At 47.1% G+C, this 71,466-nt stretch overlaps 2 protein-coding genes and 2 pseudogenes across 3 annotated transcripts; 3 read left to right on the top strand and 1 right to left on the bottom strand.

Moving 5' to 3' along the window:
• Positions 1-26,591: 26,591 nt before the first annotated feature.
• Positions 26,592-29,818, bottom strand: LOC144109845 (uncharacterized). Its single transcript, XM_077642625.1, has 3 exons — positions 28,190-29,818; positions 27,964-27,995; positions 26,592-26,702 (listed from the first exon to the last, which is right to left on the bottom strand). The coding sequence occupies exons 1-3, from the start codon at positions 29,640-29,642 to the stop codon at positions 26,592-26,594; spliced, it is 1,596 nt and encodes a 531-aa protein (XP_077498751.1). The 5' UTR covers positions 29,643-29,818.
• A 654-nt stretch (positions 29,819-30,472) lies between these two features.
• On the top strand, positions 30,473-50,589 carry LOC144110343 (uncharacterized). 2 transcript variants are annotated; one of them, XM_077643194.1, is made up of 9 exons: positions 30,473-32,770; positions 35,145-35,355; positions 35,783-35,857; positions 37,497-37,589; positions 40,817-40,873; positions 41,887-41,945; positions 44,243-44,465; positions 48,408-48,516; positions 50,425-50,589. In XM_077643194.1, the coding sequence occupies exons 1-9, from the start codon at positions 32,696-32,698 to the stop codon at positions 50,546-50,548; spliced, it is 1,026 nt and encodes a 341-aa protein (XP_077499320.1). In that variant the 5' UTR covers positions 30,473-32,695; the 3' UTR covers positions 50,549-50,589. The 2 variants fall into 2 exon arrangements, with proteins under 2 accessions (XP_077499320.1, XP_077499321.1); XM_077643195.1 differs by lacking the exon at positions 37,497-37,589 and having other exon boundaries at positions 32,626-32,770.
• A 17,025-nt stretch (positions 50,590-67,614) lies between these two features.
• On the top strand, positions 67,615-69,068 carry LOC144111592 (small subunit ribosomal RNA; annotated as a pseudogene).
• A 2,394-nt stretch (positions 69,069-71,462) lies between these two features.
• Positions 71,463-71,466, top strand: part of LOC144111606 (large subunit ribosomal RNA) — a 4,845-nt pseudogene continuing 4,841 nt past the window's right edge.

The raw sequence follows: 71,466 nt of genomic DNA, 5'->3' as shown, positions 1-71,466 counted from the left end.
AATCACTAAAAACAGAAGGTGAACAAAAAGACAGGTCTAAACTGCTCATTTTCCCAGACGTTGGGGAACAGTAGGTGGCCTTTTTCTTATTTCAAAGACATACATTATTCGTCAGGATAAAATCTTCGATTATTTGACCTCTAGCGTCACAGCGTTCGCTTCCCCACAGGGAGGAGTGGGCATTAAAATCCCTAAGTAACAGATATGGCTCCGGAAGTTCTCTGATCAGTTGCTGTAGATCATGGAGTGTTAACGTAAAATGTGGAGGAATGTATACGGAACAGATTGTTAGTGTTTTGTAGCTTACGATACTGAGTGCAACCGCCTCAAGTTTTGTTTTGAGTTTAATTTCTTGAGCAGGGACACCGCTTTGAACGACTATCGCGACGCCTCCCGATAGCCGATTTGCCTGCCCTCAATCGCGTCTAAAAGTTTTATAATGTTTCAGGATATGTACATGTTGTGGACCAAGATTGGTCTCCTGAAGACATAAAGCTGTGGGTAACATTGACCCTAAAATATGTGTTATGTCGCTGTAATTCCGCATAAGTCCTCTACAATTCCAATGGATTAAAAAAGCCATGTTTATGTTTTTGAGAGGAAATGAAAGGGGATTTACTTAAGTAGTGGGCCCGTTATTAGGGGCCTGCCTTTTTTCCGCTCAAGAGAGCTGTTCCGCCTCTGTAGTGGAGGCGGAGTGGCAGTTATATCCATCGCCTCGCGCGAGGCGCTGGAGGACCGCGGGGAAGCCGCGGGTTTGTGGGTTTCAGTCCTCCCCCGGTAGGGGGAAGTCCTGCGGGATGCCGACGCATGGACCGGCGCTCCCTGCTTTGACACTGGCAGGGCAGCTTTCGCTGACCCTGCCTGGGGCGTGAATGGTCCTGCCATTGGCTCGATGGAAGTCGCCTCGGCAGGCACCGGGGTGCTGTGTGGTGCACCGCCCCTGCGCACCACATCAGCAAAGCTGGATTTTGCTGTGAAGGTGAACTGGTTGGTAACGGCAAATCGCCTTCTTGCTTCTCTAAATGAAATGTTTTCCTTGGTTTTTATCGTGATAATCTCTTTTTCCTTCTTCCAGGACGGACAGGCCCTGGAGTATGCAGCATGTTCTCCTTCGCAGTTTGCGCACCGCAGGGCTGCGTCACATTCCTCAGAAACGTGATCCTTGGAAGCAGATTTTGCGCACGTTTTGCGGCCGCGGTAGCTCTGTGAGCTGTGGCCAAACCTTTGACAGTTGAAGCATCTTCGTGGGTTTGGAATGTAGTGTCTGACATTTACTTTCAAGTATCCTACATCGATGGTTTCTGGTAATGTACTTGTATTGAATGTTAGAACCGAGTGTTTTGTTCCTATTTCTTTATTGTCTTTCCGGGTTTTGATTCTGTATACATCTGTGACATTTTGGTCAGACAGGCCTTCCAGCAATTCTTTCTCGGTTAGGTGTATGAAGTCGTTTTCAGAGATGACACCACGAACTGAGTTTAGGGATCGGTGCGCTGTTATTGAAACTGGGATTTCTCCGATGGATGCAATGTTTGCGATTTTCGAGTTCTGGCTGTTGTCAAGGAGTTCTAACAATAAGTCTCCGCTGGCCATTTTAGACACCTTGTAGCCAGGGCCCAGGGTATCTGTTAGGCATTTAGATACAAGGAACGGAGAAATTATTCTTGCTTGTTTTTCATTACTTTCGCTGTGGATAACATAGAACTTGGTGAATGTCAATGTCGGTTTCTTTTTTGGAAAAAAGTCTGCTGCTTCGTTCCGCCCTCTCTTGAGAGAGCGATCGGGTTTTGAAAGTGGGGGAGCCATAAAAAATGAAGTTTTTCAGTCATGGTGCCAGCCACCCACCATGGAGTCCAACAAGGGGACGGGACTGGAACTTGAACGCAAGTCCTGCCCACGCCAGCTGTACACCTCAACTATAACCAAATCCGACACAACTCAGGGTGGTTGGCCACACAAGGTTAACCCTCGCCGCCAATGAAAAGTGAAAAAAACTAAGAAGTGAGTAGGAGACAGAAGATTTGTGAGAAAGAGATAGGAAAGTGAAAGACAGAGTGGAGGATAGGAAAGGGCGACTGCCGATTTCCCCCGGTCGGGTCAGGCCGAAGGTGCCGTCTACGTGAAGCTGGGGCCAAAGTGGTGTGTTGCTTCCGCCGAGGGGCCTTAAAGGTCCAAACGCTCAGCATCGGCTCAACCACCAGGATCCCCTTTTCCCCGAACACGGCGATGCCACGCACGGCGAGGCGCGGGTGCTCGGGTCCGTGGTGATGCACAGTTCACCATCATCCCCTTGCGGGGATGTCCCTGCGGATGCTCGGGAACCCGCGGTGTCGCCACTCACCGTCGCGACGCCTGCAAGCTGCAGGCGCCCCCCTGCGTGGTTTACCATAACATGTGTTGGAACGATCAGCGGCAACAAGTGACTTTCTCGACATCATTTCTTTACATGGTTTCTCTTACATTGTTAATGCGCCTAGACGTGCTACTTGGGGTCGAGTGAGACCCTAATTGATTTATGCTTGACTAATTGCGACGAACAGGACCCAGGTGTCTTGCTAAGTGATTTTAGTGACCACCTTTTGTTTTATTCCAAGATGGCGTGCACAAATCACTACACCTCGGTTCAGCCTGTAACACAGGAAAAATGTGTACTGTCCTTGCGAAATTGACCCTAATCTAGTACACAATAGTCGCAAAAAATAATAGAGCTGCGCTTTTACTGTAGCAATGTTAACCAAGGGCAAAATAGCGCCAAAAACTTGCGAAAAACTTCTGCTTTAGTAAAGCGCATAAGAGGCCGAAACCATCTGTTTGGCATATTTAGAAAAAAAAAATAAACGAGAGAGCTGTCAATTCTAGAACAGCATAAATAAGATACGAATAAATTAGATTCGGACATATTGCTACGGTTGTGCTTGTGCTTGGAACGCTCGTGCTTGGTGCGCTCGCGCTTGGAACGCGAAGAGGACGAAGTGCGTTTCTGCTGCTGGGCTTCGCGTGCCCGGTTGTTCGGCTGCGTGGCTGTAAGCTGTTTCCCTGTAAATATATTTTTCCCTTTTGGTGTGCACATCTTCACGTTACATTATTGGTGTGAGGTGCGGGGTACAGCCACAGCAAGCACGGAACTTCGCAGCGGTCGTCAGCTCGCCGGCTCTTCAACCATGACCAGCGAAAGGGCCGCTCCGTCGGCGTCCGCCAACCCGGCGTTCATCATTGCCCATCCGAGAGATCCTGGGACCTTCAACGGAACGGACGGCGTCGACGTGGAGGACTGGCTCGCAATGTACGAGCGCGTGAGCACACACAACAGGTGGGACCCGACCCTAAAGTTGGCCAACGTCATCTTCTACCTGACGGGCACTGCCAGGGTATGGTTCGAGACCCACGAGGATGAACTCACCAGCTGGGATCTCTGCAAGCGCAAGCTTTGTGACCTGTTTGGTAAGCCATTCGGGCGTCAGCTCGCTGCGAAGAAGGAGCTCGCATGCCGTGCACAAACGTCCACAGAGTCCTATGTATCATACATTCAGGACATATTAGCTCTCTGCATGAAAGTCGACGCCACTATGTCAGAGTGCGACAAAGTAGGTCACGTGCTCAAAGGCATCGCAGATGACGCCTTTAACCTTCTTGTATACAAGGACTGCGGAACGGTTGACGCAATCATCAAGGAATGCCGCCGGTTCGAACAAGCGAAGAGCCGCCGAATTTCTCCGCAGTTCACGCGGTTGCCGAATACGACTGCGACGTCGTCCTGTGTAGACTCGACTCCACCGAGCCGTCTGCCGACATCTGAGAGCCTGACACGACTTGTGCGCCAAGAAGTAGAGGCAATGTTCCCCGTTGCGTTTCATCCACCCGCAACAGACAGTACTCCAGCAGTATCCCTTATACAGGCTGTCGTTCGCAAAGAATTTGCCAATCTTGGGATTCAACCTGTTTGCTCAGTTAGTGCCCCATATGCTCGCCGCATGTCCCCGGAGCTCGGTTCTGAACGTGCATACTACCCTCGACGCAGCCGCAATCCACATGAATGGAGAACACCTGATGACAGGCCCATCTGCTTTAACTGCTCCCGAGTTGGCCACATATCTCGACACTGCCGAAGCCGTCCGTCCTCGACCTACAGCCGCTACCCGCCGGGTTCTGCATATTCCCGCCGCTCTCCCTCGCCCTCGGAAACGACCTCTTCTGGCCACAACGCTCAGACCCCGCTTACCAACCGTTCGTCGTCACCTCAGCGCCGTCGATCTCCATCGCCCCGACCTCGCCGCCCTTCGTCGCCGGCCCCATATGCCCGCTCCCGGTCGGAAAACTGATGGCTGCAGCGTCTGGGGGTGATGCTGCTCTGACGACCCGACCAGAAAACCCTCCTTTAACTCTTCATGCTCATCGGAACATCCTTAACGTCGACGTGGACGGGGTCCCTGTTACCGCTCTGATCGACACTGGAGCGCACGTCTCAGTCATGAATGCTCGTCTTCGCCGTCGCCTAAGGAAAGTGCTCACTCCTGCCCCCTCAACTGTGGTCCGTGTTGCAGATGGCGGTATGTCTATTGTCGTCGGAATGTGTACTGCTCGTGTTTCAATAGCCGGCCGCCATACTTCTGTGCTCTTCACTGTCCTCGAACACTGCCCTCATGACATCATTCTCGGCCTTGACTTTCTCACCGACCATTCCGCCCTTATAGATTGCGCCACAAGCATCGTTCAACTCGCTCTACCTGTTCCTTCAGAGCCACCGGATCCAATTGTTCACCGACTGTGCACCGCCGACTTTGTCCGCCTGGACCCCGATGCCGCCACTTATGTCCGTTTCTCCTCGGTCCCGCCAGTTCCCGATGGTGACTACATCATTACTCTGGTTCCTGATGTGCCCTTTACACGCAGTGTTGCCCTTGCGCATACAGTTGTCACCATGTCGGCAAATCAAGCGTCCCTTCCGGTTCTCAACTTTGCCTCTTACGTTCAGCCGCTCCCACAAGGTATGTCGCTCGCCACGCTGTGCCCTGCTGCCGAATGCGTCGTATCGGCGGTGAGAAGCGTCCCACCCTCGTCGAACTGCCGCGACTCTGACGTCCCACCACCTGATGAATATGCAAAAATGATTGCTGCTGACCTCTTACCAGGGCAAGCTCACGACCTTCGGTATCTTCTGTCGTCTTTTCGCGACATCTTTGACTTCGATGACCGCCCTTTGGCTCGAACATCTGTGGTCACGCATCGCATCAACACCGGTGACGCAGCTCCTATTCACAGACGACCCTACAGAGTGTCCAGTACAGAACGCACCATCATACAGCAAGAGGTGGACAAGATGCTCAGTAAAGACATCATAGAGCCCTCGTCGAGCCCTTGGGCCTCACCAGTTGTGCTGGTTAAAAAGAAAGACGGCAGCTGGCGCTTTTGCGTTGATTACCGGCACCTAAACAACATAACAAAAAAAGACGTCTATCCACTCCCAAGAATAGACGATGCTTTGGACTGCCTTCACGGAGCCAAATTTTTCTCTTCAATTGACCTTCGGTCCGGGTATTGGCAAATCTCTGTTGATGACAATGACCGCGAAAAGACGGCATTCGTCACACCGGACGGCTTATATCAGTTTAAAGTTATGCCATTCGGTCTCTGTAATGCGCCAGCTACCTTCGAAAGAATGATGGACTCCTTGCTTCGCGGCTTTAAATGGTCCACATGTCTATGTTACCTCGACGATGTTGTGGTTTTTTCGCCCACGTTTACCACGCACCTCGAAAGACTGGCGAGCATTCTTTCTGTCTTCCGTCGAGCCGGGCTACAGCTCAATTCGTCGAAATGTCAATTCGGTCGCCGCCAACTCACCATTCTCGGACATCTAGTCGACGCTTCTGGTGTCCGCCCGGATCCTGTTAAAGTTAAAGCCGTCAAGGACTTCCCTATTCCTCAGTCGTCTACGGATGTGCGCAGCTTCGTCGGCCTCTGCTCGTACTTCCGCCGTTTCATCAAAAATTTTGCCGGCACCGCTCGCCCCCTGACCGACCTTCTAAAGAAAGACACCCCTTTTACCTGGGGCCCTGCCCAAGAGGAGGCCTTTTCTTCGCTAGTCGACTTACTCACCTCCCCACCTATTCTGGCCCATTTTGATCCGTCGGCTCCGACTGAAGTTCGCACAGACGCCTGCGGTTATGGGATTGGCGCCGTGCTAGCCCAACGTCACCAAGGGCAAGAACGCGTTATTGCATATGCCAGCCGCCTCCTTTCTACAGCTGAGCGAAATTACTCAATTACAGAGCGCGAGTGTCTAGCTCTTGTTTGGGCCGTAGCTAAGTTCCGACCGTACCTGTTTGGCCGTCCATTCTCCGTAGTGACCGATCACCACGCCCTTTGTTGGCTGTCTTCACTGAAAGACCCCACAGGAAGGCTCGGACGTTGGACGTTGCGCCTCCAAGAGTATTCTTACACTGTTCATTACAAGTCAGGGCGTCTCCATCAAGACGCCGACTGCCTGTCTCGGCGCCCTGTAGAGCCGCCTGATCCTGGAGACAACGACCTCGGCCCGTGCCTCTTCGCTATCTCCGATCTGGTTAACATCGCGGACGAGCAGCGACAAGAGTCTTCCTTGCGTATTCTTATTGATCGCCTCAACTGTGCCAGCCGGGATCCTTCATTGCAACTGTTCGTCATTCAGGATGGCGTCCTATACCGCCGCAACCTTCGTCCTGACGGACCTCCGCTCCTGCTAGACGTTCCCCAGCGTCTCCGTTCATCTGTCCTAGCGGAACTACACGACCTACCGACCGCAGGCCACCTCGGCGTCTCCCGCACATACGATCGGGTCCGACGCCGCTTCTTTTGGCCTGGTCTGTACCGCTCTGTTCGGCGTTACGTTGCCTCCTGCGACCTCTGTCAACGCAGGAAGAGACCATCAACGTTGCCTGCTGGCCTTCTACAGCCTATTGACGTACCTCTCGAACCATTCTACCGTGTTGGACTCGACCTTCTCGGACCTTTCCCGACGTCCTGCTCCGGCAACCGTTGGATTGCTGTCGCGACCGACTATGCGACCCGGTACGCTATCACGCGTGCGTTACCAACAAGTTGCGCAACCGATGTCGCCGACTTCCTATTGCAGAACGTAATCCTTCACCACGGCGCTCCACACCAATTGCTGACGGACCGCGGCCGCTACTTTTTGTCCCGAGTAGTTGACGATATCCTCCGGTCCTGTGGCACGCAGCATAAGCTCACTACAGCTTACCATCCCCAGACGAACGGGCTTACCGAGCGCCTCAACAGGACTCTGACCGATATGCTATCCATGTATGTCTCGCCCGACCACCGCGATTGGGACGTTGCCTTGCCTTATGTAACATTTGCTTATAATTCGTCGCGGCATGATACCACCGGCTATTCTCCTTTCTACCTTCTGTTTGGTCGGCATCCTGCGCTGCCATTGGATACATTACTACCGAGTTCTACTGCCTCGACCACAGAGTATGCACGTGACGCCATCTTCCGAGCAACTATGGCCCGTGAAATCGCCCGAGACCGGCTCACCGCATCTCATACCTACCAGAAGTCAGTTTACGACCGCCGGCATCGCCCAGTACACTATCCGCCGGGCTCACTCGTCCTCCTTTGGTCTCCTTCTCGCCATGTCGGTCTCTCTGAGAAACTTCTACGTCAGTACAGTGGCCCTTATCGAGTTCTCCGTCAGGTGACCGACGTGACCTACGAGATTACACCTCTTCATGCTCCGACGTCGTCCACTAGCCCTTTGACTGACGTCGTTCATGTAGTCCGTCTCAAACCATACCACACGCCTGCTACATCATCCACTTAGCACCGGGACGGTGCTTTTGCCGCCGGGAGTTATGCTACGGTTGTGCTTGTGCTTGGAACGCTCGTGCTTGGTGCGCTCGCGCTTGGAACGCGAAGAGGACGAAGTGCGTTTCTGCTGCTGGGCTTCGCGTGCCCGGTTGTTCGGCTGCGTGGCTGTAAGCTGTTTCCCTGTAAATATATTTTTCCCTTTTGGTGTGCACATCTTCACGTTACAATATATAAATCTCGAATTCATCACTGCAGTGGAAGATTCTCACGAGTTCACTGCGATCCGCAAAAGACCTGGCGTACTATAGAGGAAACTCTACAAAATACCGCAAACAGAAATCCCGGTTGATGATAGGTAAACACGGGCGGGGGGTACTAAGAGGCGAAGCTCTCGCCAATGTAACGAACAAACACTTTTCAACATTTGGAAAGTTTGATGGCGCTGACCAACGGACATTTTGGCGCCAGCTTTATTTCAGTGCAGTTCATTCCAGGTTTCGCTATTGTTCGCTTATCTGGGGAGTCACTGGGAAATGTAATCTTGAAAGGCGCTTTTTATTGCAATAGAAATCTATTCGCTTTGTTGAAAATTTTTCAAGATATGACTCCACATATTCCCACTTCAGCGAGTACTACCTATACAAACGTTACACTACCAGCGACCGTGTCAGGCGGCATTCTTGGAACTCGTAGCCAATCGACAACAATGTTTTTTTTTTCTAAATTCACGAACGATATGGGTTTCCTTCGCAGACAGCACCTAGAAGATCCGAGTTATTTCCAAGCAGAAAGTCGTGTGCGCCGGTCTGATTTCCTGGCACGTGAAAACGGTACAGAAAAGGGCTATGCGTTCGCGTGGCGGGAAAACGGGCATGTACTTGTGCGAAGGGTTGCAGGCCAGAACGCGAGCCATTCGCATCCGAGATGAAAATGACCTGAGTAAAATGGGGATGACTGCACTGCTTGGTGCGAGGAATGCCATTCGTAACGCGAGACCGTGTTTACCAAGATTCTAGTTCTTTCGATGTTCTAAAACGGGCCGGCCGCAAAAGCCCGGTCCACATTTTTCTTTTATTCCGCAAAGGTGCGTAGCTTAAAAAATAAGGATGAGGAGGTCAACATTTCTTTTTTTTTATCTTCTTTAAACCGCAGTTTTGACATATTGCCATTCAGTGAAACATGGTATGCACAAACTTCGGACATCGTCCACTTCGAAGGATACAGTTGCGGAACAATGTCTAGGAAAAATAATAAAGGCGGTGGAGTTGCACTGTAGGATAAAAATAATCTTTCATATAAGTACAGTTTTTCAAGTCTGCGCTTTTTATCAATAGAAGCGGTTCTGTGTTCGGTGTTGGTTATCGGCCCCTTTGTGCAAGAATTTTGTTCTTTTCTTGATAGCATACAGATAAGAAACCAATTGTAATTATGGCCGATTTTACCATAACATGTGTTGGAACGATCAGCGGCAACACGTGACTTTCTCGACATCATTTCTTTACATGGTTTCTCTAACATTGTTAATGCGCCTACACGTGCTACTTGGGGTCGAGTGAGACCCTAATTGATTTATGCTTGACTAATTGCGACGAACAGCACCCAGGTGTCTTGCTAAGTGATTTAAGTGACCACCTTTTGTTTTATTCCAAGATGGCGTGCACAAATCACTACACCTCGGTTCAGCCTGTAGCACAGGAAAAATGTGTACTGTCTTTGCGAAATTGACCCTAATCTAGTACACAATAGTCGCAAAAAATAATAGAGCTGCGCTTTTAATGTAGCAATGTTAACCAAGGGCAAAATAGCGCCAAAAACTTGTGAAAAACTTCTGCTCTAGTAAAGCGCATAAGAGGCCGAAACCATCTGATTGGCATATTTAGGAATAAAAACAAAATAAACGAGAGAGCTGTCAATTCTAGAACAGCATAAATAAGATAGGAATAAACTAGGTTCGGACATATATAAATCTCGAATTCATCACTGCAGTGGAAGGTTCTCACGAATTCACTGCGATCCGCAAAAGACCTGGCGTACAGTAGAGGAAACTCTACAAAATACCGCAAACAGAAATCCCGGTTGATATGTAAACAGGGGCGGGGGGTACTAAGAGGCGAAGCTCTCGCCAATGTAACGAACAAACACTTTTCAACATTTGGAAAGTTTGATGGCGCTGACCAACGAACATTTTGGAGCCAGCTTTATTTCAGTGCAGTTCATTCCAGGTTTCGCTATTGTTCGCTTATCTGGAGAGTCACTGGGAAATGTAATCTTGAAAGGCGCTTTTTATTGCAATAGAAATCTATTCGCTTTCTTGAAAATTTTTCAAGATATGACTCCACATATTCCTACTTCAGCGAGTACTACCTATACAAACGTTACACTACCAGCGACCGTGTCAGGCGGCATTCTTGGAACTCGTAGATAATCGAAAACAATGTTTTTTTTTTTCTAAATTCACGAACGATATGGGTTTCCTTCGCAGACAGCACCTAGAAGATCCGAGTTATTTCTAAGCAGAAAGTCGTGTGCGCCGGTCTGATTTCCTGGCACGTGAAAACGGTACAGAAAAGGGCTATGCGTTCGCGTGGCGGAAAAACGGGCATGTCATTGTGCGAAATGCTGCAGGCCAGAACGCGAGCCATTCGCATCCGAGATGAAAATGACCTGAGTAAAATGGGGATGACTGCACTGCTTGGTGCGAGGAATGCCATTCGTAACGCGAGACCGTGTTTACCAAGATTCTAGTTCTTTCGATGTTCTGAAACGGGCCGGCCGCAAAAGCCCGGTCCACATTTTTCTTTTATTCCGCAAACGTGCGTAGCTTAAAGAATAAGGATGAGGAGGTCAACATTTCTTTTTTTTTATCTTCTTTAAACCGCAGATTTGACATATTGCCATTCAGTGAAACAATGTATGCCCAAACTGCGGACATCGTCCACTTCGAAGGATACAGGTGCGGAAAAATGTATAGGAAAAATAATAAAGGCGGTGGAGTTGCACTGTAAGTTAAAAATAATCTTTCATATAAGTACAGTTTTTCAAGTCTGCGCTTTTTATCAATAGAAGCGGTTCTGTGTTCGGTGTTGGTTATCGGCCCCCTTGTGCAAGAATTTTGTTCTTTTCTTGATAGCATACCGATAAGAAACCATTTGTAATTATGGCCGATTTTACCATAACATGTGTTGAAACGATCAGCGGCAACAAGTGACTTTCTCAACATCATTTCTTTACATGGTTTCTCTAACATTGTTAATGCGCCTACACGTGCTACATGGGGTCGAGAGAGACCCTAATTGATTTATGCTTGACTAATTGCGACGAACAGGACCCAGGTGTCTTGCTAAGTGATTTTAGTGACCACCTTTTGTTTTATTCCAAGATGGCGTGCACAAATCACTTCACCTCGGTTCAGCCTGTAACACAGGAAAAGTGTGTACTGTCTTTGCGAAAGTGACCCTAATCTAGTACACAATAGTCGCTAAAAATAATAGAGCTGCGCTTTTACTGTAGCAATGTTAACCAAGGATAAAATACCGCCAAAAACTTGCGAAAAGCTTCTGCTTTAGTAAAGCGCATAAGAGGCCGAAACCATCTGATTGGCATATTTAGAGAAAAAAAAAACAAAATAAACGAGAGAGCTGTCAATTCTAGAACAGCATAAATAAGATAGGAATAAATTAGGTTCGGACATATATAAATCTCGAATTCATCACTGCAGTGGAAGGTTCTCACGAATTCACTGCGATCCGCAAAAGACCTGGCGTACAGTAGAGGAAACTCTACAAAATACCGCAAACAAAAATCCCGGTTGATATGTAAACAGGGGCGGGGGTACTAAGAGGCGAAGCTCTCGCCAATGTAACGAACAAACACTTTTCAACATTTGGAAAGTTTGATGGCGCTGACCAACGAACATTTTGGAGCCAGCTTTATTTCAGTGCAGTTCATTCCAGGTTTCGCTATTGTTCGCTTATCTGGGGAGTCACTGGGAAATGTAATCTTGAAAGGCGCTTTTTATTGCAATAGAAATCTATTCGCTTTGTTGAAATTTTTTTCAAGATATGACTCCACATATTCCTACTTCAGCGAGTACTACCTATACAAACGTTACACTACCAGCGACCGTGTCAGGCGGCATTCTTGGAACTCGTAGCCAATCGACAACAATGTTTTATTTTTTTTCTAAATTCACGAACGATGTGGGTTTCGTTCGCAGACAGCACCTAGAAGATCCGAGTTATTTCCAAGCAAAAAGTCGTGTGCGCCAGTCTGATTTCCTGGCACGTGAAAACGGTACAGAAAAGGGCTATGCGTTCGCGTAGCGGGAAAACGGGCATGTCATTGTGCGAAAGGCTGCAGGCCAGAACGCGAGCCATTCGCATCCGAGATGAAAATGACCTGAGTAAAATGGGATTGACTGCACTGCTTGGTGCGAGGAATGCCATTCGTAACGCGAGACCGTGTTTACCAAGATTCTAGTTCTTTCGATGTTCTAAAACGGGCCGGCCGCAAAAGCCCCGTCCACATTTTTCTTTTATTCCGCAAACGTGCGTAGCTTAAAGAATAAGGATGAGGAGGTCAACATTTCTTTTTTTTTATCTTCTTTAAACCGCTGTTTTGACATATTGCCATTCAGTGAAACATGGTATGCAAAAACTGCGGACTTCGTCCACTTCGAAGGATACAGGTGCGGAAAAATGTATAGGAAAAATAATAAAGGCGGTGGAGTTGCACTGTAGGTTAAAAATAATCTTTCATATAAGTACAGTTTTTCAAGTCTGCGCTTTTTATCAATAGAAGCGGTTCTGTGTTCGGTGTTGGTTATCGGCCCCCTTGTGCAAGAGTTTTGTTCTTTTCTTGATAGCATACCGATAAGAAACCAATTGTAATTATGGCCGATTTTACCATAACATGTGTTGGAACGATCAGCGGCAACAAGTGACTTTCTCGACATCATTTCTTTACATGGTTTCTCTAACATTGTGAATGCGCCTACACGTGCTAATTGGGGTCGAGTGAGACCCTAATTGATTTATGCTTGACTAATTGCGACGAACAGGACCCAGGTGCCTTGCTAAGTGATTTTTGTGACCACCTTTTGTTTTATTCCAAGATGGCGTGCACAAATCACTACACCTCGGTTCAGCCTGTAACACAGGAAAAATGTGTACTGTATTTGCGGAATTGACCCTAATCTAGTACACAATAGTCGCTAAAAATAATAGAGCTGCGCTTTTACTGTAGCAATGTTAACCAAGGATAAAATACCGCCAAAAACTTGCGAAAAGCTTCTGCTTTAGTAAAGCGCATGAGAGGCCGAAACCATCTGATTGGCATATTTAGAGAAAAAAAACAAAATAAACGAGAGAGCTGTCAATTCTAGAACAGCATAAATAAGATAGGAATAAATTAGGTTCGGACATATATAAATCTCGAATTCATCACTGCAGTGGAAGGTTCTCACGAATTCACTGCGATCCGCAAAAGACCTGGCGTACAGTAGAGGAAACTCTACAAAATACCGCAAACAAAAATCCCGGTTGATATGTAAACAGGGGCGGGGGGTACTAAGAGGCGAAGCTCTCGCCAATGTAACGAACAAACACTTTTCAACATTTGGAAAGTTTGATGGCGCTGACCAACGAACATTTTGGAGCCAGCTTTATTTCAGTGCAGTTCATTCCAGGTTTCGCTATTGTTCGCTTATCTGGGGAGTCACTGGGAAATGTAATCTTGAAAGGCGCTTTTTATTGCAATAGAAATCTATTCGCTTTGTTGAAAATCTTTCAAGATATGACTCCACATATTCCTACTTCAGCGAGTACTACCTATACAAACGTTACACTACCAGCGACCGTGTCAGGCGGCATTCTTAGAACTCGTAGCCAATCGACAACAATGTTTTAGTTTTTTTCTAAATTCACGAACGATGTGGGTTTCGTTCGCAGACAGCACCTAGAAGATCCGAGTTATTTCCAAGCAAAAAGTCGTGTGCGCCAGTCTGATTTCCTGGCACGTGAAAACGGTACAGGAAAGGGCTATGCGTTCGAGTGGCGGGAAAACGGGCATGTCATTGTGCGAAAGGCTGCAGGCCAGAACGCGAGCCATTCGCATCCGAGATGAAAATGACCTGAGTAAAATGGGATTGACTGCACTGCTTGGTGCGAGGAATGCTATTCGTAACGCGAGACCGTGTTTACCAAGATTCTAGTTTTTTCGATGTTCTAAAACGGGCCGGCCGCAAAAGCCCGGTCCACATTTTTCTTTTATTCCGCAAACGTGCGTAGCTTAAAGAATAAGGATGAGGAGGTCAACATTTCTTTTTTTTTATCTTCTTTAAACCGCTGTTTTGACATATTGCCATTCAGTGAAACATGGTATGCAAAAACTGCGGACTTCGTCCACTTCGAAGGATACAGGTGCGGAAAAATGTATAGGAAAAATAATAAAGGCGGTGGAGTTGCACTGTAGGTTAAAAATAATCTTTCATATAAGTACAGTTTTTCAAGTCTGCGCTTTTTATCAATAGAAGCGGTTCTGTGTTCGGTGTTGGTTATCGGCCCCCTTGTGCAAGAGTTTTGTTCTTTTCTTGATAGCATACCGATAAGAAACCAATTGTAATTATGGCCGATTTTACCATAACATGTGTTGGAACGATCAGCGGCAACAAGTGACTTTCTCGACATCATTTCTTTACATGGTTTCTCTAACATTGTGAATGCGCCTACACGTGCTAATTGGGGTCGAGTGAGACCTTAATTGATTTATGCTTGACTAATTGCGACGAACAGAACCCAGGTGTCTTGCTAAGTGATTTTAGTGACCACCTTTTGTTTTATTCCAAGATGGCGTGCACAAATCAATACACCTCGGTTCAGCCTGTAACACAGGAAAAATGTGTACTGTCTTTGCGAAATTGACCCTAATCTAGTACACAATAGTCGCAAAAAATAATAGAGCTGCGCTTTTACTGTAGCAATGTTAGCCAAGGGCAAAATAGCGCCAAAAACTTGCGAAAAACTTCTGCTTTAATAAAGCGCATAAGAGGCCGAAACCATCTGTTTGGCATATTTAGAAAAAGAAAACAAAATTAACGAGAGAGCTGTCAATTCTAGAACAGCATAAATAAGATAGGAATAAATTATTGTCGGACATATATAAATCTCGACTTCATCACTGCAGTGGAAGGTTCTCACGAATTCACTGCGATCCGCAAAAGACCTGGCGTACTGTAGAGGAAACTCTACAAAATAACGCAAACAGAAATCCCGGTTGATATGTAAACAGGGGCGGCGGGTACTAAGAGGCGAAGCTCTCGCCAATGTAACGAACAAACACTTTTCAACATTTGGAAAGTTTGATGGCACTGACCAACGGACATTTTGGCGCCAGCTTTATTTCAGTGCAGTTCATTCCAGGTTTCGCTATTGTTCGCTTATCTGGGGAGTCACTGGGAAATGTAATCTTGAAAGGCGCTTTTTATTGCAATAGAAATCTGTTCGCTTTGTTGAGAATTTTTCAAGATATGACTCCACATATTCCTACTTCAGCGAGTACTACCTATACAAACGTTACACTACCAGCGACCGTGTCAGGCGGCATTCTTGGAAATCGTAGCCAATCGACAACAATGTTTTTTTTTTTTAATTCACGAACGATATGGGTTTCCTTCGCAGACAGCACCTAGAAGATCCGAGTTATTTCCAAGCAGAAAGTCGTGTGCGCCGGTCTGATTTCCTGGCACGTGAAAACGGCACAGAAAAGGGCTATGCGTTCGCGTGGCGGGAAAACGGGCATGTCCTTGTGCGAAGGGCTGCAGGCCAGAACGCGAGCCATTCGCATCCGAGATGAAAATGACCTGAGTAAAACGGGGATGACTGCACTGCTTGGTGCGAGGAATGCCATTCGTAACGCGAGACCGTGTTTACCAAGATTCTAGTTTTTTCGATGTTCTAAAACGGGCCGGCCGCAAAAGCCCGGTCCACATTTTTCTTTTATTCCGCAAACGTGCGTAGCTCAAAGAATAAGGATGAGGAGGTCAACATTTCTTTTTTTTTCTCTTCTTTAAACCGCAGATTTGACATATTGCCATTCAGTGAAACATGGTATGCACAAACTGCGGACATCGTCCACTTCGAAGGATACAGGTGCGGAACAATGTCTAGGAAAAATAATAAAGGCGGTGGAGTTGCACTGTAGGTTAAAAATAATCTTTCATATTAGTACAGTTTTTCAAGTCTGCGCTTTTTATCAATAGAAGCGGTTCTGTGTTCCGTGTTGGTTATCGGCCCCCTTGTGCAAGAGTTTTGTTCTTTTCTTGATAGCATACCGATAAGAAACCAATTGTAAATATGGCCGATTTTACCATAACATTGTTGAAACGATCAGCGGCAACAAATGACTTTCTCGACATCATTTCTTTACATGGTTTCTCTAACATTGTTAATGCGCCTACACGTGCTACTTGGGGTCGAGTGAGACCCTAATTGATTTATGCTTGACTAATTGCGACGAACAGGACCCAGGCGTCTTGCTAAGTGATATTAGTGACCACCTTTTGTTTTATTCCAAGATGGCGTGCACAAATCACTACACCTCGGTTCAGCCTGTAACACAGAAAAAATGTGTACTGTCTTTGCGAAATTGACCCTAATCTAGTACACAATAGTCGCAAAAAATAATAGAGCTGCGCTTTTACTGTAGCAATGTTAACCAAGGACAAAATAGCGCCAAAAACTTCCGAAAAACTTCTGCTTTATTAAAGCGCATAAGAGGCCGAAACCATCTCTTTGGCATATCTAGAAAAAAAAAATAAACGAGAGAGCTGTCAATTCTAGAACAGCATAAATAAGATCAGAATAAATTAGGTTCGGACATATATAAATCTCGAATTCATCACTGCAGTGGAAGGTTCTCACGAATTCACTGCGATCCGCAAAAGACCTGGCGTACTGTAGAGGAAACTCTACAAAATACCGCAAACAGAAATCCCGGTTGATATGTAAACAGGGGCGGCGGGTACTAAGAGGCGAAGCTCTCGCCAATGTAAGGAACAAACACTTTTCAACATTTGGAAAGTTTGTTGGCGCTGACCAACGGACATTTTGGCGCCAGCTTTATTTCAGTGCAGTTCACTCCAGGTTTCGCTATTGTTCGCTTATCTGGGGAGTCACTGGGAAATGTAATCTTGAAAGGCGGTTTTTATTGCAAAAGAAATCTATTCGCTTTGTTGAAAATTTTTCAAGATATGACTCCTCATATTCCTACTTCAGCGAGTACTACCTATACAAACGTTACACTACCAGCGACCGTGTCCGGCGGCATTCTTGGAAATCGTAGCCAATCGACAACAATGTTTTTTTTTTCTAAATTCACGAACGATATGGGTTTCCTTCGCAGACAGCACCTAGAAGATCCGAGTTATTTCCAAGCAGAAAGTCGTGTGCGCCGGTCTGATTTCCTGGCACGTGAAAACGGTACAGAAAAGGGCTATGCGTTCGCGTGGCGGGAAAACGGGCATGTTCTTGTGCGGAAGGCTGCAGGCCAGAACGCGAGCCATTCGCATCCGAGATGAAAATGACCTGAGTAAAACGGGGATGACTGCACTGCTTGGTGCGAGGAATGCCATTCGTAACGCGAGACCGTGTTTACCAAGATTCTAGTTCTTTCGATGTTCTAAAACGGGCCGGCCGCAAAAGCCCGGTCCACATTTTTCTTTTATTCCGCAAACGTGCGTAGCTCAAAGAATAAGGATGAGGAGGTCAACATTTCTTTTTTTTATCTTCTTTAAACCGCAGATTTGACATATTGCCATTCAGTGAAACATGGTATGCACAAACTGCGGACATCGTCCACTTCGAAGGATACAGGTGCGGAACAATGTCTAGGAAAAATAATAAAGGCGGTGGAGTTGCACTGTAGGTTAAAAATAATCTTTCATATTAGTACAGTTTTTCAAGTCTGCGCTTTTTATCAATAGAAGCGGTTCTGTGTTCGGTGTTGGTTATCGGCCCCCTTGCGTAGAATTTTGTTCTTTTCTTGATAGCATACCGATAAGAAACCAATTGTAATTATTGCCGATGTTACCATAACGTGTGTTGGAACGATCAGCGGCAACAAGTCACTTTCTCGACATCATTTCTTTACATGGTTTCTCTAACATTGTTAATGCGCCTACACGTGCTACTTGGGGTCGAGTGAGACCCTAATTGATTTATGCTTGACTAATTGCGACGAACAGGACCCAGGCGTCTTGCTAAGTGATATTAGTGACCACCTTTTGTTTTATTCCAAGATGGCGTGCACAAATCACTACACCTCGGTTCAGCCTGTAACACAGGAAAAATGTGTACTGTCTTTGCGAAATTGACCCTAATCTAGTACACAATAGTCGCAAAAAATAATAGAGCTGCGCTTTTACTGTAGCAATGTTAACCAAGGACAAAATAGCGCCAAAAACTTGCGAAAAACTTCTGCTTTATTAAAGCGCATAAGAGGCCGAAACCATCTCTTTGGCATATCTAGAAAAAAAAAATAAACGAGAGAGCTGTCAATTCTAGAACAGCATAAATAAGATCAGAATAAATTAGGTTCGGACATATATAAATCTCGAATTCATCACTGCAGTGGAAGGTTCTCACGAATTCACTGCGATCCGCAAAAGACCTGGCGTACTGTAGAGGAAACTCTACAAAATACCGCAAACAGAAATCCCGGTTGATATGTAAACAGGGGCGGCGGGTACTAAGAGGCGAAGCTCTCGCCAATGTAACGAACAAACAGTTTTCAACATTTGGAAACTTTGATGGCGCTGACCAACGGACATTTTGGCGCCAGCTTTATTTCAGTGCAGTTCACTCCAGGTTTCGCTATTGTTCGCTTATCTGGGGAGTCACTGGGAAATGTAATCTTGAAAGGCGGTTTTTATTGGAAAAGAAATCTATTCGCTTTGTTGAAAATTTTTCAAGATATGACTCCTCATATTCCTACTTCAGCGAGTACTACCTATACAAACGTTACACTACCAGCGACCGTGTCAGGCGGCATTCTTGGAAATCGTAGCAAATCGACAACAATGTTTTTTTTTTCTAAATTCACGAACGATATGGGTTTCCTTCGCAGACAGCACCTAGAAGATCCGAGTTATTTCCAAGCAGAAAGTCGTGTGCGCCGGTCTGATTTCCTGGCACGTGAAAACGGTACAGAAAAGGGCTATGCGTTCGCGTGGCGGGAAAACGGGCATGTCCTTGTGCGGAAGGCTGCAGGCCAGAACGCGAGCCATTCGCATCCGAGATGAAAATGACCTGAGTAAAACGGGGATGACTGCACTGCTTGGTGCGAGGAATGCCATTCGTAACGCGAGACCGTGTTTACCAAGATTCTAGTTCTTTCGATGTTCTAAAACGGGCCGGCCGCAAAAGCCCGGTCCACATTTTTCTTTTATTCCGCAAACGTGCGTAGCTCAAAGAATAAGGATGAGGAGGTCAACATTTCTTTTTTTTATCTTCTTTAAACCGCAGATTTGACATATTGCCATTCAGTGAAACATGGTATGCACAAACTGCGGACATCGTCCACTTCGAAGGATACAGGTGCGGAACAATGTCTAGGAAAAATAATAAAGGCGGTGGAGTTGCACTGTAGGTTAAAAATAATCTTTCATATTAGTACAGTTTTTCAAGTCTGCGCTTTTTATCAATAGAAGCGGTTCTGTGTTCGGTGTTGGTTATCGGCCCCCTTGCGCAAGAATTTTGTTCTTTTCTTGATAGCATACCGAAAAGAAACCAATTGTAATTATGTCCGATTTTACCATGACATGTGTTGGAACGATCAGCGGCAACAAGTGACTTTCTCGACATCATTTCTTTACATGGTTTCTCTAACATTTTTAATGCGCCTACACGTGCTACTTGGGGTCGAGAGAGACCCTAATTGATTTATGCTTGACTAATTGCGACGAACAGGACCCAGGTGTCTTGCTAAGTGATTTTAGTGACCACCTTTGGTTTTATTCCAAGATGGCGTGCACAAATCACTACACCTCGTTTCAGCCTGTAACACAGGAAAAATGTGTACTGTCTTTGCGAAATTGACCCTAATCTAGTACACAATAGAAGCAAAAAATAATAGAGCTACGCTTTTACTGTAGCAATGTTAACCAAGGGCAAAATAGCGCCAAAAACTTGCGAAAAACTTCTGCTTTAGTAAAGCGCATAAGAGGCCGAAACCATCTGTTTGGCATATTTAGAAAAAAAACAAAATAAACGAGAGAGCTGTCAATTCTAGAACAGCATAAATAAGATAGGAATAAATTAGGTTCGGACATATATAAATCTCGAATTCATCACTGCAGTGGAAGGTTCTCACGAGTTCACTGCGATCCGCAAAAGGCCTGGCGTACTATAGAGAAAACTCTACAAAATACCGCAAACAGAAATCCTGGTTGATATGTAAACAGGGGCGGGGGGTAATAAGAGGCGAAGCTCTCGCCAATGTAACGAACAAACACTTTTCAACATTTGGAAACTTTGATGGCGCTCACCAACGGACATTTTGGCGCCAGCTTTATTTCAGTGCAGTTCATTCCAGGTTTCGCTATTGTTCGCTTATCTGGGGAGTCACTGGGAAATGTAATCTTGAAAGGCGCTTTTTATTGCAAAAGAAATCTATTCGCTTTGTTGAAAATTTTTCAAGATATGACTCCACATATTCCTACTTCAGCGAGTACTACCTATACAAACGTTACACTACCAGCGACCGTGTCAGGCGGCATTCTTGGAAATCGTAGCCAATCGACAACAATGTTTTTTTTTTCTAAATTCACGAACGATATGGGTTTCCTTCGCAGACAGCACCTAGAAGATCCGAGTTATTTCCAAGCAGAAAGTCGTGTGCGCCAGTCTGATTTCCTGGCACGTGAAAACGGTACAGAAAAGGGCTATGCGTTCGCGTGGCGGGAAAACGGGCATGTCCTTGTGCGGAAGGCTGCAGGCCAAAACGCGAGCCATTCGCATCCGAGATGAAAATGACCTGAGTAAAAATGGGGATGACCCGATCCAAACGCACGACAGAAATTCCTGTCGCGCATCTGTCGCGCGACAAAATTTTGTGTCGCAAGACAAGCTTTCTTGTCGTGCTATGTGTCGCGCGACAAAGGGTCGTGTCGTGGCTTCTGTAGCGCGACAAAAACCTCTGCAGTGGGGTTTGTCGCAAGACAGACATTTCTGCTGCCGCGTGTCGTGCGACAAAGGTATCTGTCGCAGGCTTTGTCGCGCGACAGACATCTGTCGCAGGTACTGTCGTGCGACAGAGAGAGTCGTGCCGCACGACAGAGCTGCGTGCCTCGACAGAGCTACCTGTCGTGGGTTCACCCGCGCGACAGAAGTGCCTGTCGTGGGTTCTGTCGCGCGGCACGACTTTGTCGCGCGACAGAGCCCGCGACAGGCACTTTTGTCGCGCCCACGACAGGCAACAGCGCCGCCTGTTGTGGGTTCAGCGGCGCGACAGACTTGTAGCACGCCTCTTTTAGCGCGACAGAGGTGTATGCCGCGGGTTCTGTCGCGGCGCGACAGATTCCTCTCGAGATTCCTGTCGAGGGACTGTTCGAACCCGACCGCGGCGGCTGCGTTTTTATGGAGGAAAAACGCTAAGGCGCCCGTGTGCTGTGCGATGTCAGTGCACGTTAAAGATCCCCAGGTGGTCGAAATTATTCCGGAGCCCTCCACTACGGCACCTATTCTTCCTTTCTTTCACTCCCTCCTTTATCCCTTCCCTTGCGGCGCGGTTCAGGTGTACAAAGATATATGAGACAGATACTGCACCATTTCCTTTCCCCAAAAACCAATTATATATGTCGAGGGACTGTACTGCTTTGCTGCAGATTTGTCACAATGCTGTCACTGCGGATTCAGAGCTCAAATTCATCAATGAGGACGTGTCAAAAAGTTTTGTACTACAGAAATAAATTGTCTAAAAAATTCATATATGTAAATGGGTCTAAAAATTAACATGCTGCTAACTCAGTTTGTGAAGGAACAGCAGTTTAGAATTGGTTGTGAGACACTGGAAGTGGTAAGGGAATAAGTCTATTTTGGGCTGGTATAACTGCAAATCTGGACCATATATGAGTGTGAATTTAAAAAATGAGAATGGGGCATGTTTGACAGGTATATACTCAGATAAATTTAGCTTTATAACAATCTCACGTGAAATATTTTATAGCTAGCTGTACATTCCTACCGGTGCTCACCTGTGGGGCAGAAACATGAAGGCTAATCAAAAGGGTCCAACCAACTTAACTTGAGAACAATACAGAGAGCTGCATGGAAAGAAAAATAATATGTGTGTACTGATAAAGGACAGGAAGACAACAGAGTGAATCAGAGAACAAATGTGGATAATTGACAGCCTAGTGGAAATCTAGAGGAAATAGGCTTGAGGCATGTGATGCGAAGGCAAGATGACATGGTCATTAAGGGTAACGGATTCGGTTATAAGAGAAGGCAAGTGTATTTGGCAGAAAGTTCGGTGGGTGGGTTATATTAAGAATTGTGCGCAGAAAGATAGCTGTGGCTGGCACAGGATGAGGTTAAGTGGAGAGATATATGGGAGAGGCCTTCGTCCTGCAGCAGGCATATACGCAACATACATGTTATCATCAGGACTATAGTGATTCATTGTAATAATTTGGTGAATCGATCCACCATATGATCTAGGTTTTACAGAGGATTCGCAAAGTGCTGCATTCAATGGCTAGGTTTAAGTATGCAATGGGCCTGTAGGTGCCAATTTTATATTCCTTAGCCCATTCCTTATGGCTGCCAAATAACTGGCACCCTTGAAGAGCATGATGATGTTCCTTGAAAATGCATCTCATTTATGAGCAGTGGGACTGTCATTGTCATGCCTTTCTGCCACTGATGCTCTCTACAGCATCGAATTGGTAACTGGTCCACACAATGCTAAATCAGTGCCCTCCAAATAGTGCTTATATTTTGGCACGCAAAGCTCTGCACTAAGCAGCACTGAGATACTGTTGTTGGAGCTGCATGACTGTTATATCTCCAGGAAAAGTTGCCAGTCTTCCCCAAGTGAGTTGCATAGCCAGGCATGACTGCTCACTGCAGGCCACCTTGCAGTTGTGCATTCTAGCACCAGATCAGTATTGTTGGGACAGTAAGTAGGCACAGAAATTATTTATTGTCAGGGCCTTATAACACAGAAAATCCAAACCTTACTCAAGGTCACAGTGAACATAACCCTCGTCATCTGCAGAAAATTCAATATGAACACCAAACAAAATGCTGTTCTTACAACTGCTCATGGGTGAAGTTCTCAGCATTATACAGTCAACAACCTACTTCAACCAACCACCATAGGCACCAGCTGCACTGACTAGATATTTGCACAATGCACATGTGGAAAACAAAAACTGTGTTTGTTATAGTTATACTTCACCTATCAAATTCAATTGTTGTCTTAAGTGATGGCAAAAAATAGTCACAGAAAAACAAGGAAACAGTGGTGAACTTACTAACAATGCTTGGTGATTACACATGGCAAAAAATACGTACAGAGCAGCACTCATGCATTCCTGTACTCGGGTAGTCGAAGTGTAGAACATTACATCACAACTTTTGCGATATAATCACTTCAAAACCAAAACTGTAATCTACAAATTATGCATGCGGCAAAATGCCATATGCATATGACAATATGTATGCACTGCCAAAGAAGTAATCGTATTTCAGAAACACAAACTAATTGCGCAGGAATAATACAAAATGCTGGTTACATGTGTGGTAACTACACCTGAGGTAAACTAAACACATTTTCTGGTAACAAAGAGGAAAAATTGATGACAGCATGTCCTTGCTAAGAACTTGTTGGAGCCAGCAATGGTTTCTAAGGAGTCTGCAGAAAGGCCAGGGGGCCAACAGGCAGGAGACACGGCCACAAAGGGAGGAATCAGATGGATCCTTGCAATATGGTACTTCATGTAAATGAGACCTCTGAGCAAAAGAGCAATGCATACACACTAAAAACAGCTGGCTTGTAGAAACTGCACTACCTGGTTCGAAGTTATCCTTGACCAGTGCCACCATATCTTTGCATGAATGACAAAGACAAAGATGCAGCAGAATATGAAAAGCGTAGAGAGGAAATTCTGAGTTCTGCGTCACCAAGAGTAGCACAGCCATAACTTTAGTGGTTTGTTTTGTGGTTAAGAGTAGCTCTAAAAGTAGGTTCTGACTCTGTTACATATCACTTTAGGTGGGGTTACTTCTATGCCTGGCAATTACCTATTAATGACCCTCGCTGATCAAGCACCAGCAAGGACTGACTGTACAGCTGTGTGCTGAATCAATGTCATGTCTGTGTGTACGGCTTGCACTGAGCAACAGCATGACACAGAAACACTATTTTGGCAGGTGCAATCTCTTGCATTGGATCATATCAGGCATAGTATGCAAAATATTTGGCAAACTATGCTGGGTACCAAGGCCAGGGCAGTAGCCAAATGGTTTCAGTATCCATCTTGAATGTGACGGGTGCATGGTTCAATCCCCTATGGCATTCAGTACGGACCGGCATAAGATGCCAGGCACCTATACCACAGCAGTGGAAAAGTGGTTTAAACATCTGCCTTATATGCAAGAGCTAGGTGTGCAGCTCAATCCCTACTGGCAATGAGTACACATTGGTATAAGCTGACTGCTAATGGAAAAGCAATGGGTCTACACCTGGTCTGGTGATCTGCTCTTCAGGGGTGAAATGCTCGGAAAATGAATCTTCGACGCCACCTTACGCTATGGCACTCTTTGGCCAAGACGCCCTTGCGCTATAGGAAAACATCATCGTCATCATGACAAGCAGCTCCAGCCGAGCACATTTTCTTAACCAAAAGCACCCCTATTCGCTTATTTAAATTGGCTTCCCCGATGGCTCAGTGGTTATGATCCTCGGCTGCTGACCCTAACGACATGGATTTGATCCGAGCCACAGCAGTTGCATTTCGATGGAGGAAAAATGCTTCAGGCCAGTGTACTGTGCAATCTCTGTGCACGTCAAAGAACCCTAAATGGTTGAAATTTCCAGAGCCCTCCACTATGGCATCCTTTCTAGCCTAAGTCGCTTAGGGACATTAAACAGCACAGAACCAAACCACAAAACCTATATGAATAGAGAAAAAGGTCTAGGAAAAAATATGTCACAATTATTAAACCTTCGCATAGCATGTATTTGTGTGTGCAGATTTCAAATATGCCATTTAACCTCATGTAAACAAAGTCCTAGTGAACGCATATGTTATGTAAATTTTTGTCACAAGCTTTGAGGAAATTTTGCTGCAAGGATTTTGCTAAAATGCATGGCACTGGCTTCCCCTGACAACATGGAATGCAGCAAGAGTAAAATTAATACTGCATAATACAAATTGAGCTCTAAAGTTTTTAAAGTTGTTGTTATTTAAACAGCATATTTGTAATTATCATTCAAATTATATGTTCTTTTAAGGCTTCAAAAATGTGACTCCAGTAATATAATTTTTTAGGCCTCTATTCTTTATTTAAAGTTGGCAGTACCAAGGTACTGAAATCCTTCTTTCACTCAATCTATGTTGTAATTGTTTGCAATATCGCAAACATAAGAAACATTCTCCATTTCAAGCAACACACACTGGGCAGCAACATCATCAGATGAGCACAGACAGAGATTTCGACTCGCAGGAGCACGCTTACAGGGGTGCATGTACGTGACATTTCGGAAGACTGGCTGGCAGATTACCAACTCTTGGCACACGAGTGCAACCTTTTGGCCATTTATGTTGAAAGAGCAGATGTCTATCACAAGGCAGTAAATGCCATTAGTCAACCTCACACAGTAAGAACAAGTTTTTTCAGGCCTATTGTATTGAGTACTGTGAATGGTGATGCCATTTATCTCTACTCGAGCATAATGTGACATGACAGGCACTTCTCCATACTGAGTAATGAACATTCCGGTGACGGCGTCCTCCAGGTGCATCGATCGCAGTGGTGCTCCTAGCACATGTGCACCAGTTCTTTGCATGTCACGAACCATTAACATTTTGTTTTTTCTCTGCAAGAGAGTTGATGACAGGCCCACAAACCTATTTGCATTTTTGAGCCACATTTTCATCATGCAACGCTCCGCCACCTGCAATGGCACACCTTTTGCGGCTGTAACATGTCTTACCAGTTGCCCATTTCCATTTTCAAATGGAAATGTGGAGGTTCCCCACAGAGGCCCAATCATTTCCACACTTTTAGCAAGATGCAGCAATTGATGCACATTAAATGAGGCATTGCTTTTTCCGTACAGAAAGGAAAACCTGTTCACAAATAATGACAGCAGTTGCTCTGCTTCAGTGAGGTGAACACTACTCACGGAGGTCTGAATCAGCAGAAAAATGCCTTGACGCAACAATGAAAAATGATTTAGGTGCCTTTCAGGGATCAGATCCCTTAAGCAAGGGAGAGCATAATACAGTAACCAGAACATCCACTCAGTGGCCTTCCAATTTTTACGCTCTGAAATTGGTCTAGGCAATCGGCAGAACTTAATCGGAGGCTTCAGTTGCTGAATGCGATGCTCGAGTTCATGAACATGCCTGCCAATATAAAAAGGCTTTCCAACAGCAGTCAGCCATATCTCGGTTACTTGTTGCGTTACCCCCTCAAGAACACAGTGCATATAATCGGGTGGCAGACCCCACACAAGATTGAAGCCTTGGAGGCTCACAAGTGGAGAAAGTCCTTTCACCCCACGCACGGTCTGGCGCTGTCTGTGGGCAGACTGCATGTCTTGACGCATGTTAGTGTGCGTGCGTGGCGCTGCTGGCTCAGCTCCTTGGATATACCGAATCGTGCCTGCAAGAGACAGGCACAGGAATTAAGCACTTACAAAACTACAGCATCATGATGCAAAAACAGAACAGATGACTGCAAAAGAGCGAACGCAGTTGTCTGCTTTCCTTCCATTATGCCTGTGTACATTCTCTGCTGTGACTTCATTGTGAGTATAGACAACCAGGCTATCATAATCAATAAAATCATAGCAGCTGCTAAAGTAAAATAAAACCTCAGTAAATATGAATACACGATTGCCTGTGCTACAACATTGACTCACAATCAATGGAATAACAAAATTCTCTGTCATGCAGTGCACTACAGCCACTTTATATAAAGGGCTCTGAAACACCTTCCGAGGAGAGTGCATCAACTCGCTCAATCAGTGCACTGTGTTTTCACGAAAACCTGACCCAAAATTACACTTCTACACGCAGCATAAAATTGACGAGACCTTCCCGCCGACTTTTTCATGTTCGCATCCTCCTCCATTGCCTGCACCTGCATATGAAAGTTGAGAGCTGACTATTGGTTACATTCTTTGAGACATCAGGCCGCTATCGTGACCACAGCCACTAAGCCGTGCAGCTCCGGCAGGTCAGGAAGCTCCGCTCCCAGAATTGGGGTCGGTGGAGGAGCGTCGACCTTCCAGCATACAAAAAGTGATGAGAGGAGAGGAAAAAGTGCGAAGACGCTGAAAGTTTAGATTTCAACTACAGATAACTCGGCTTCTACAAAGCGCATTAAAAATATTCTTGCTGGGCAATACTCGTGAAGCAGCGTGTTTTAACATCCCAGGCATACCGCAACTTTATTAGAGCCCCTTTAAATATGTGCACTGCTATATCACAGTACTAAATTTGTCACCAGCCCGTTTATGAGGCTTCAATGCCATGCATCAGGGCCATGTGTACTACATGAAGCTTTTTGAGATGCCTTAAACACGAAAACAATGCTAGCAGTGCAAGACTGCAATCATGGTAAGTATCTTGTGTCCTGCCTTATGTCAAAGGATGTTGTATCTAGATCTTCAATGTCAGACTATACACAACCAGTAAATTGCACACCCTGCAATAATGAAAACTTAATATTCAAGGAGCAATGACAGGATGAAGTCAACTTGCATTAATAAGCATTTTCAATACATGTTACTTCTCATGACATGGACTTTGTTTCTGAGCCTCATAATGCTACTAGTAAGTGTGAAGAGAAGTGTACAAGAGCAGATGCCACGATATCAGGCACTGTGCATACAAATGATTATGTTGCCAATGCCACTCACGCAGGTGGCTGCCTCGCACAAATTACACGTACCTGTGCCATGAACAAACAGTGCTAAAACAATAAAATTACAAGGTTTTAAAATATGACAAAATACTGATGTACAGGTTAAGCAAGCTATGACGCTCAGCATACAATACAAAGAACCCTTAGTTTAAAAGCATTTGGTAGACCACAATGCAAGCTAATATGAATACAAGCCCGATTCCCCAAAATGAATGGCTTACCATCGACAGCAGTTCCCTTCTGCAGGCACCAGGAGCACCCGAAATATCCATTGAACTGCTTCATGTTAAGCAAAGATGCCCTGGCTGGCGAGTCGACACAGCAGCATGCCACAGTCAGTCTAGACAGCACAGTTTCAGAGGCATGCTTCCACACTATGGTGCCAATGTCATTAAACGCCTTGACAAACGCCTTCATAAATAGATGTTGAGGAGGATGGGTCTTCGCAAACCACAGTGCCCCCACAATTACATTACGGAACCGAATGTTGAAAGGCAGCTCATTTATGAGTAGTTGAACAGGCCATACACTAGCCTTACTGGATTTAAAAACAGGTGATCCATCTGTGTTCATAGTGACTGTCAGGTCACTCCATTTTGCCTTCAGTTGGCTTCTTGTGCTTCGATAGAGCCGCCCATCTGTGATATCTGCATACATGGAAGGTACAGTCGAGGCCATTTGCTTCAAGCGGTGAAACAGTAACCCAGAGTACTGTGAAACGATGTCGTAGATTTGCTCCTTCAGGTTGAAAATTAGAAAGAAATCGCCTCTTGCTATCAGCCGCCGCACCGTCTGCGTGGTGTTGCAATGCATGCATGTGAATGTGTGTGTTGTTTCCTTCCTCCCTTTGCTTCCAAAGTAGCCAAAGCATACCTGGCAAAAGAAGTGGACCTGAAGGGAATCCATTTCAGTCTCCCACATCTTCCTAAGCATGTGTGTGGTGTCAGGCAACACGTCACTGCCACAAAGCGTGTTGATGAGCTTCAACAGCCCCTCTACTTGGGTCCAAGAGAGGCCTGCGTGCACAACGTACGTCAAAATTAGAAGGATGGCCTGTGCTTTGTTTATGGCCCTATTGGGCAGGGTTTCTTTTGCACATTCTTCGAAATAACGTCTGAAGTTTTCATCACGTTCTCTGAATGACGCTGGCTCTTCTTCGTTCGGGGGGCCCCCCTCGCCACTCTCGCCCGCCTCACTGAAAGATGCCCATTCATCTGTGTTGGGAGTGCCGCCTTCGCTACGCTCGCCGACGTCAGTGAACGATGTCGACTCGCCTGAGTTTGGAGGGCTGTCTTCGGCACTCCCGCCTACATCGCTGACCGACGCCATCTCGTCTTCGTTCGCAGGGTGGCCGTTGTTGCACAATTCCACTGGTTTTGATCCGACAGGGTGATCGACATCGCCGATTGCCTGTTCGTGGCAATCAAAAAAATCGTCAGGCGCTTCACTGCCATCAACACAGCTAGTATCGTCTCCTGAGTGGCTGGAACTGTCTGAACATCGGCTTCCGTGCGCATGGTCGGACTCGTCGCCTTGTGTCGCACTATCCACGTTGCTAGCGTGAGCGCGTCGAGCTCTCTTCAGCTCATCGTTGTACGCCGTCTGCCTCGGCACATCCCACGGCTGCCCGGGCTCCAAGTACTGACGGTACCGCTTGCGACGAGGAGTACTCATCGCTGTACGTACGAGGGGCAAAAGTGTTTGCGGTGCTGCCGGCCTCACGTTGGTTGGATGCGACTGCTCGCCAGGAAGAAAAGTGAACACGACCAAACCTAAATATAAACGGATTGGATTGGGTTGGATTGTGGAGGGCTCACTCGTTTGCTCTGTGTTGAACCTTCTAAACGAGCTCTAGTCCACCGTGGCTGGAATCGAACACGAGTGCTCAGTCCTCCTCTCAGTATCGAGCGCAGTGAACCGACACCTCAGGTGTCGTTTGATTTGAACCATTAAGCCATATACCGTGGCGGGGCTTACTAAAGGCTGCCCAGGTTCGAACCCAGCCGCGGCGGCTGCATGCGTTTCGATGGATGCGAAGCGCAAAAAGCGCCCGTATGCTATGCGATGGAAGTGCACATTAAAAATCCCCAGGGTCGAAATTATTCCTGAGCTCTCCACTGCAACACTTCCCTCTTCCTTTCTTCCTTCAATTCTTCCTTCATTATTTCCCTTACGGCGCTGTTCGGGTACCCGTGCACTGAGATGTGAGGTCATTTCTTTCCTCAAAAACCAATTTCTTTTTTTTACCCGTCAAAAAAAAAAAAGTTGGCCTGGGGCTCATATGATATATCGTGTCAACCGTCTAAACTGGTGGCTTTTTGTTCGCTCTTTGCACAGCCTGTTCGCCGACCGTCACTCGAAAGAGGAACCCCAACTGGGGTCCTTCAATGCGCAACCTTAATTCCCATTTGGGAGGCCGGTATAATCAAAAGAGCTACTACTGGGGCTAGTTGGAAATGCATCCTTGAAGGTATTGGTGAGCGCTATCAAATACGGAGAAATATGGAATCTACCTGTGTGTTCGTCCCTTTCCGTATTTTGATAGCACTCACCAATACACCTTTAAGGTGGTATAATCACAACCGGAGGAACGTGCGCCGTAGGTCAAAAGTTCAGAGCTCAAAACCGCGTGCTATGTTGTATGGCTAGTTATACCCATGTACGTATCCCATATATCTCTTGAATTTGAACTCGCCACAGCAGATCTCAGGGCTCTGCGTGTGCCGCCCTAGCTGTACTTTCTCGTTTCTTGACAAAAGGGGGGTGGGCGAATTAAGGGCCTGAGTTGGGGAAAAGTGTGTGAACGTCGAACCGACATTCATTGCGAGCTGCAAGGCGGTGAATATATGTACTCACAGTTAATACGCTGGACTGCACATCGAAAGCAGACAGTGCGGTTTAATGCGCGTTGCATGCAATTCGCATTTCGGAAGTAATTTGCGCTGTCGCACACCTGAGTATACATACGCGTACTATCGTGATCGAAAGGAAGGCGAACAACACGCAGCGTACGCGCTCAGCTGTTCGCATTTCTTTTCATCACGATTTTACTTCGGTGGTAGCAAAAAAGACGCTATAGAGTCGTCCGTGATGCATTCTAGGACGAACGTCATGTAAAAGCGCGATCGAAAGAAATATGAACAGCGGAGCGCGTAGGCGCCGCGTTGTTCGTGTTTCTTTCGATCGCGATAGTAAGTGCTACAAATTGAGCAAAAAATTAATGTAGTAACTGCATAACGATGCAATTACGTATAACACACAAAAAGAAACACGGAAGACGCAGCGTCAACTTATTTGTGTCACCCCTTTTTATGCCACAGCACATGTGTTACGAATAACCAACTATTATATAGCTAGTGTACATACGCGTACACTCTAGCTATTGGAGAGAATTTACTAGACTGCATCCCGTCGATCAGCTGGTGTCCTAATTCTGTTTTCTTCTTTTTTTCCGATTGACACCATTAATATATATGCCTGAACATTATGCGGGGCATCAACTTTTTTCTGCCCTTTACAGCATGCAAAAAATCTTGCGCATATGTGCAGTACCATTTGCCTGATCGAGATAGTTATATAGTATATTTACTCGAATCTAGGCCGCAACCAACACTTTAAGACGATCGACGCTTGAAAGTAAAAGGTCGAATAGATCGGAACGTTCAGCGGGGACAGCACGCAAACGGCATTTCTTTCATGTGAACCTACTCCCGCTCACTCGTCCTTGCCATCACTGGCCTCCTCCGTATCACTCTCCTCTTTGTACAGTTCCAATCTTCTGTGCAGTCAATCTAGAGGTTTGTAGTGCTGCTCTTTTGAAACGAGTGCTCAACCAGGATTTCCGGGATGCGTGTTTAAAGCGGCCTGTCGGAGTTTGCTCGTGCGTTTCATTGGTCACGTGGAATCTAAGCCGACCTAAGAGTTCTATATCTTGTGATTAAAAAAAAAAAAAACTATCGGCCTAATATAGAGTCGAATATACAGGGCCCCTCAATATATTTTCTGCGCACTTTGTACTTCAATTGCAAGTTCGCGTTTAATAATTCTCTTTCCTTAAGAGCCACTCTCGGGCTTTTTGGTCCTACCAGTACTCGGTATGAAGTATCTGTTCTCCACCCCTTATTTTTTTTTCACTACATATTCACGTGTATATGCACATGAGTACTAGGATATATTTTATTTTCACATGCCGATTGTCGCGGACATTTTTAATAAAAAAACAAATTAAACGGAAATCAACATGCCAGATAATTGCTTGTTTACAAGGAAAAGTGGTGCGGTTTCGTTTCCGACATATACGAAGTTATTTGGTTTCCGGCCAAGACTAGGCGTAGCCATACCGTTTCGTAGAATTCGCGGCAGATGCGCAGATGTTTAAGCCTAGCGTAGTGTGAAGGTGAGCTCTGGTGTGCTCTTATGTGCTCGCGTTGCTAACTCTGTTGGGGCAAGAAAATGTTCGTGCTTGTCCAGTACGAAGGCGAAGACAAACGCTACGTGGTATCGGACGCCGACGTTCGAAATTTTGCACCGCATGATATCGACGACTTCGAGAGGGGGAAGCCTTATGATGTGTTTTGGGCGGGCAACACCACCACCCGGGGCGGATTTTATAAGGCCAGCATTGTCCATATGACAGGTAAGAGTTAGGATCCTCTCCGGCATTGCCGAACACGATTTTGGCGTTCACTTATAATAATGCGGTAAAAATTGCAGAGACTGAAGAAGAAATGAAAACGTGGCGCCAAAACAAGCGTATGGCCTCGCGCAAGTGTTCCTCGAAGGATGGCCCGCCGCGGAAGAAGGTGCGTCCAACTGGCTTTCCTGTGCTTGCTGAACATTATGCGCTTAGTTCACATTAACCGCAATTATCTTTGAACCAGGAACTTACCAACATGTGTACTGTGTCCCTGTTCTTGATATTGCTTTTTTTTGGATTAGTGATCAGCCTAGGAGATTCACGCACAGGTTCCACGTTTTGCCCGCTGCACGGCTTTCACGTGTTGGCGGTCACACGGCAGCAATAAAAACGTCGTTCCAGTAGATTTATTGATTTGCAGGTGGGCTTAGCGCGGGACAATGCAGGGACAAAGGACGAGCGCTAACTTGCTACTGAAAGAAACGGAAGCAGAATTACTAGCTCGAGGATCTTAATGCACGCCCAGCTATCCACTGAGGATAGCAAGCAAGTTTTGTGTGGACGTTGTTTTCAGGGCACCTCGAAAACTGTCAAGTCTTTGTGCACTGGCGAGCCAAAGTCATCACAAACTGGCTTGCAGCATCAGGCTTGCAAGTTAGTTGCGTGCAAAGTTGGTGTTGTTTACGAGGTCCCTCTGAGCTGTGGGCGTGTCTAAATAGGGCAGACTGGTCGCTGCCTCAGTGAACGCCTAAGGGAACATGCTACTTCTTTTAAATCGTCTCAATCTAACAACCTGCCTAAGCATTATTTGAGCTGCAAATGTCATCCACTGTTGGGAAAAAGAAAAGTTCTTGGCCGTTCTAAAGGACAACTAGCAGGGGAGCTTCTTGAGGCGTCATTTATTCATGAGCTAGGAAGTGATAAGTACCTGAGTGACGCGTCTATTGTCATGTTGCGAAATGAATCTGTTTCTAAATGTCGAGTAATTTCTTGGGTATTGCTGCTTGAAGGATGAAGAGGTGCTTCCAGTTTCTTTCTGTGCCATTTTTGTCGCCATTCAGTCCCAGATTATCTTGGTTCAGTTTGCCTTTATCCAGCCCCCCGTCTTAATTAGTGGTAGCTGGGCATGCTCATTCAGTTCCTTGAGCTCGTAATTCTGCTTCTCTTTCTTCTAGTTGCAAGTTAGCGGTCATCCTCTGTCCCTCTCTTGTCCTCGTTTGTCTCACGCTAAGCCCACCTGCAAATCACGACTTGCCAACTGGCCCAAAACTCCACTTTGCTCAGTAGATTTCTTGCTTGGAGGAATTTCTTCTTGTTGACAGTGCACGAGAGATTTTTTTCTCTCGCATGCTGGAAGCTGAAGGGAAGGATTTACTGTGTCTACCAAGGTTTGCGACAGTCAGAAATAGGGGCACCCATCGGTAAACCTTTAAATTGCCTGCAAAAGCAGCTTCGTAACATAAAGTGTTGACTAATGAGAATAGTGGGAGTCAGCAGAGATTCGGCAAGTCGACATAGGAGCCATGAGGTAAAGCTCTGTTAGCTTCGAGATCAGTAAAGGAAAAGTACGGCAAGACCAACAGGAAGGAACGCTCGAGCAAAGTGAACAGTGAAATCCGAGTTGTTACCCTGTGCTATTCGGCCCCTGCTCTATGGGCCGCCCAATCTCTATATCTAGCTACCTTCACTGTGCCCTCTCGCCTCCTGTTGGTCTTGGCTTGATGCGTGTATGCAACTAAAATGACGCCGATGACATAGCCTTCATATGTACGTCACTACGAGCCCGTCTGCTCTATCGTTTTCTGCTCAACCGGCTGTGTTTGCTTTAGCGAGGTGGAAATGTGATGCGCCAAAAAGAGCATAATGGCGTTGAAAACAAAACGGTGTTTCAGCAGTTCTGCCAAACACTATCATCTGCCTACGACTTTTGATGGGGGGAGGGGATGCGCATACTGCCAGCTAAAAAAAAAGTTATTTCCTAGAACTGTAATTATGCAAATGACTAATGACGCCCTAAATTGTAGCCACTAAGGTCAACCCCCAGTGTACATATGCTTCCTGACCCTCTTTTTAAAATCCAATGCAGCTTTAATCACTTAGTTGTGAACAAGGCTCCTGTACAGTAGGGGAAACTATTTATCCTTTTAATTTTTATGGTTTCAATTCACGTTTTAATGTGATGTCTTATCAGGCAAGTTTTTGTTGAAGTCTCATTTTTGTACCAGTTTTCTCGGGTTACTAGCTGTCCCTTGACCTGGTAGTTGGCTTTCCGTGGGCTGGAATGCTTAGGACAAGGTTTAGGACCAGTGGCTATAGTGCTCGGCTGCTGACCTGAACGACACGGGATTGATCCCGGGCGCTGCTGCGATCGCATTTTGATGGAGACGAAATAATAGAGGAGTTGCTTTGGGATGTTAAACCCCATAAAGCCTAAATCATTCTTTTGATGGATCACTATTTCATCCTGCTGGCAAAGAGTTTACATCCACTTCATTTGGAAAAGGGCCGAGGATTTGACTAAGCACTTCTTTATTTTTCAGTCCAAGCTGAACTTTCAGGCTAGGGCCCTGGCAAAAAGAAGTGCTGAGGACGAGCTGATGGCACAAACAAGTGAGATGGAGGGGACTGAGGGCACAAGCAAAGCTATAAGCCTTCAATCCAAGGTTGCAGACTTGGAGGCACGGGTGAAGGAGCTCGAGGGCCTTAACAAGGAGCTGCAGAAGGCCCTCTGTGCCAAAGTTTTGAATATGGGTATGTGCATAATTTGGACTCCAAATGCTTGCCTGTTATAGCAAGATTGCTTTTTACACCACGCTGTAAAGGGTGCCCTCTTTCTGCTAGTTCACATAGGCTTTCACCGTTGGTCATGAAGTGACAGCTTTTGCGAAGCTATATACTTGGGTAACAGTGAAAGTGGGCTGCCTTCCTGCAGCAGGTGCTCACTGTTAGTAGGATTTACGCAGTACAAGAACTGCATGTTAAAACCACATGCACAGTGTTTTGGTTGCATCAAGACAGCTATGCACTATCACTAGATTCTACCATTGTAATTAGTAAATATGAGAAAACGGAGCATTTCTGTACAATTTCTGCACTCAAAAGTTATCACCTCTTCAGTGTTCTGAACCTGGCATGTCGGTTCAGTAATTTGATGCTTCCCTTTGTAACTTCTCTTTAGATTCCTGTGTGTTGGAATGTGGCCATGGGCAGCCAAGTTCTCACCGTGCGCAGCCAGGACCACCTAGAGCAGCAGGTTCGTAAACCTCTTTTGCAACGCAGAATGGCATAGTGAGTCAGCAGGTGTTTGAGCATTTGCTATTGAATCTAGATTACAGTGCCATTTACACTGGCCAGTGCCCATGTGACCAACTGTGTAAACAAAAAAACAACAAAAATAGCCGAAGCAAAATGTTATCCTTGGAGTACACCTAAAACATGGTCGCTGTGAGCCAACCATTGTCTGATTCCACAGCAGTCGAAAAGAATGAGTGCGAGAGAGGGTGAAGAGTGCAGGAAGAAAGACTGAAGTTAATGGCAAGAGCAAAATCGAACACCAAGGCAAAAGCAGTTGTTAGTAAAAGACAACAATGTGAACTGTAATGGAAACATTTTACACAAAGGTGCACCATCTGCCTAACTAAGTTGCTTCAGGATAAAGGCCACCAGTGTCCAATGCCCCCTGTCCCTGTCCAATGCCAGCTGTGGCCAGCTTATCCTGCTAACTTCCTAATCTCATTCACCCGGCTTTCTGCTGCCATCTGCTACACATGCCTTTGTGGTAGGTGATCCACATTTATTTGGGGTCCCGGTAGCTGCGGATGGTGAGCCGACGGAGCGGGCTGTTGACGTTGCTGGCCAGGCCTGTTGCTGAAAGCGTTCTGTAGTGCGTGAGTCAGGTCGCGCTCTGAGCTTCGTCTTCATCAGCGCCTCTGTCGATACCAGCGCCGCTACACCTTCTCGTGGACCTCTTGCTGCTACTGCTGCTGCTGCTGCTGCTTTTAATCTTGCTCGTCCTTCACTGTTTTGTTTCGTCACTATTTTTTTTTGTTATGCTGATCTAGTTTCCTGATGGGCCCATGAAGACTGCCTCAGATTCATGACATTTTGCTTTGGCTATGTTTGTCTTGTTTGTTTGTAGTTTCTTTGTCCTATGGGCTCTGGCTGTTCTATAAATGATGCTGATAAAAAAATCATGAGCATAGTAGTTGACAAGTGGCATGGCAGGGCACTGATTGGTCAGCAGGTTGTGTGTCGTCGCGAGACCACATGATATAACTGAGTCGACAGCTGCCAACTCGAGCAACACCTTTGACATGAGGGTGCGAGATGGAAACTGAATCCAGGACTCTTGGATCCAGAGTCAGACACTCTGCCCCTTGGCTATGCATGCACATTCATACGGCTTGGTTAAAGCGGGGCTCTGTATCGACGGGTAATCTGCAAATAATGTGACTGGCTACGATTGTATTCTTATGAGTGTGTGAGATAGAGGAGCAAGTTAAAGAATTAGTGGTTACGAGAGTAGCAAAGTGCATGTACACGAATGAGGATCTGCAAGAAGTCTGATGGGAGCCATTAAACACTCCCACATCATGCATCGAATGAGGATCTGCAAGAAGAGTCTGATGGGAGCCATTAAACACTGCCACATTATGCCTTTGAAGGCGACGAAGCTGAAGAATCCCCAAATTTTTTGTTTTTGAATTTTTTGAAATTTTGTTGTGCATAATGAATGCTCTTCCCAATTTTGAGCTATTTTTTTAAATGTATTCTTCTTTTGAGTGAACATGGTAAATGCTGCTCTGTGTGCTTAATTTGTTGATAGTGTATTATACTGGTATCTGTATGAATAGGAAGTTTTGTCAAATCTTATGTGCTTATTTGATTTCCAGTCCCCGGCCATGCTTCTTGGGTTCAAAGTCAGAGTGCCCATGGCAGCAGTGCTTCACAGGCTAAGCCCTCGTCGCCCTTGCCGCAGCTGGCTGGTACCAACTTTTAACATTCTTGAAATGTTCCCGTGTTATCATCTTGATGCAAGATTAGCATAAACTGCTGCCTTTCTACTAGAGCAAAAATTCAGAGCCTGGATTGTTAGCAGGGCTGTTCTATGTAGAGTGGCTTGCACATTATTTCATTCGAGACACTGTAATGATCGGATCAATCAAAGCCCAAAACCTGTCCTCAAAAGAGTTAAGTTCTAGTGACATAATGCTGCTATACAGTCCAGCTCACTTTATGAATATGACTACATATGGGGAGTTAATTACTACAGCACTGCCGATTAGGCTTCTTATGAACAATATGCCATGTCTAGTGAATAGAGCTTACTGGTAGCATGCAGTGGCAGAAATGCTCATCTTTTTCATTGATTTCGACAAGAACGGTAGTCACTGAAGTGTCAAGGGTTTTTGCGCTGTTGAATTTTGCATGAAGTCGACCATTGAATGAAGAAGGAGTTCTTAGATGCATGCAGCATGCAGTAGACTAGAGTCACTAAATAAAAAGTTAGAGTACCGGCACTCTTTTCTCTTATTGTTATGTGCCGCTGCCACGATCATTGGTCAGTTTGCACCACGTGATAATTGTTTACACTGCGATGGTTCATGGGGGTGGCCATTTTGTGGCTTATGCGTTTTCAGTCGGCCAACTGTGGTAGTCCTAGTGCTGCGACGCTGCAAGTGCTGTCCGTGGCCGGCGCATTGACCACGAGATCCCGCGCTTCGCAGCATTTCAGCTGCACAAGAGCATACGAGGATGCCGTTTTGCTGCGTTGTTGGCTGTTTCAACTCGCAAAATGACAGAAAACGCTTCATGCGCTTTCCGTTGGGGAAAAAGGACGGTGCTCGACTACGCGCATGGCTGCAACTCGTGAGCCGCAATGATTTCGATTATGCCATTCCCTGTAACGATTATGCCATTCTCTGTAACCAGCCCCCAAAGTTTCACAGAATTATAGTGATTACTGTACTCCGGAAGCGTGCTGACCACCCAGTTACACCGGCTACAAGTTGCGAATACACGTGCAGATGGCTCGCTGCCGTTAGCTTCAAGATTAAGCCGCTGTTTGAAGCAGTCACCAGTGCGCCCAGCATTATTTTACCTCCAGCGGGGTTACCCTTGCCTTAATCACCGTGAATTGCTCAGCCAGAGCGCTCGTATATTTCTCCTGTAAAAGTTTGCAGTAACCGCGAAGACACCCGTAGTAGCATTGCACTCGACCGCTGCCTACATTGAGCCATTAGAAATTCTCCCGCGGTGTTGACACATTAGCTCCTACAAAATAAAAGCAAGTTTAAAAGGCAATGCATGAAGTGTTATAGCAACAGCTTCTACTGAGGAGGCGATCGCAATATATATAATAAAGCATACGAACAGCGCAACGCCGATTGTGCAGAGTCTAGAAAAATTTGCCCGGAATAATCAACAATAACCTGGAATATTTAAGTTCATACTGCAAGGAGTGTCTCCCCACGATGAAAGCATAAACTGTTGGTAACTGCTGTACCCTTTGCATTTGAGCGGTTCCAAGCCGCACGATTCCCGCCGCAGCGTCAGGGTGGCTAGCAGCATTGTTTATGAAATGGTTGGGCTAAAGTTAGCGGCGAGGTCACAGAAGTGGCAATCTGACAACAATGATAAACACCAAAATGGCCGCCCCTGCTTAACAACGTGCTACAGTGTCGGTACTCTAAGTTTTATTTAGTGACTCTACAGTAGACCAGCCTTAGTCTCCAGTTGTCAAAGAAGTTGTAATGATGCAATGACAAAGCTGCCATAGCACCTATGACGTGAAGCATTTCATGAATTCTCTGCTGTCAGCATGCAATTGACATGGTAACAGCGCAAAAGCTGGTGAGCTGGTTGGGAATCCAGCGCAAGGCACATGACAGCTTCAGCCGGTGAGGCATACCGTATTGAAATTTTCAGTTTGCTGGCAGCTGTAGATCACTGACTGTGTGCAGTAGTTTCACTTGCTCTGATGCTCACTTATCGCACCCCCACTAGACCCAGGATTCTATTATCGGCGGTTTGCCCGTGTAGGACATATGGATCATTGGGGGCAAAAGTACCAGACCCCCCCCTCGAAGTTTAGACTCATGCCACTGTGCGTAGGGGCGTCACCTGAAAAAGCACTTCTGGTGTCGAAACAGGCCCTCTGCGCCGGTCTCGACACCAGAAGTGTTTCGTCAGGTGGCGTTCCCGTGCAGTGGCAAGGGCCAGAACTTAGACATGGCGTCTGTTACTTTTTCCCCGTAATGGTACACACTATGTAACTTTGTAAGTGTTTGGCATGCTGTTACACTTTCAGTGCAGTCTTTTTTGTAGCTTTTCTTGAGGCAGCGCCTTGTTTTGAGGGCACCTCCTCTCAAAAGAAGGGGACTGGGATGTCTTTCGGTGTCCGGGTGCTTCTGCTAAGACGCGCAACTGCTTCAACTAAAGGATGAATTGCAGTGCCTCCTTGTTTCGTCTGACTGAGGCATGGCTGCAGTTTGTCCTATCCGAGGCGCTGTGACAATGGGCTAATGCACATTTTGACGGCAGGACTGCCCTCATTCATAATTAGTAAGCGTCAATTATAACTGGAGCTGGTATTGCGATTACAATTATAGCATGTGCAGGAGCTATGGACAGAAATGCGAACAGAGCGGAGCCTGGGTAAAAGCACAATGAATAGAAATGCGAACAACGGAGCCTGGGTGCTCCACTGTTTGCATTTTTTTCATCTTACTTTCACTTCAGTGGACACGAGAGTCGTCTGTTATGCATTCATAGATTACTTTAACATCTTTTTCTTACCACCTTTGTAAAAGCGCGATCAAAAGAAATTCGAACAGCGGAACGCATATGTGCCGTGTTGTTCACATTTCTTTCCATTGTTATAGTACTTTATAATGAGAAGTACTGCCTACATTGATAGACATTCTTTGCTAGTGTTCATAGTGACACCATTTTTGTGGTGCCATTATTCGCATGCAAGGCACTGAATATTTCCTGTCAAGGGGTAGCCAGCTTGTCAAGCAGCCGTATGGTCGCTTTTTGTGGCTGATCCTTGCCTGCAGTAAGGAAAAATAAATTAATTTCAGGGTATTTTGCGGCAATAAAAAGGGAAACACTGTTGTTGAGAATGGTGTGTTACGTTCGTTTCAAAAATTTTTCTGGGCAGGAATTTTGGATGCAAGACACAAAAGGGTCGTTTTTATTTCGTTAATAGTGGACCCTGCACCATTTCCCGACGTGAACCCCGCAGACGAAGCAAGGCTGCCAAAAGGTATGTTTCTGCTTGCACAAGCTGAAGGAAACTTGGCAAGAGGGCTCTTCATTGTGCGAATAGCAATTCTTTAATGGTGTTCCCGGCATTTAACTTTTGTTTTACTGCGCTGAATACTGACTTCATCATTATCAATGCCTTGCAAGTGAAAACCCAGGTTTATTTTAATATGCCGAATGTAATCTGACCCAACTTGGGCAGTCGGCTGCCAGTTGTCAAGCTCACTCCTGAAAAAAATTGTCTTGGGGCGGTCTCTACAACCTCACTTTCCGCCTTGTAGGTTGGCCTCCTCTGCAATTGCAGTACCTGTCTGCTGCATTACATGCGGCTATCTCAATACTGTGCCCTTGTATTTGTGAAGCCATGCTTCTGGTTTTTCTTAGAGCACATTTACATCAAGAAACATGATTTACTCCATAGCCTTCAGTAATAGTGCCTTGCTGCACTGGAGAACTATGGTATCTTGGGATTTTTGTGGTGTATTCTGAAGGAGTCGGCCTTTTCACATTCCAAGATATGGAAAGCAGCATGCATCTGTTGTTTAAAGCACTTGTGACTCGTTGGCATATACTCATGGAATGCATGCGATGCTGAAACTTCCACCACTCCACTGAAAGGCGTTATCTTTGTTCCGATTTTGGTGTAGCTCTAGTCTTCAAAGGTAAAACTGCCAGCTATGTTCCTAAGCACAGATGAGATTTCAAACATAAGCAAAGGTCTGAAATTGTGTGAGGTGAAAGAGTTTAAACGGTGCTAAGTATCTATTACCTCAAATCAATGGGAAAAAACTCAAAATCAATGAACATGAAAAAAAAAACTGAAAAAAAGCTACCCAGGGCACTTAATTCCTTACATGCTATGAATGCGAAAGCTGTGTGGGTTAATGTTCATACGTGCAGAATTGGTCATTCTTTACCTAAGATTCATAGATGGCAGATAGTTCTCGCACTTCTACTGTAAGCTGCTTTTTACTTTATCCACCTGTCTTTCTTGTTTTTCCTCTTATTTTGCAGCTGTAGGGCCTACAGCACAAGTAGACAACACAGTGGGGATCACAAACGAAGCTGGAGAGGTGCGTGGTATTTCGCTAGTTTTTTGTTTACGTACTGTGTTAGTCAGAGGTGAGAAAAAAAGCATTTCTTGAGACTTCATAATGGCCGTGGACTCTGGACCTCTTCTGTTTACCATGCTCGGGCAGCTTGCTGGCCGCTAGAAAAGTCTAGACAGGAAGGTTCATCATAGTCATAAGGGATGGTGGCCACGGATCACGGAAGCACGCTGCTTTGCTTGCTACTGCGTATCGTTGCTTGCAAATGTACGGTAGATTTTGGCTCCTTGGGAGCAGAAGAAACGATGTGAAGTTATTGGGCGGCTGCAGGCTGTAGAGCAAACAGCTGATCGCGTTTCGCACACATATGGCTACGACGACACGAGTGTATGGTGTTGTGTGCTATCTTAAAATATGAACTTACGCTTCGAGAAATCCTCAAAAGCATGTGACGAGCAGTTGCACTGGCTGCTCGCTTCCGCCCGCGCATCTTGTCTCACAGCTTTCCACCACTCCTCCTCCAGGCAGTGGCTGAATCGCTGATGTAGAAGCTGTGAGACAAGACGCACCGGCGGAAGCAAGCGGCCCCCTTGACAAAGGCCAGCTAGAGGTTATGCCCTATGTGCATAAAATGGCACATAACCTGAAGAAGGTGGCGTCTTAACAGGGAATCCGTCTTGTGTTCTCCGTCCGCCCCCTGCAAGTTGTCTCAACTTTGCAAGCATGTGGCGGACGGTCCGTGCAGCGCCGCCTGCACCACTGAAGTGGTGTACCAGTTTCCACTGCAGTGTGGCAGAGTTTGCATTGGCCAAACTGGCCAATGTATCAATGATAGACTGTGGCAGCATTTCTGCTCTCTGAACAGTGAAATTGGTGCTAATCTCCCCAGACATTGCATGGAATGCAATGGTTGTTACCCCAAGCTTAATCAAACAATATCGTAGGAGGGGGAAAGTCTAGAATTGAGCGGGAGATTTTAGAAGCAGCACACATGCACACACTTGGCCTTGACACCCATGTAAGTGAGCCTTCTCTGGCTCTCCTAGAAAAATAGACCCGGTTTATTATCAACAAGTGATAGTTGCGTCACCCCTTAGCAGTCGTTTTTCCTTTGTCATTATGTGTGATTGTACCACATGTTATTCTTGAGTTTATTGTTTTTATTATTTCATGGCATTCCACACACAGACCCAATGTTTTGCTTCTATGTGTTTTTTGATACTCAATGTCATTTGGTGTCTACTTCTGTAATCTTCCACGGTGAAACACATAAGTTACACTGTGCCACATGTAAGTGTTTTGTACAACAGTGGCAACTTCAGACATGATTGAGTCCTGTTTTTTCGTAGTGTGTCAATCCTAATTGAATTGAATCAAAATATTAGTGCATCCACTAAGTTGCCAGTGTTCTTCACAGCATGCTTTAGGCAAGTCACAAGGCCTGTAAAGCAGATAAGTTTCCAAGCATACCGGAGCAAGCTTTTCCAGTCTTTCATTGTATTGTAAACAGCATGGAACACAGCTGCAGAGAAGTAAAACAGCAGGTGCTGTGCTATATATTAATTTTTTAGACCTTCGCTTACCACAAATAAATACCAACTTGACTAACCTGCCATAATTCTACGCCTCTTGCTGTGACTGGCTTCTTTGCCAAAGGGTTGCAAGTCACGAGGTGCGGTGCCCGCTTGGAGCTGAGAACTGTTTTCGCCCTTGCTAGCTTGATATTAAATATTGCAGTACTGGCTATGTGTGTTAATATTTTAAAGGTGCCGGTACAGTGCATGTAATGAGTGCAGGCAGTGTAACAGTCGGTGGGTCTTGACTGTTGGGGCCCATGAAGCTAGTCCGGGTTGTTCTGCAGTCCCGATGTAATTATGGAATATACAAGAACCCCAGGTGGTAGAAATTTCCGAAGCTCTCCACTACGATTTTCCTTATAGCCTGAGTTGCTTTCAGACATCAAACACCATAACACCAAACCAAACCATTTTTTACCATACACATATGAGTACTGTAGCATGTATCATGCTTTTGGAAGCAACTAGTGTGCAGCATTTGATAGAAAATACATGCAAGCCAAAAGTTTGTTGTCTCCACTCTGCAATGTGTCTTGGTTACTTTGAGCGGAAATTAAAATGTGAAAGTGCTTCTCAGGAAACGCATCTTAGACTGGTTCCTTAATATGTACATTTTTTAGTGGCTTTGAATGTTCAATCAGAAGTCAGATCACTAGCAAGTATGTTTATGTTGGCACTTCATGTCGGGTGAGTTCTGCATTTAAAACAGTATTAACACCATCTGTGCTCTGTGTTCATCTTCAGGTTCATGCTGGGCATGGAAGCTATGTGCCCGTGGCTGCATGGAATCGCCTGCTGGCATTGGGCAGTGATTCCACATTCTGTAAGCAGTTGGCAGTGTGCCTGTGGGGCAACGAAATCCTCGCCCAAAGGAGCCTCACAGGCACGCTGTCAAATAACGCCATCTCTAAGGGGATGACAAAGATACATCCGCCACTTTCCCCTCTAAAGGTGGCTTCAGTGTCAGGTAAACCACTCGTTCTTGTTGCATAGCTGCATGCATTTAGTCACTCTTACTGGTGAATGTGGTGAATGTTTTTAGAATGTGGCCCATTTGAGATTCTGTGAGTTTGTAAATAATTAATTGCATTACTGTCATTGTTGTCAGACTGATGAGAACCAATTCACACTATAAAGAGGACTTTACAGTGAAAGCTCGTTAATTCGAACCTCGATAATTTGAATTTTTGGATAATTCGAACTACACTACTTGGTCCGGCCAAGCTCCATAGAGATCTCTGTATAAAAAAGCCCGTTAATTCGAAAGCGAGTCGGTTCCGCTAAGGATAATTCGAACTACGCGCTGCCGCGTCTAGGCAGCTTGGCACACAGCACGTGGCCAAAAAAAAAATAGCACCTCCGCATAGTTAGAGGCTGCGCATGTCTTAAACAGGGACAGAAGATGGATTCAGATAAAACCGTGGAAGAGTGGGCAAAGCCTAAATGGCGCAATCACCGGCGCGGCGGCACCAACGGGTAGGGGTCGACGGCCGCAGTGACGGCTGCCTACCCTCATTTCCGCACAGCCTCCGAAACTCGCCACTAAATACTCGCTAATTCGAGTGCTGTTAATTCGGAAATATGGATAAATACTGTCGGCGCACTCTCAGCCAACGCCCATGAAAGGCTATGACTTCGGACGGGTGCTACGAATTACGTGCGAAAAGCTTTTTTTCTTTCGCGGGTGTCGCCCATCTTTCCACCCATCAGTCGCCAATGGAAGCATGCGGTCAGCCGCGATCATAACGCCGGCTTTTAGCATCGCCTGGCGGTCAGCCGCTGGCTGGAAGCGGCCAACGTCGGCTATCAGCGCAGACTAATCAGGGCGTGACTGTGTCAGGCTTCCGCCTGCTTCTGCAACATGGCTGTGCCTGCCAAAGCGGCTTCTCACTTCACCACGAACTCGTCGTTGCCGCTACACTGTGCCTCATGTCCACGGCAAACAAAAGTCGCACGAAGCTTTCGCTTTGTCTGAAGATGTCCACAGCACAAAATTTTAGCGATGAAACGCGCCAAATTTTCAGAATGCTTCTGGATTTTCAAGGCTGCTTGGCTTAGCCACTACGCGTCGGTTGACGTCAGGAAGCGCAGGAGGTTCAAACAGGTTAATTATTTTGGTTCAGAAAAGGGCCATGAAGAATAATTGGTCCTCTTGGTCGTCATTGAATAAATAATAGTTTAATTGTAAATGCACATCTGTTCTTTTCCTCATTTTACTAAGCATATGAAATCACGCAGCTTCTAAACCCTGGCGGCAGCCGACCATTTTCCGCCACTTGTGGTGCTGCACGGCGGCGGTGCGGGGAACGGCGTGCCGCTCAAAGTCCGCAGCGCTAGTATGCTCCTATGGGTCGCCCTTAAGGCGAATGTACTGAAAATGAGGCTTGCATAACCGGACAAGCGCTGGCACTCTGCAAAGTTCACTTCTCCCCTTTGCTAGAGCTAATGTCAAAAGGTAAACACACTGGGATGTTATCGCTGCGCATCATCTTGGCGCACTGCCAAGAAATGCGTTGTGGACCGTGAAGGTATGAAATAGAGGGAAGTGTTAACGACTGACGCTTTTTTTTTCAAATTCTTAGGCAGAAATTGGGGGTGGGTGGGTTCGTTACACAAGTAAATACGGTACGTTTACTACCAAATGCAAATGGTTCTTGTCAGTTTTTTCGAGGCCATTCGTTATTCGAACATCCGATAATTCAAACTTTTTTTCCCGGTTCCATGAAGTTCGATTTAACGAGCTTTTACTGTATATGAAAGTCACTTGAGTGATGCTCTGCTCGTCTAGTGGCAGCTGAAAAGTGCACAGTGGGCTGTGGGATCAGGCAGCAGCTGTTGCAGCCGCTGCTTTCCAACCTTCTTGCGAGGAAGGTGGTTTGAGAGGTCAAAATAGAGGTCGTAAAGACATGACGTATGGTTCCCTGCAGTTTTTTTTGCGTTGGCTCATGATGGTTGCAAGACTTTTGTTTCAGACTGATTCTGTCTGCTGTAAAAATAGACTCGGGGACTGAACGCATTCTGTTTGCATTGCTGTCACAGCAGTTACTGAAGGGGGTGTGTTGTTCAAGAGGTACAAGGAAATATCAGTATCATCAGCTGCCCCATTTTAGATGAACGTGTCCGGAATGAACATGGCAGCACCAGTACAAAACAACAAATATGCAGCGAAAAGTTGACACACAAGCACCCCGGTGCCAGGAAAAAGTGCTAAAGTTGCTATATTTAAACGCGGAGTAGACTGCTGCTAAAACTTAGTGAAATGTATGTTTTTCAACATGCGCTGTCCATGGTTCAGGCATGATTCATACAGAGCAATGACATCGAATCGCATGATACGCAACCAGCTTCTGGAATAATGATTCACTCCTGTGAATCGGGTGTTACACTTACTAGAGGACAGAAGCCCCCTCTCCCATTGATCTTTAGTGAACTGTGCCTGTGCCACTTGCTGCCACCTTTTCAGAGTCGTGGGATAGAATTTGCTGGTGCCAGTTGACGACCGATTTTTCTGACTGTCTACGGACCACTAAAAGTCTGAAAAATCAGGCAGTTCGGACAATCAAATTTTATTGAAAAAATTACGAACTTATTACCAATATGCCGGAGAAAGGGGTCAGTTGTATTGCACACATTATAAAGCTCCTCACGGCTAAATTTCTCCGCGTGACGTGCACAGACGACGGCGGTGACCGCTTTCACATGCTCGGCCTGGCTGTGGTGCCCTCAGCATGTCGCCGATAAATGCACGGTTGGGACAAAGCTTAAACGAGAAAGCAAGCACGCTGATGTGGGAACTGCGCTGCACCCGCAATACGATGGGCCTGGAACGAGAATGCGAAGATGGCGAGACAATAACAATCGAGAAACAGCCGAAGCAGGTGCTCTGTCGGCATTGGCCTCGTAATTAGGCCTAGCGACTGGAGCCAAAATCGGCATTGTATCCAGCGATATGCTCTTAGCGGTGGCTTGCGTATAATGAGAGGTGTCTTGCCTGTCATCGAAACGCTAGTTGTTGACGGTTTTATGATAGAAAAGTCAGGTTTACGGTGTGTTTTGCCGCGGGTACGCTGACCTCGCTTTGAAATGCACCACCATTTCCTCCTGCGCTCGCCGTCTCCGTGAAGCCGTACGCCTCCCACGCAGCTTTGCTGCTACCTGCTCTCGTATTCGTGACGAAAGACTCGGTACAGATGATTTCCGTGAACTCTCACTACTGTTAAAGTCCGTGTGGCGGAAGACATTCAAGAACAGTATAAATTCAAAACCACGCGGGTGCAATGTGCCGACTTGCGTAGAACTTCAGCATCGCAAGTTAAGAGGCTCCCTTTAAGCTTGAATTTCGTTTTGTTTGATCAAGTTTTCAATCTCGCTTGCAGTTATGAATTAATGAGGTTCGACTGTTCACATTATATGGCAGCTTCAGTATTGGCGGCGAGTGCGAATGAGGTCTGAAAAATCAAGCAATCAGTTGTGGTGCGTCTGAAATTTCAGGCACTCTTGAACATTGGCTCTATGGGCCATATCGCGGTGCCATGGAAAAGTCCAAATAATCAAGCATGTCCGAAAATTGTCTCATTTTGTCTTCAGCAGCTCAGAGGTAGCTAATGATGAAGGTGAGAAGATGTCATGCGAGGTGTACTGAAACTACGGATCTCTTTGCTTGTTAATTTTTTTGTCAATTCAACTTTGGGTAGGCTTGCATAAGAGTTGGCATGGAATAAAGTGAAGAAAGCAGCAACCTTTGTGCAGTTTCTGTATGCCTCACACGACCTGAGCCCGTGTTTTATGTCATCTTACCCATTCGCTGGCTGAACCAGCAACAAAAAAATGGAAAAGCTTGTTTTCAAATTATTTTATGATTTTTTTATAAACACACTGACATTAATTACTCATTGCCCAAACTTTGCAGATTCCTTCCGGTACTATTTGATGCTGAAAGGGTGCCCTGCCGAGGAGCTTTCAAAGCGGCACAAGAAGGTCGTGCGGTATTTAGCACAGAAGTGCTGTGACCTGCGGCGGTAAATATCTGTGCAATATCTGTTTTCTGGTGTGTGAAAATACACTCTAATTTGCTTTTGTTTTCATTATCATCAGTATAAGTCTGATGAACTGGCATGCACTGGCTCCACCGAAATGCAGCCGCAATGTCCTTGGTATCAGCAGTCGAGCGTCCCAACCACTAAGCCACCGCGGCAGTGTTCGTTGTTTAGGACGCTCGACAGCTCAAGAGTGTTCGCATTATGTGGCACTCGTAGGTTGCTGCTGCTGCCAGCGCTTATAGTAGCAGTAGCAACCTTCACGTTTTTACAAAAATTACATTTTTTAACTTTACAAATTGATGAAATTTGCCCAAATTTTCTTGAAACATTTGTATGAAAACTGGCATGAAACTGCTTCGTTAAATCGAGGGAAAAAATACAAGGATTTCAGTGGAAACTAAAAACTAAAATTAACCTGTTGCGCAGTGAACTTCCTTATATTGAGGTTCTATATATTGAGGTTTAGCTGTAACTAGGGGTGTGCGAATATTCGAAATTTCGAATACGATTCGAATATGTTTCATATTCGGTTCATATTCGTATTCGAGAAATGATATTCGTGAATTTTCGAAAATTCACGAATACTCAGCAGCGATCGTATACCGCGCCGACTTTCGTAAATCTGATTGTTGCAAAAGCGCAATATATGGGCAGATTATCTGAATGTAGAGTTTAAAGTTCCAGGAAAACAATAAAAATGCCTTGTTCTCTTTCTTCTCCGTCGTTTATCCGCGCCGACTTTCGTAAATCTAATTGTTGCAAAAGCGCAATATATGGGCAGATTATCTGAATATAGAGTTTAAAGTTCCAGGAAGACAATAAAAATGCCTTGTTCTCTTTCTTCTCCGTCGTTTATCGCGTCGACCGATCGCATTCCGATGCCGCTAGACTTGACCTTGTGCAGAATACCGCAAGTGGGCTTTCCCACTTACCACACGTGCTGCGAACAACATGGGGGACGAGCCGCTTCTAACGGTTGCAATGCGAAAGCTTGTGTATTTTTTATTTTTCTGTAATGTGTTATCTAATTAATGCCCACACCCATGGCATTCGTTCTGTCAACGCTCCGAGCGTGACCATGGCCATCTTGTTTTGGTCAACTACGCTATGCGGGAAAGCCTACTTGCGGAATTTCACGTGAGGCTCCCGAAGGGATGTCTAGGTCTTAATTAGGACGAGTCTTAACTTTTTAACTACCAACCTCGAGCTGCACTCGTAATCGTAAATTGTACCAATATCTCCACTGACGACTGCGGCCAGATGTCATGCTGCTATCACTGACAGACTAGCTACAGTCTGCTACAGCTTACAAATTATAATACTAGAAGGTGTTAGTTTTTTATAAATATGTTTCATGCATGTAGAACATTTTAAGCCTGACAACAGCCATTTTGGACTTTCTGCATCACTGTGCCTAGAGATGTATCGCACAATGTCTGACTATACTAATGATGAAACCTTGTTTATGCTGGGACGAAGCAATGTCTATGCACTCTAGTGCATTACAACGTATCGGATCGAATAGATATGGGGTTGTAACCCATTACTATATGGCATGCACTGAGGGAAAGGTGCCCGCAGGAGCAGCTTTTTCATTTTAGATTTTAATGGGAGACCATATGGTTTCTGCTTTGGCCTGAAGTGCAAGGTTATGGATGTGGGGGCAGGTTTTCGGCACCTTGTTAGCTGTAACTGTGTGGTTTGGCCATGATGGTTAGTCCTTTTTTATATTGATGCAGTGTCATTTACCTAACGCATAATTGGTTGATGCAAGCCCTCGTTTGTAAAAAGATGAGCGTTCATTATAACTGCGGCCATAAGTCTTCTTGACTGTCTAAAATGGGTGTCTGCTGACATTCAGTATTACATTAATTTTTCTTTTTTCAGCCAAGACAAGACCGCTTTTGAGCCACAAGAGCCTGCAGCCAGGAGCCTGCAGCTGGGAGCCTGCAGCCAAGAGCCGGCATGCAGCCAGGGCAGCGTGCATGAGCAAGTGCTAAAAAAAGCTTAATTATTTACAATAAATATATTTATCATTTTCATTTCAATTAAGCTATGTGGTTTTGTGCATGAATTACTCTGGAATGGAAGAAGCTTTTGTTAATTGAGAGGCGACCGTTAACAAGCTTCGCATTTTTGTGCATGACTTCCAGAATGCACAAAGCCTGTGTTACTTGATAGGAGACCATTAAGTTCACAAGATTTGCACAGTAATGACTGCAACACGCGTACGAGGCACTACACAAGACAAGACAGACTACAAAAGACAAGACAGACTACACAAGACAAGACAGACTACAAAAGACAAGACAGACTACAAAAGACAAGACAGACTACAAAAGACAAGACAGACTACAAAAGACAAGACAGACTACAAAAGAGAAGACAGACTACAAAAGAGAAGACAGACTACAAAAGAGAAGACAGACTACAAAAGACAAGACAGACTACAAAAGACAAGACAGACTACAGACTTCAAAAGACAAGACAGACTACAAAAGACAAGACAGACTACAAAAGACAAGACAGACTACACAAGACATGCCCAAAATACGACAAGACTACAGACTACAAACTTTTTCTGTCTTAGAATCCTGTAGTACGTTTTGACTGGGGACTGCATTGCTTGGTGCGAGGAATGCCATTCGTAACGCGAGACCGTGTTTACCAAGATTCTAGTTCTTTCGATGTTCTAAAACGGGCCGGCCGCAAAAGCCCAGTCCACATTTTTCTTTTATTCCGCAAACGTGCGTAGCTTAAAGAATAAGGATGAGGAGGTCAACATTTCTTTTTTTATCTTCTTTAAACCGCAGATTTAACATATTGCCATTCAGTGAAACATGGTATGCACAAACTGCGGACATCGTCCACTTCGAAGGATACAGGTGCGGAACAATGTCTAGGAAAAATAATAAAGGCGGTGGAGTTGCACTGTAGGTTAAAAATAATCTTTCATAGAAGTACAGTTTTTCAAGTCTGCGCTTTTTATCAATAGAAGCGGTTCTGTGTTCGGTGTTGGTTATCGGCCCCCTTGTGCAAGAATTTTGTTCTTTTCTTGATAGCATACCGATAAGAAACCAATTGTAATTATGGCCGATTTTACCATAACATGTGTTGGAACGATCAGCGGCAACACGTGACTTTCTCGACATCATTTCTTTACATGGTTTCTCTAAAATTGTTAATGCGCCTACAAGTGCTACTTGGGGTCGAGTGAGACCCTAATTGATTTATGCTTGACTAATTGCGACGAACAGGACCCAGGTGTCTTGCTAAGTGATTTTAGTGACCACCTTTTGTTTTATTCCAAGATGGCGTGCACAAATCACTACGCCTCGGTTCAGCCTGTAACACAGGAAAAATGTGTACTGTCTTTGCGAAATTGACCCCAATCTAGTACACAATAGTCGCAAAAAAGAATAGAGCTGCGCTTTTACTGTAGCAATGTTAACCAAGGACCAAATAGCGCCAAAAACTTGCGAAAAACTTCTGCTTTAGTGAAGCGCATAAGAGGCCGAAACCATCTGTTTGAATATTTAGAAAAAAAAATCAAAATAAACGAGAGAGCTGTCAATTCTAGAACAGCATAAATAAGATAGGAATAAATTAGGTTCGGACATATATAAATCTCGAATTCATCACAGCACTGCAAGGTTCTCACGAATTCACTGCGATCCGCAAAAGATCTGGGGTACTGTAGAGGAAACTCTACAAAATACCGCAAACAGAAATCCCGGTTGATATGTAAACAGGGGCGGGGGGTACTAAGAGGCGAAGCTCTCGCCAATGTAACGAACAAACACTTTTCAACATTTGGAAAGTTTGATGGCGCTCACCAGCGGACATTTTGGCGCCAGCTTTATTTCAGTGCAGTTCATTCCAGGTTTCGCTATTGTTCGCTTATCTGGGGAGTCACTGGGAAATGTAATCTTGAAAGGCGCTTTTTATTGCAAAAGAAATCTATTCGCTTTGTTGAAAAGTTTTCAAGATATGACTCCACATATTCCTACTTCAGCGAGTACTACCTATACAAACGTTACACTACCAGCGATCGTGTCAGGCGGCATTCTTGGAACTCGTAGCCAATCGACAACAATGTTTTTTTTTCTCAATTCACGAACGATATCGGTTTCCTTCGCAGACAGCACCTAGAAGATCCGAGTTATTTCCAAGCAGAAAGTCGTGTGCGCCGGTCTGATTTCCTGGCACGTGAAAACGGTACAGAAAAGGGCTATGCGTTTGCGTGGCGGGAAAACGGGCATGTCCTTGTCCGAAAGGCTGCAGGCCAGAACGCGAGCCATTCGCATCCGAGATGAAAATGACCTGAGTAAAAGGGGGATGACTGCACTGCTTGGTGCGAGGAATGCCATTCGTAACGCGAGACCGTGTTTACCAAGATTCTAGTTCTTTCGATGTTCTAAAACGGGCCGGCCTCAAAAGCCCGGTCCACATTTTTCTTTTATTCCGCAAACGTGCGTAGCTAAAGAATAAGGATGAGGAGGTCAACATTTCTTTTTTTTTATCTTCTTTAAACCGCAGATTTGACATATTGCCATTCAGTGAAACATGGTATGCACAAACTGCGGACATCGTCCACTTCGAAGGATACAGGTGCGGAACAATGTCTAGGAGAAATAATAAAGGCGGTGGAGTTGCACTGTAGGTTAAAAATAATCTTTCATATAAGTACAGTTTTTCAAGTCTGCGCTTTTTATCAATAGAAGCGGTTCTGTGTTCGGTGTTGGTTATCGGCCCCCTTGTGCAAGACTTTTGTTCTTTTCTTGATAGCATACCGAAAAGAAACCAATTGTAATTATGTCCGATTTTACCATAACATGTGTTGGAACGATCAGCGGCAACAAGTGACTTTCTCGACATCATTTCTTTACATGGTTTCTCTAACATTGTTAATGCGCCTACACGTGCTCCTTGGGGTCGAGAGAGACCCTAATTGATTTATGCTTGACTAATTGCGACGAACAGGACCCAGGTGTCTTGCTAAGTGATTTTAGTGACCACCTTTTGTTTTATTCCAAGATGGCGAGCACAAATCACTACACCTCGGTTCAGCCTGTAACACAGGAAAAATGTGTACTGTCTTTGCGAAATTGACCCTATTCTAGTACACAATTTTTGCAAAAAATAATAGAGCTGCGCTTTTACTGTAGCTATGTTAAGCAAGGGCAAAATAGGGGCAAAAACTTGCGAAAAACTTCTGCTTTAGTAAAGCGCATAAGAGGCCGAAACCATCTGTTTGGCATATTTAGAAAAAAAAAAAATAAACGAGAGAGCTGTCAATTCTAGAACAGCATAAATAAGATAGGAATAAATTAGGTTCGGACATGTATAAATCTCGAATTCATCACTACAGTGGAAGGTTCTCACGAATTCACTGCGATCCGCAAAAGACCTGGCGTACTGTAGAGGAAACTCTACAAAATACCGCAAACAGAAATCCCGGTTGATATGTAAACAGGGGCGGGGGTACTAAGAGGCGAAGCTCTCGCCAATGTAACGAACAAACAGTTTTCAACATTTGGAAAGTTTGATGGCGCTGACCAACAGACATTTTGGCGCCAGCTTTATTTCAGTGCAGTTCATTCCAGGTTTCGCTATTGTTCGCTTATCTGGCGAGTCACTGGGAAATGTAATCTTGAAAGGCGCTTTTTACTGCAAAAGAAATCTATTCGCTTTGTTGAAAAATTTTCAAGATATGACTCCACATATTCTTACTTCAGCGAGTACTACCTATACAAACGTTACACTACCAGCGAGCGTGTCAGGCGCCACTCTTGGAACTCGTAGATAATCGAAAACAATGTTTTTTTTTTCTAAATTCACGAACGATATGGGTTTCCTTCGCAGACAGCACCTAGAAGATCCGAGTTATTTCTAAGCAGAAAGTAGAGTGCGCCGGTCTGATTTCCTGGCACGTGAAAACGGTACAGAAAAGGGCTATGTGTTCGCGTGGCGGGAAAACGGACATGTCCTTGTCCGAAAGGCTGCAGGCCAGAACGCGAGCCATTCGCATCCGAGATGAAAATGACCTGAGTAAAAGGGGGATGACTGCACTGCTTGGTGCGAGGAATGCCATTCGTAACGCGAGACCGTGTTTACCAAGATTCTAGTTCTTTCGATGTTCTAAAACGGGCCGGCCGCAAAAGCCCAGTCCACATTTTTCTTTTATTCCGCAAACGTGCGTAGCTTAAAAAATAAGGATGAGGAGGTCAACATTTCTTTTTTTTATCTTCTTTAAACCGCAGTTTTGACATATTGCCATTCAGTGAAACATGGTATGCACAAACTTCGGACATCGTCCACTTCGAAGGATACAGGTGCGGAACAATGTCTAGGAAAAATAATAAAGGCGGTGGAGTTGCACTGTAGGTTAAAAATATTCTTTCATATAAGTACAGTTTTTCAAGTCTGCGCTTTTTTTCAATAGAAGCGGTTCTGTGTTCGGTGTTGGTTATCGGCCCCCTTGTGCAAGAATTTAGTTCTTTTCTTGATAGCATACCGATAAGAAACCAATTGTAATTATGGCCGATTTTACCATAACATGTGTGGGAACGATCAGCGGCAACAAGTGACTTTCTCGACATCATTTCTTTACATGGTTTCTCTAACATTGTTAATGCGGCTACACGTGCTACTTGGGGTCGAGTGAGACCCTAATTGATTTATGCTTGTCTAATTGCGACGAACAGGACCCAGGTGTCTTGCTAAGTGATTTTAGTGACCACCTTTTGTTTTATTCCAAGATGGCGTGCACAAATCACTACACCTCGGTTCAGCCTGTAACACAGGAAAAATGTGTACTGTCTTTGCGAAATTGACCCTAATCTAGTACACAATAGTCGCAAAAAAATAATAGAGCTCCGCTTTTACTGTAGCAATGTTAACCAAGGACAAAATAGCTCCAAAAACTTGCGAACAACTTCTGCTTTAGTGAAGCGCATAAGAGGCCGAAACCATCTTTTTGGCATATTTAGAAAAAAAAACAAAATGAACGAGAGAGCTGTCAATTCTAGAACAGCATAAATAAGATAGGAATAAATTAGGTTCGGACATATATAAATCGAGAATTCATCACTGCAGTGGAAGGTTCTCACGAATTCACTGCGATCCGCAAAAGACCTGGCGTACTGAAGAGGAAACTCTACAAAATACCGCAAACAGAAATCCCGGTAATGTGTAAACAGGGGCGGGGGGTACTAAGAGGCGAAGCTCTCGCCAATGTAACGAACAAACAGTTTTCAACATTTGGAAAGTTTGATGGCGCTGACCAACGGACATTTTGGCGCCAGCTTTATTTCAGTGCAGTTCATTCCAGGTTTCGCTATTGTTCGCTTATCTGGGGAGTCACTGGGAAATGTAATCTTGAAAGGCGCTTTTTATTGCAAAAGAAATCTATTCGCTTTGTTGAAAAAATTTCAAGATATGACTCCACATATTCCTACTTCAGCGAGTACTACCTGTACAAACGTTACACTACCAACGACCGTGTCAGGCGGCATTCTTGGAACTCGTAGCCAATCGACAACAATGTTTTTTTTTCTAAATTCACGAACGATATGGGTTTCCTTCGCAGACAGCACCTAGAAGATCCGAGTTATTTCCAAGCAGAAAGTCGTGTGCGCCGGTCTGATTTCCTGGCACGTGAAAACGGTACAGAAAAGGGCTATGCGTTCGCGTGGCGGGAAAACGGGCATGTCCTTGTCCGAAAGGCTGCAGGCCAGAACGCGAGCCATTCGCATCCGAGATGAAAATGACCTGAGTAAAAGGGGGATGACTGCACTGCTTGGTGCGAGGAATGCCATTCGTAACGCGAGACCGTGTTTACCAAGATTCTAGTTCTTTCGATGTTCTAAAACGGGCCGGCCTCAAAAGCCCGGTCCACATTTTTCTTTTATTCCGCAAACGTGCGTAGCTTAAAGAATAAGGATGAGAAGGTCAACATTTCTTTTTTTTTATCTTCTTTAAACCGCAGTTTTGACATATTGCCATTCAGTGAAACATGGTATGCACAAACTTCGGACATCGTCCACTTCGAAGGATACAGGTGCGGAACAATGTCTAGGAAAAATAATAAAGGCGGTGGAGTTGCACTGTAGGTTAAAAATATTCTTTCATATAAGTACAGTTTTTCAAGTCTTCGCTTTTTATCAATAGAAGCGGTTCTGTGTTCGGTGTTGGTTATCGGCCCCCTTGTGCAAGAATTTAGTTCTTTTCTTGATAGCATACCGATAAGAAACCAATTGTAATTATGGCCGATTTTACCATAACATGTGTGGGAACGATCAGCGGCAACAAGTGACTTTCTCGACATCATTTCTTTACATGGTTTCTCTAACATTGTTAATGCGCCTACACGTGCTACTTGGGGTCGAGCGAGACCCTAATTGATTTATGCTTGTCTAATTGCGACGAACAGGACCCAGGTGTCTTGCTAAGTGATTTTAGTGACCACCTTTTGTTTTATTCCAAGATGGCGTGCACAAATCACTACACCTCGGTTCAGCCTGTAACACAGGAAAAATGTGTACTGTCTTTGCGAAATTGACCCTAATATAGTACACAATAGTCGCAAAAAATAATAGAGCGGCGCTTTTACTGTAGCAATGTTAATCAAGGGCAAAAAAGCGCCAAAAACTTGCGAAAAACTTCTGCTTTAGCAAAGCGCATAAGAGGCCGAAATCATCTGTTTGGCATATTTAAAAAAACAATAAGCGAGAGAGCTGTCAATTGTAGAACAGCATAAATAAGGTAGGAATAAATTAGGTTCGGACATATATAAATCTCGAATTCATCACTGCAGTGGAAGGTTCTCACAAATTCACTGCGATCCGCAAAAGACCTCGCGTACTGTAGAGGAAACTCTATAAAATACCGCAAACAGAAATCCCGGTTGATATGTAAACAGGGGCGGGGGGTACTAAGAGGCGAAGCTCTCGCCAATGTAACGAACAAACACTTTTCAACATTTGAAAAGTTTGATGGCGCTGACCAACGGACATTTTGGCGCCAGCTTTATTTCAGTGCAGTTCATTCCAGGTTTCGCTATTGTTCGCTTATCTGGGGAGTCACTGGGAAATGTAATCTTGAAAGCCGCTTTTTATTGCAAAAGAAATCTATTCGCTTTGTTGAAAATTTTTCAAGATATGACTCCACATATTCCTACTTCAGCGAGTACTTCCTATACAAACGTTACACTACCAGCGACCGTGTCAGGCGGCATTCTTGGAACTCGTAGCCAATCGACAACAATGTTTTTTTTTTCTAAATTCACGAACGATATGGGTTTAGACGGACAAATATACAGAAACCAAGAAACAGAACCAACTATGCTACGCAGCATTTGAACTGGAACCCATCCCGATTTAATTCATCTTTCCCTGTCTGCTTTTCGTAAGCAAGCGAAAAGTCACTTCCTGGGAAATGCACTGGTTTTTTATTTTATTTTTCCTGCTTACATCTTTCGCACATTTGTTTTAATTTTCTTGGCAGGTACACAGTTAGTTTCTACACATATGTAGCATCTGTCTCGGCTCTTGCAATGCTCTGTTCTGATATTTTTTTGTTTTTTTTTTCTAGGCACGCATTCAGTTTCTATAGTTATGTTTGATTTGTCTTCTCTTGCACTATACTTTTCTGTGATTTTTTAGACGTGTTTTCTGAGTAATAAGAATGGAATGAACGTTTATACTTGAAAGTTGTGCTCTACAAACATTGTGATCATTATAACGTGTATCTGTGTGTGTATATAAGTGCTCCTTGCTGTTGCGTTCGAGTGGTGCATAGGGCCCAGTCAGGCGGATTGATTTTCGCCGTTCGTCTGCCCTCTGCACCAAGGCACTGTGTTGTAGGAATTTCGTGAATAAAAAAAAAGAAAATCTAAAAAAATACGCGTTGCCCCCTACACTACTCCAGCATCCGGAGACTTGGTGTGTTTCTCGCAAGCGAACTAATTGTGGTCAACAAATGTCAAGCTACAGGTTGCCGAAGTCACTAAATGACATTACTCGATGTGACATCGACGTGCTCACTTCTTTTTGTTTTGTTTTTTGAGAAACCTGCCTGAGATATTTTTGTGCGCCTCTATGTCTTTCTGTAATAAGCGGTGTATGGCGTTTTCTTTTTCTTTTACTGTTGCAATTGTATCTTTTTGGGTTTCTTGTTTTGCATTTGTTTTAGCCCTGGTTCATTTATAAGCCTTCACTTCCGCACTGCTGCAGCCTCTGTAACGGCACTGTGGTCGGTCAAGCTGCCCCTGAGAAGCTTTTTCCCCTTGTATCTCTCACAACAATTGTATCTCCTTGTTTTTGGAAATAAATTCAAACTCAGACTCGTCCGTCTGCTTCTTCACTAGCCGAAGATAGAGGCGTTTAGGTGGTTTCGCCTGGGGCGGACGGGATAGAGTTTTCAAGTTTTTGCCGCTCTCCCGCAAATCGGAGGCGCACGACTTTCCCATCGCAGGATAGGTCTCGGAGCGGCAAATCGTTTGGTGCCACATTCGCCTTTCTCTTCTTGCACCATCAAAAGATACAAGCGATAAGCGCTCGCCCCTGCACAAAGTTTTCCTCGCCCCGGTAACGTTCGGGAATTTTTGGCGGCCGTACCAGGCCGCGGAGGCGTGCGAATTTGGCATCGGCTTACTTGGCGCGAAAGCGCGAAGCTTTTGCCACCCTCTTCGCCTCTGTGCTTTATATCTATCCGAAGATACGGGCGTTAGGCTGTCTGGCTCGGGAAGGCGAAACGCGCCTCTCGACGCCCCGGAGGCGCATTTGTGCATTTGGCGACCTCGGCCCATGGCATTTGCACTAGTTCGCGCACGATTTGTGCGACACTTGATCCGAAAACGCCTCGAGTACGGCGTTTAGCGCGGCGGCAAAGTCCACGAGTACGGCTCGTGTGGTGCGCCGCGATGCCGGCCGCGCTGCCGCGCCCGCGATTTGGCCAGGTCCGATTTGGCCAGGAACCGCGGTACCGACAGAGGGGCCGATAGCGCCACGGCAAAGTCCACGAGTTCGGCTCGCGCGGGGCGCCGCGAAACGCGCGCGCCGCGATGCCGCCGATGGGTGCCGCACGATTTGCGCGGCTCTTGCGGCGAAGGCGCCTCGAGCACGGCGCCAAGCGCCACGGCACAGTCCACGAGTTCGGCTCGCGATGGGCGCCGCGATGCCGCCCGATGGGCGCGCACGATTTGCGCCAAATTTACGGCGAGATCGGCACGAGTACGGCCACTTACCAACCCACGGAGGTCTGGGTACTTATCGCTGCTACTATATGGGGGTCCTTGTGGCGCTGTTGGTGGCGTGCGCCCGAGCGCGCGCGCGCCGTACGGGTCTTGATATGCGGCCTCGTGCCCAGCGTGTCCCCGTCCCGTGGACCCCACGGCATTCGTCTGCAGCCTCATCCGCGTCTGCGATAGGGGCTGGTTGTCGGACGACGCTGTTCCCACGTGTTACGAAGTGTGTTCCGTGCTACCCGGACTCGATTCCGTGCGACTGCGCCGAAGACGCGGGCGTGTCCCGTCGTCTGGCGGCTAGGCTGTCTCGGCTACGCAGCAAGCGCCGTCCAGTGCCTGAACGCCGCGGCCCTAGCGGCCGCGTGCGCACTGGTGGGCGCGTTACAAATGCTTTGCCTAAGGGCGCGTGCTCTCTTGCCGCGCGGTGATAACCCGGCCTTCGGGTCGGATGCCGCAGCGAGCTCGAACGATGCACGGGCAGCGAGAGCTGCCGCGAAAAAGATGCGCGTCGCGCGCCGAGGGGTGAGAGGGGCCCCCATCGGCCGCGACAGGGCTCCCTTGAGGAGCGACAAGGGTTTGCCTATGCATCTACCTGGTTGATCCTGCCAGTAATCATATGCTTGTCTCAAAGATTAAGCCATGCATGTCTAAGTACATGCCGAAATAAGGCGAAACCGCGAATGGCTCATTAAATCAGTTATGGTTCCTTAGATCGTTTCTTTCTACTTGGACAACTGTGGCAATTCTAGAGCTAATACATGCATTGAGCCTGAAGGCCTTTGGCTGACGGGCGCTTTTATTAGACCAAGACCCATCGGGTTCTGCCCGTACTCTGTGGTGACTCTGGATAACTTTGTGCTGATCGCATGGCCATGAGCCGGCGACGTTTCTTTCAAGTGTCTGCCTTATCAACTTTCGATGGTAGGTTACTTGCCTACCATGGTTGTTACGGGTAACGGAGAATCAGGGTTCGATTCCGGAGAGGGAGCCTGAGATACGGCTACCACATCCAAGGAAGGCAGCAGGCGCGCAAATTACCCACTCCCGGCATGGGGAGGTAGTGACGAAAAATAACAATACGGGACTCTTTTGAGGCCCCGTAATTGAAATGAGTACAGTTGAGTTCCTTTTACCCCTTTCTCTTCTTTGATGTCAGCCCGAAGGGGAAAGGTAGAAGTTGTTGGATGCCGACGTCTTGAGGTTCTAAACTTGCTCAGTCACATTACTCGTGGAACTTCAGGAAGTAAACTGTTTAATCACACATAAAATAGTTAAAACAGAACGGAAGGTACAACAAGGAGAACAACTATGTACATAGTGATTGATCCGCAGAGTGACCAGACGAAATCAACCCCCGGTCCCACCAAAACGTCTTCTTTTAATCCCTAAGTCCCCGCCCTCAGTGGGGACACCAACCAATTAGGTCAAAACACAAGCACGCATCCAATCAAGGACCGGGGAAAGGAAAACACATCCAATAAAACACATGGGAGAGGAAAACACATTGAAAAAGAGACAGAGGAGCGTAAAACACGCCCAATCAAAGATTGGGGAGAGGGGACAGGTCATTGTCACGAATACTAACAATTCCCCTCTCGGATCACTCCATCCTCCCCCGCGGGGCGGCATGATTACTCGCTTAAAGAGCATGCGAGGGCCGCACAGATTGTCGAAAGCCGTGCCACTTAAGGCGCCATCGCTCCCCAATTCTTCCTGATGCCCCACGTGTACAGGAAGTGCCTAACAGTCATATGGAGCTGATAAGCGCTCACAGTGAACATGAGGAACGCGTCTTCAAAATTGCCTCCTAGCCACACACTGAACGACCGCCGCCCGGGTAATGGCCTTGGGCAGCGTCGCCGCGGTAGGGATGAAAGGCGACGCGCCTTCGTTGCTGCTTCTCGGAGCGGGCTGCGAACAATGGGGCCCGGCCAAGCTGGGTCGTCTGCGCACCCCGAACTCCCCTCCGTCGCCGTCCGCTTGACTCGTTAGTTCCATGTGGAGTCAAAAGGAAATGGATCACAGCGTACGCACTTTTGTCCACATACAGGCGGCGTTCCGTACGTGATTACTTGAGGCTCCGGATGTGTCCAAGCCAGCCGCGCACGACACCTCCCCACCAAGTGTGCTGCATAACATCTTGGAATGAGGCACACACAGAAAACCGAAACAGACCAACGTGCCGCGGGCCCGGAGCCGAAGAAGCACCATCTGCCGCTGCCGAACCATATGCGTTGCCAAAGCCTCAGGGTACACCTCCATACATGACATAACTCCAGGCCCCGGATACCCCCACGCCTCTAGTTGGCAGCTACGAGTCGCGACATTGCATCGGCATTAGCGTTTTGCTCCCCCTTTTTGTGCTCGACCCGGATATCGAATCTCTGCAGAGCGAGTGCCCAGCGTGTCAACTTGGCGCTGTGCGGACTACTCAGAGTCAAATATTTGAGCGGGTTATGGTCCGTTATGACCCTAATTTGTGCGCCACACAACCAGACTTCAAGTCGCCCTAATGCCCAAATGATGGCATAAGCCTCCTTCTCGATAGTCGCCCAGCGGGTCTGAGCCGGGCTTAGCTTTTTGCTCAGAAAAGCGATAGGCTGCTCGCGGCCCTCGTCATCGCACTGGGCAAGGCAGGCACCCACCGCGTAGTCCGAAGCATCGGTTGCGAGCACGAACTCCTTACTTGGGTCAGGCGCATGAAGTGAGGATGCGCTCTTCAAGCAAGCTTTCACCTCATCAAAAGCTTTTTGCGCCTCGTCATCCCATGGGAGCCGCTGCGGTGTCCGCCTGTTAGTTAAGCTCGTCAGTGGGAGCACGACGCGAGAATAGTCGGGGACATATTGTCGGTAATAGTTAGCTAAGCCCAGAAAGCTTCTGAGCTCCTTCTTTGTTTGGGGCCTCGGCATCTCGTCTATTGCCTTGACCTTTCCTGGATTAGCGCTGTGCTTCCCCGACCCAACCACATGGCCCAAAAATTCGACTTCTCGTCTCGCGAAATGACATTTGCCTGCGTTCACGGTGAACCCGGCGGCTGCGATCGAAGCGAGCACCGCCCGAACGTGCCTCAAATGCTCCTCCCAGGTGTCTGAATAAATCGCGAGGTCATCTATGTAGGCGCATGCGTACTCGCGGTGCGGTGCTAGTACCTGGTTTATGACCCTCTGAAATGTCGAACTCGCATTTCGAAGGCCGAAGGGCATGACCCTCCATGCGTACTGCCCCACCGGAGTGACGAATGCCGTGAGGGCCTGTGCCTGCTCGTCAAGGGATATTTGCCAATAGCCTCTCAGCATGTCTATTAGGCTGATGAAGTTGGCCTTCGCTACTCGGAAGAGCAGCTCGGACGGTAGGCTCATCGGGAAGGCGTCCTGCTCGGTTATCGCATTCAACTTCCGATAATCGCAGCACAGGCGCAGCCCCCCATCTTTTTTAGCGACGCAAACCACTGGGTGAGCATGAGGACTCTCAACGGGATATATTAGTCCCCACTCCAGGAGCTCATCTACTTGCCTCTCCACTTCCTTCCGATACGCCATCGGGACCTTGTACGCATGGCCAGCCCGTGGCTGAGCACCCTCCTTTAGCACGATTTTGTGCGCTCCTAGCGTGCATTTGCCGGGCCTACTGCTGAAAACCTGGCCATTCTCCTCGATCAGTGCCTCTAGATCTCGGCGCTGCGCTTCGTTCAAATGTTCGAGAGCACCCGGCGGCAGCGCGTCGCCTGGCACTGAGCGCATGGGGAACGTGGGCACGTCGCCGAACTCCGCGTCGCCCTCGAATATCACCCCTACTACATTCACCCGTGCGTGGTATGCTCTGAGCTTGTTTGCGTGGACAGTCCGACATGCGCCATTGTCGAGCTTGATCAGATAACTGTACGGGCGCGTCTTCCGCATTACCGTCACAGGCCCCGTCCACTTGGACATCAACTTTCCCTCGCCATCCCTTTCAAGCAACAACACCTGCTGCCCATCTGTGAAGTGTTTATCGACAGCGCGCAAGTTGTATTGTCCAGTGTACCTGCGTTGCGCTACCGTGCTGTTGTTACTAGCCTTTGCGTTTGCCTCGGCCAGCTTCTCGCGCAAAGCTGACAGGTACTCTGCCGCCGGCGTTGCCAAAGAATCTGGTACTGCCCAGTCTCCCGTCCAAGTTTTTTGTAGAATGGATAGCGGTCCGGTCGGTATTCTGCCATACATTAACTCAAACGGCGACTGCCCGGTCGTCTCATTAGGGACCTCTCTGTAAGCCCAGAGCAAGAATGGCACAAGCCTATCCCAGTCACGTCCGTGCTCCTGAATAATCTGGAATAGCATGGATTTGAATGTTCCATTCCAGCGCTCGACCAGACCGTTGCTTTGAGGGTGGTCCGGCGTGGAAAACCTCGGAGAGGCGCCCAATTTTCTGAGAAGCTCTTGTGTAAGCTTTGCGGTAAAATTTGTGCCCTGGTCACAGCACACTGTTTCAGGGACTCCCAGGCGCGCGAATACTTGCAGAAGAGCGTCACACGTGGCCTTAGCGGTCAGCGCTTTTAAACACACGACTTCGGGCCAACGCGTGTTCATGTCCACTACACAAAGTGCATAGCGGTGCCCTCGAGCTGACGGTGGTTCTATCGGTCCTATGCAGTCGATGTTTACCACTTGGAATGCGGCCTCTGGTCTAGCGATCGGCGCGATCGGCACTCGATCTGCTGTGCGTGCACGCGACTTCACCTGACATGAGTGACATGAGCGGCAGTACTGCTTCACGTCGCGTGTGACCCCGGGCCAGAAGAATGAAGCCTTTATCCGCTGAAGCGTCTTCCGCTCGCCGAGATGACCTGCCCACACTGAGTCGTGCGCCATTTTTAACACCTCTGCGCGTCGCTCGGTTGGGAGGACAAGCTGAGTACATGGATGCCCAGCAACAGGCTCCTGGTGGAACAAAAGCTCGTCCCGGACCGCCATGCCGTGTGTTCCCTCTCTAGCCTGAGCCCACGCTTCCTGGAGTGATTCGTCTCCAATCTGCGCCTCGCGAAACCGTTGCCGCGTCGTCTGTGCCACCGCGGTTTCCCCTTCGCTGCAATCTGCTGCTACCGCGCCCGCTAGAACCTCGTCAACCCGCTTCTCCCGCTCTTCGATTTCTTCGTCAGAACCCTCGGCTTCTCCCTGTTCTTGCGCATGGACACGATCGCTCAGAAGCTGCTCATAGTCTTCGGGAGTGATTAACGCGCCTATCCCAGTTATAAGCTCGTCTGTGACTGCACACAGTATGCCCCGCTCCGACGGATCAAATGATACTCGGGGTGCTCCCTGAGTTGTTACTAGGGGAACGTACGCCAGCTCCGCGACAACCTGCTTTCCGAAAGCCCCGGTGAGTTTTATTGTTGCCCCCGCGCATTCATATCGCGGCACGAGCGACCTGCGGATGACCGTGATGTCGACCCCTGAGTCAATGCGCGCACTTATAGCGTTCCCGCTACTCAACAAAGTCACCTCTCCGGCGCTGACCTTCTCCTCCGCGGGCTGCCTTTCCACTGAGCCGTGCACTGTCTCCCTGTCATGCAAGGGGACCGATATTCGGGCGATTACTGATTTCTGGTCTGCGCGTCCGCCCCCCATGTCTGGCTTTTCCGCGGTTTGTCTTTTCGGGCAAAATCTTGCGATGTGCCCATGCCCGTGGCAATGGAAACACTGTCCACGTCCCCGGGGCCGCGTGTTGTTTGGTCGGGACTGGGTTCCGTCGCGCTGTGTTACCTCGACTGCCTCGTTCGTCGCCACCGCCGCGCTCGCTGCTTTCCCGACCTTATATCTTCGGCTTTCGTCGTGGTTTTCTGCCAGCGTGACAATCTCACTAGGTTTTAGGAACCCTGGCTTATCATTTAGAGCAACGTGCGCTCTCGCCTCTGCACTGAGGGCTTCCTTTAGTCGGTCCGCGACGGCTAGCAGTTTGAACTCCTCTAACGAAGTTACCTGACAGCTGTTTAAATAGTATTCCAGGTAGTTCTGCAGGCGTACCGCAAACTGCTCCCACGTCTCATTTGGGTTTTTGTTCGCGGATGAGTAAAGACGCTTGTATTCGGCGGCAGTGAGCCTCAAGCCGTCTAACACTTTAGCTTTCAGGAGTGCGTACTCGCTCCTTTCCTCTGCGGACAACCGCGTGAGTAGCATGCGTGCCCTCTCGCTTAGGTGTGGCAAAACTAGTCCAGCCCACCACTGGGTTGGAGCTTCGTATGACCCCAACGTGGCCTCTACATCCTCGAACCACCCCGGAACCAGGGGTTCTTGAAGCGGCATCGGCGTGAGGACGCCTTTCATAAGGTTGGCAAATTTCAACCTTCTGTCCTCGTCCATTCTTCCGCTCGCTCCCGCGCTCTCACCAAGCCCACCCGCTGTTCCGCTCTGCTTAAGATTCAGCCTTGTATTTTCCAAAGCCAACCACTCCTTTTCCACCGCTAGTTCAGCAATTCGTAATTGCACTTGCAACTCGGTCATTTGTTGCACCGGCGCGCTGTCAGAGGGTACGTCGGACCCTCATTTGCCTGACCCGCGGCTGCCAACTCTCCGTTTCCTGCCCCGTTCTCCATCTCCTTCTGTTTAACACTGTCACTTCTCAAAACCCAAGGCTTTGGCATAAGCACAAGCCCGACAGAAACAGAAAGGTACTCGCCTGGCTACCGAAGCTCCGCTTTACGAGGCTGCCGGTGCCCCAGCATGGAAGACTGGCCCGGAAGTTGGTCGCTGCGCCGCACGGTCCCGGTTGGAACTCGTCTCCTTGATCCGCGTCGTCGTCGGCTCCTCCTGATCAACAGCGCCCTCCTTGACTCTGGTCACCTGGTTCCTTCAGCTGCCCGCTGACTTGGACCTTCAGCGTCACGTCGGCGTTGACCAGCTGTCACTCTTGAAATCTTCTCCTCTGGACGTGCCACGCTATAGCTCGTCCGCCGCCTTGTACTTCCGCCCTCCTTCAGTTGCCTCGAGTAGGAAGACGTCGCAATCCTGTCGACTGCGCCAGTTGAGTTCCTTTTACCCCTTTCTCTTCTTTGATGTCAGTCCGAAGGGGAAAGGTAGAAGTTGTTGGATGCCGACGTCTTGAGGTTCTAAACTTGCTCAGTCACATTACTCGTGGAACTTCAGGAAGTAAACTGTTTAATCACACATAAAATAGTTAAAACAGAACGGAAGGTACAACAAGGAGAACAACTATGTACATAGTGATTGATCCGCAGAGTGACCAGACGAAATCAACCCCCGGTCCCACCAAAACGTCTTCTTTTAATCCCTAAGTCCCCGCCCTCAGTGGGGACACCAACCAATTAGGTCAAAACACAAGCACGCATCCAATCAAGGACCGGGGAAAGGAAAACACATCCAATAAAACACATGGGAGAGGAAAACACATTGAAAAAGAGACAGAGGAGCGTAAAACACGCCCAATCAAAGATTGGGGAGAGGGGACAGGTCATTGTCACGAATACTAACAATTCCCCTCTCGGATCACTCCATCCTCCCCCGCGGGGCGGCATGATTACTCGCTTAAAGAGCATGCGAGGGCCGCACAGATTGTCGAAAGCCGTGCCACTTAAGGCGCCATCGCTCCCCAATTCTTCCTGATGCCCCACGTGTACAGGAAGTGCCTGGCAGTCATATGGAGCTGATAAGCGCTCACAGTGAACATGAGGAACGCGTCTTCAAAATTGCCTCCTAGCCACACACTGAACGACCGCCGCCCGGGTAATGGCCTTGGGCAGCGTCGCCGCGGTAGGGATGAAAGGCGACGCGCCTTCGTTGCTGCTTCTTGGAGCGGGCTGCGAACAATGAGGCCCGGCCAAGCTGTGTCGTCTGCGCACCCCGAACTCCCCTCCGTCGCCGTCCGCTTGACTCTTTAGTTCCATGTGGAGTCAAAAGGAAATGGATCACAGCGTACGCACTCTTGTCCACATACAGGCGGCGTTCCGTACGTGATTACTTGAGGCTCCGGATGTGTCCAAGCCAGCCGCGCACGACAAGTACACTCTAAATCCTTTAACGAGGATCAATTGGAGGGCAAGTCTGGTGCCAGCAGCCGCGGTAATTCCAGCTCCAATAGCGTATACTAAAGCTGATGCGGTTAAAAAGCTCGTAGTTTGATCTCAGTTCCAGACGAGTAGTGCATCTACCCGATGCGATGGCTCGGTCGGAACATCATGCCGGTCCTCTCTTGGTGCCCTTCATTGGTGCGTCTCGAGGAGGCCTGTGCTTTTACTTTGAAAAAATTAGAGTGCTCAACGCAGGCGAGTCGCCTGAATAAACTTGCATGGAATAATAGAACAAGACCCCGTTTCTGTTCTGTTGGTTTTTGGAATACGGGGTAATGATTAAGAGGGACAGACAGGGGCATTCGTATTGCGGCGCTAGAGGTGAAATTCTTGGACCGTCGCAAGACGAACTACTGCGAAAGCATTTGCCAAGAATGTTTTCTTTGATCAAGAACGAAAGTCAGAGGTTCGAAAGCGATCAGATACCGCCCTAGTTCTGACCATAAACGATGCCAACCAGCGATCCGCCTGAGTTACTCAAATGACTCGGCGGGCAGCTTCCGGGAAACCAAAGTATTTGGCTTCCGAGGGGAAGTATGGTTGCAAAGCTGAAACTTAAAGGAATTGACGGAAGGGCACCACCAGGAGTGGAGCCTGCGGCTTAATTTGACTCAACACGGGAAAACTTACCCGGCGCAGACACTGGGAGGATTGACAGATTGAGAGCTCCTTCTTGATTCGGTGGATGGTGGTGCATGGCCGTTCTTAGTTGGTGGAGCGATTTGTCTGGTTAATTCCGATAACGAACGAGACTCTAGCTTATTAAATAGGTGCGGGGTTCCCAGCACCTTACAACCTTCTAAGAGGGACAAGCGGCTCCTAGCCGCACGAAACAGACCAATAACAGGTCTGTGATGCCCTTAGATGTCCGGGGCCGCACGCGCGCTACACTGAAGGAAGCAGCGTGCCTTTATCCCTGCCTGAAAAGACTGGGTAACCCGTGGAACTTCTTTCGTGATTGGGATAGGGGCTTGCAATTGCTCCCCTTGAACGAGGAATTCCCAGTAAGCGCGAGTCATAAGCTCGCGTTGATTACGTCCCTGCCGTTTGTACACACCGCCCGTCGCTACTACCGATTGAATGATTTAGTGAGGTCTTCGGACCGATGTCCGGCGCGGCCTTTCGGTTGCGCCAGTCTGTTGGAAAGATGACCAAACTTGATCATTTAGAGGAAGTAAAAGTCGTAACAAGGTTTCCGTAGGTGAACCTGCGGAAGGATCATTACCGGATTGTGCTTGTCACACCCGGCGCCGCCACCGCTTATAAGCGGGGGAAGGCCTCAATCGCGGAGTTGCGAGATTCTGATGCCGCATCTCTGCAAAAATTGTTATGCCCAGCGGAGGTCCGTCACCAAGGGAATGTCGGACGGACTGCTTCCGTGGGTTCGAACGGCGTAACGCACCAATTTGGTGGGCTTTCGGTCTTCGACACTCGTTGTCGGAGAGACTCGAACGTAGCCGCTAGGCTGGCCGAGGGAAAAGGCCGGCCCGCTGCCAAGGGAACGGCGGCGGTTGCTGCGAAGTACGAAAGGAACCGCAGCTCGCTGGCTCTCGTTAGAGTTGCGACCGAGTCGGTAGGCCGGCCGAGGGAAAGGCCGGCCCGCCGCCAAGAGAACGGCGGCGGCTGCTCCGGAGTACGAGAGGAAACGCGGCTCGCTGGCTCATGAGAGTCGCGACGGTAGGTAGGTAAACTCTTTTATTGCGCCCAAAAACAGGGGACCAGTCAAAGGACCGGTTGCGCTGACTTAGAGGAGGTCGGCGGGGATCCTTTGGGATGCCGCGGCCTCCACCGCGCGCTGGATAAGCCAGCGTTGGTCTGCTGGCTTGGAAGTACACAGGAGAGACTCCCACGTCTCTGGGGTGTTTTCGTTGTCTGTGTTGTAATGTGTACAAGTCCACACCATGTGTATGAGTGTGGCCGGAGTTGAGCAGTGTTTACACATGGGGGCTATCTGTTCCGGAAAGATCCTGCTGTATAAGAGGGGGTGTGGGAAGCTGCCAGTTTCTAGTTTGCGCCATTGGACGGCCTCGCGTCTTGTTAGATCGCGGGAGGATATGTGCACCTTTGGAGTCGGTAGTGCTGGAGTATGTCCGTGTAAGTGGTGAGTAGAGAAGCGCGTGGGATATTAGTGTCAGCGGAAGCAGGGTGGCTGATCATACTCTCGGCTCGGCAGCTGAGATCTCGAGCGAGAGTGTGTGCCTGGGCGTTTCCGCTGAGCGACTCGTGGGCTGGAGCCCAAAGAAGTAAGCGAGATGTGGAAGAGGGTGCTGTAGAACGTAGAATGTGTAACGCCTGGCAAGAGATACGGCCAGCATCGTAATTGCGAATAGCCTGTTGAGAGTCACTGATGACGACTTTGGTATTAGGGTCGGCTAGCGCGAGCGCAATGGCAACCTCCTCAGCTGCGGTGACTGTTTCTGCATTGCGAATGCTGCAGGCTGTGTACCAGCTGCGGTGAGGGGCTAGAGCTACCGCCACCATCGCTGGCCTCGATGGATGGTAAGAGGCGTCCGTATACGTGACGTCCGGACGTCCGCTGAAGCGTTTCTCGAACTGACGAGCCCGGTCGGCCCGTCTCTCGGCGTGGTGTTCCGGGTGCATCCGTTTGGGAATGGGAGGAATGCGGAGATTTAGGCGATATTCCGATGTAAGCTCAGCGTAACTTGGGGCCGATCTCGGCGGGGAGATCCCAACTTGCTGCAGTACCGTTCGGCCAGCGTGTGTGAGTGAGAGCCGCTCATACTGGGCGGTGAGTGTTGCTTCGATCAGTTCGCTCACGGTATTGGAGATTCCGAGAGCCATGAGCTTATGGGTAGCTGTGGACATGGGAAGACCTAGGGCCGTCTTGTATGCTTTTCGAGGTGATGCGTCTAGCCGTTCGCTTTCGGCACGAGTGAGACGTAAGTAGGGTCCAGAGTAGGTGATGCGGGAGCAGACGAAAGCTTGAACGAGGCGCAGGAGGTTGGACTCTCGCATGCCATGATGCTTGTTGGAGATTCGCTTAAGGAGGCGTCCGATCTGCACAACCGACTGGTCGATGCGTTGGATCGTGATGTTGTTGCTGCCGTTGGCCTGTAGATGCAAGCCCAGGATCCTGATGTTGTCTGTTCGAGGAATCGGGTTTCCTTGCACCTGGAGGTTGATGTCCGGAAGTATCTTTGAAGGGCGTCGTCCCGGGGAAGGAATGATGATATACTCGGACTTTGTCGCCGAGCACGTGAGGCCAACTGTATTTAGATAATCTCCGATCCGTTCGATCGCGGTCTGTAAAGTCTCTTCAATCTGGCAGTCACTGCCGCGCGTGATCCAAAGTGTGAGGTCGTCAGCATAAATTCTGTGATGCAGGTGGGGGATGTCGGCCAGTAGCTTCGGCAGGCCTATCAGTGCGACGTTAAAAAGCATCGGCGAAAGTACGGCGCCTTGCGGCGTGCCACGGTTTCCCGGAGAGATGATGGAAGGATCTCCCGTGCCGGCTTTAAGTTGCACTGTGCGGTCGGTGAGAAAGTTTCGGATGTACGGTAGGCTGGCCGAGGGAAAGGCTTGCCCGCCGCCAAGGGAACGGCGGCGGCTGCTGCGGAGTACGAGAGGAAACGCGGCTCGCCGGCTCCGGAAAAGTAACTCT

Source organism: Amblyomma americanum, chromosome 11 (genome assembly GCF_052857255.1).
Source record: "Amblyomma americanum isolate KBUSLIRL-KWMA chromosome 11, ASM5285725v1, whole genome shotgun sequence".
Taxonomy (NCBI): Eukaryota; Metazoa; Arthropoda; class Arachnida; order Ixodida; family Ixodidae; genus Amblyomma; species Amblyomma americanum.
Note: the sequence above shows the minus strand (reverse complement) of the source record. Positions and strands in the feature narration are given on the sequence as shown.

Excerpts from the sequence above, each read along its gene's own strand:
- LOC144109845 (XM_077642625.1), bottom strand. The coding sequence starts at position 29,642 with ATGAGTACTCCTCGTCGCAAGCGGTACCGTCAGTACTTGGAGCCCGGG. Across the intron at positions 27,996-28,189 it reads GAAGGGAACTGCTGTCGATG|GTACGTGTAATTTGTGCGAG; the intron begins GTAAGCCATTCA and ends TTCATGGCACAG. Across the intron at positions 26,703-27,963 it reads TGTGCGAGGCAGCCACCTGC|GCACGATTCGGTATATCCAA; the intron begins GTGAGTGGCATT and ends TGTCTCTTGCAG.
- LOC144110343 (XM_077643194.1), top strand. The coding sequence starts at position 32,696 with ATGAAAACGTGGCGCCAAAACAAGCGTATGGCCTCGCGCAAGTGTTCC. Across the intron at positions 35,356-35,782 it reads TGCCAAAGTTTTGAATATGG|ATTCCTGTGTGTTGGAATGT; the intron begins GTATGTGCATAA and ends ACTTCTCTTTAG. Across the intron at positions 37,590-40,816 it reads GCCCTTGCCGCAGCTGGCTG|TGGACCCTGCACCATTTCCC; the intron begins GTACCAACTTTT and ends TTTCGTTAATAG.